Source organism: Haliotis rubra, unplaced genomic scaffold, assembly GCF_003918875.1.
Source record: "Haliotis rubra isolate DU_JTF1 unplaced genomic scaffold, ASM391887v1 Scf272, whole genome shotgun sequence".
NCBI lineage: Eukaryota > Metazoa > Mollusca > Gastropoda > Lepetellida > Haliotidae > Haliotis > Haliotis rubra.
This window is the reverse complement of record NW_025766803.1, coordinates 488,312-559,274: the sequence shown is the minus strand read 5'-3', so window position 1 is coordinate 559,274 and position 70,963 is coordinate 488,312. Positions and strand designations below refer to the sequence as shown.

Genomic DNA, 70,963 nt, shown 5'->3' with positions numbered 1-70,963 from the left:
AAGGACAACTGCCATCAATCGCAACATTCATGGCACATCTTTTTTAAATGTGATACTGCTACAAGAAAACTGCTTCTACAAATGTTGTTTACAAACATTTTGTAATATATGTATTGTTATGGTGAGAGTTTGATACATATTTTTTGTCAGTTGTAGTGTTTGCCTTCTATGGTGGACAATCAAAGAGTATCTGCTGTTTTTTGCACATATTTTGTTGATAAGGATCTATTTAGGATTGTTATTTGTTTGAGAGTTTATATCTGTGTTGAGCTGTACTTGAGGTGTTCTCCTGCTCGGAAGTATATATACATACTAGTTCCTTATCACGTTTTGAAAAAGAATGAAGTAGATTATAAGTCTATTTTGATATCGTAATAACTTTTCCATGTAAGACAAGTACAGTACTAGTAACACGGCAGTTAATATGGCCTCTCTCAGACAATTTGGGTCACTAGTGGCCTGTAGTCTACCCACTGTGCAGAGTTGTGTCCCTTAGGTGTGCCAGGAACCTGTCATCATGGGTTTTATCCCAGTTTGTCTTTGGGTGTCCCCCGATGTGATATTGCTGGTATATTGCTAAAAACAGCGTAAAACTATACTCACTCTCACTCACTCACTCACTCACTCACTCACTCACTCACTCACTCACTCACTCATTTTTCTGAATAATTTACCATTACTTTTCATGTTAGAAATACATAAGGGAGTTGACAAACCAAATAACCCTTCAATACAAGATGTTTGGCTAGGTCATGTAAGCTGCAGATTTATGTCCCTTTAGACTTGTAATAAGCCAATGCTCATGTGTTCAAGTCCCAGATTTTCTTGACCATGTTGCTTTGTTTGTCAGCCCCATACCATTTAGGTTATTTATCAGTGACCAGCATCAGCTTTCCTCCCACATACAGCTAACACATTGTGTTTGGTCGCTGTGTTGTTTAATGCTGCACTCAGCAGTATTCCACCTATATGGCAGCTGTCTGTAAATAATCGAGTCTGGACCAGACAGTCCAGTGATCAACAGCATGAGTATTGATCTACGCATTTGGGATATGATGACATGTCAACCAAGTCAGCGAGCCTATTAGTTAGTTGCCTCTTACGACAAGCATGGGTTGCTGAAGATCAATTCTAAGCCAGGGCCTCCTTTCACAAAGCACTAAGGTGATCGTAAGTCACTAAGGTAACCTTAGTGCAATGTTAAAGAATGGGAGTTAAGGCTAACCTTAGTAAAGGTTGTTTGGTGAAAGGGGCTCCAGATCTTCATGGGTCTTGACATGCTGTGAAATAACTTGAAAACTGTCCCTATTGGCGGTAAACAAACCTCTCTCAAACCAACATCTGTGCACTAACTGATTGAATTTGTCTTAATATTAACAAAATATGACTGAAACTTCTAATATTTCAGGTAAATATTTTTTCGATATGTAAATGTGTGAAATGTTTTGCAAATGGATAAAAACATGCACAATTACCAAATTTTATCATTCATGCATTGACATTCCATTTGTAATAAACACTGCGATGACATCACACTTCAAGATACAATGCAGTGACATCATAAAGAATGTTGCAGCACTGCTCTCATTCATACTGGCTGTTATCAGTGGGCTGCCTGTGGTATCTAATACACTGTTTGATACAGGGCACTAACAATGCGATTCTTAGACTGAGATTGTGTGCTTCATCCCTACATATTACCAATAGACTGACTCAATGTATGCCGTTATGTGACGTGAACACAAAATCATTATTCAAGCAGACATGCTCCACATACTGTTCAACAATCAGAACAGATCACGATTATCCTGAATACACTACAAATTCTCCCCGAGGGTTGGGTTATTGAGGCAGTTGAAACCTGTGTTGATCAAAGATGGTGCAATATGAATGTAATAATTATGTCCTTGAGACCTTATTCTGTAGAACTTTACATGTTTCATGAAAACAATTTATCTGTATTTTTATGAGATTGTTGACAGTTTGTATTAGTTTAGACAAAAGACCACAGCTGAATATTTTGTAGGTCATAGTTGTTTAATTTGTTTCCATTTTTATGAACATGTTGAAGCATATTCATATGTCATTAGACTGATTACTTTGCAATGTGTTGTATTAAATAATTATCTAAATTACTGCTATAATTCTAATTTGATGCATGGAAAACATTGATTCCAGCATTCTCATTGTTCTTTCACATTAGAACAAACTGGTTTTCACTATTGTGTTCTTTATATAACAGACTCAAGTTATATTTATACTTTATAGAGTATTAATGTCTATATGACTTTTGTTCAACATCTGGGGCGGTGGGGTAGCCTGGTGGTTAAAGCATTCGGCTTCATTCATGCAGAAGACCCGGTTCGATTCCCCACATTGGTACAATGTGTGAAGCCCATTTCTGGTGTCCCCTGCCGTGATATTTCTGGAATATTGCTAAAAGCAGCGTAAAACTAAACTCACTTACTCACTCACATTGTTCAACATGTAATTATTACTTGCCTTTGAATATGGTACATCTGTCAGCTTATGTCAAAAATATTTTCTAGTTTTGTGATTGTTGAAAACCCTAGTTGATTTTTAAGTTTGTTTTGGAAAATGAACTGTTGCGTCAAATTTATTTTTCATGATTAATGTGCCGAGTTAGGTTTTTATTGATTTATAGTTTTTATGCGGCAATAAAAGGAAATGATTTAAGGTTGATTCCATTGAAATAAAAAAATATGATATAGTATCCGAATATATATTCTCACTATATTTTACCACATGAGAAAAATGTGAAGAAGTCTGAAAATATAGGGGTTGTAATTATGTATACGTCCAAAGAAAATATAGTCAGAAATTTATACTTGTTTTTAAATTATGATCAAAGAATCGGTCTTTTAAAATTATATAAGTAATTGTTAGAAAACGTTTCTGAAGATAAAGTTGGATATGCTATCGTTTGTCGTAATGGGCACACAGTGGTTAAGACACATGGAACAACATGCAGTGTTAAAGGTATAGTGGATTTTGTTCATTCTGAATTCATCTTATTTTTAAGCCATTTACAGAAGTTAGAATCAATGTTCTTGTTCAGGCGCAAAAGAGTTGCAAGGTAATGTTCCTTTTTGATGTATTGTCAAATTGTTTTGCAATTTTAGCTGACAAGAGACATGACTTATAATGCAATACCAGCATACATGACATCAGTTGATTGTTTGGGAATGTTTTTCAACAAATTATGTTCCTGTATTACTTATGTTTCATAGTGTATCAAAAAGGGCAATGATGTATGGTGATATCAAAGATATACTTTGATAAAATAATTGAATTAGAAATGCTTTGTTTTCATTGTTACATCTTACAGCTGTTGTTCAGGATGTACAATGCAGTAAGTTTGTACAGAAGCAGGCACAGGGCATGCAGTGTTTTACCTATATGTCTCACAGTGCATGGCACAGATGGCTCCGACATTAAAGGTGCTCTAATTCTCAGTGCATCCCCTGGGCGTGTTAGAAACAGTGGTTTTCAACCCACATTGCCCCTGATTATTTTCCCAGGTTTGTCCCCAATAACCATGCTCTCAGGCCTCACAAAAGTGGTTTACACCCATTGATAGAAGTGAGCTAGCATAAATGGTACATTAACAGAAATATTTCCTAATGTGTCATCCAGCTTTTCATTTCTGAAATCATTCGACACTTGCATCAAACTTTGAACATCTGACAGCTTATATGCATGTCTAGGAAAGACTTACACAGCTTCTTCAGATACATTGGTCAGATACATCATATCCAAGTATGGTATAGAGAATATAGATAGTGGTATTGTTTTTAATCCGGCCAAACCAAAAACTCCCGACTCCCCTGAATGAAGCCAGCATGTTTATGAGTTGGAAACAGAGAAAGGAAAAAGATGCCTTAAACTTCAACAACACTGAGATACAATGTCTCCCTAAATGTCCGATAATATACTAGTAACAAAATATAAGGGAACACTTTGATTTTTGGTCATGTTGGGTTTTATTGGAACTACATTTTGACATTGTGTGGGCAAAAGTCAGTATCTGCCTCGGGCATCAATGCATGCTTGGCATCTTCAGGACAGGCTTGAGATCAGATTCCGAATTGTTTCCCTTGGAATTTGGCGCCATTCTTCTTGGAGGATTTGTCCTGTAGGTTTGTTGGTGGCTGTGGTCTGTCTCGAACCCTGCGTCCCAGTTCATCCCACAAATGTCCAATAGGTGAGAGATCTGGTGATTTTTACAGGTTAAGGGAAACTTTATCTTCTGCGGCATGAGAAAATCCAAAGCAACTCTTGCTCTGTGAGGTCCAGCATTATCGTCCTGGAACTGAAAGTTTCGACCAATCCTTCGCGAGAATGGAATCACTACTGGTCTTAAAATTTCATCCAAATAACGCTGGCCTGTCAAACACGTTATTCTAGCCCACACCATTACACTTTCACCACCGTATCTGTCATGCTCTTGAACATTGACGTCATGATAGCGCTCCCCGCGTTTTCGCCAAACCCGTTGTCGACCATCTGTGAATCTCAACAGGAACCTTGACTCGTCGGTAGACATCGTGTAACGTCAGTGCCTCATGTCACGATTACCAAACTGTCGAGACCACTGAAGTCGCAGCCTCTTGTGTTGCACAGTAAGTGGAATCCACGGAATGGGCGCCTTGACTTCAACTGGACAGACTTCAGTCTGTTTCTCACTGAACTGCAGGACATTCGTATTCCTGTTGTTCGGAATTGTCTCTGAATTTCTGATGCTGTCACGAACTGATTTCTAAGTGCAATTGTTGTAATGAACCGATCTTGTCGTACTGTTGTCTTTCGTGGCCTTCCTCTCCCAGGTCGAATTGACACGTCACCTGTCTGTCGGTATCGTTCCATTAGGCGGGAAATCACTTTTGGACTTCCCAAAATGACGTGCCATCTCCTTCTGAGATCTGCCACCATGCACCAGCTTCCTATTGCTGATTTCTTGTCAGATAGACTTTTGGAGGCATATTGATTCACTGAAGACACTATAATGTTGACAGGTTTTATATTATATATTATTTATTATAATCTATTTATATAGCGCCGAGTTCCAGCTAGGCGCACCAAGTTAATGTGACGTTCCAATCCTCACGAGGTACCCATTTACAGCTGGGTGGACTGGGACACATATTCAGAGTACTTTGTCCAAGTTTACTGCACGTTGCTGTACCCACAAGTAGGTGTTTGCACGTATTCATGTGGCCACCATCTGGTCATATACCAACGCATTCGTGGGTTCTTTTAAGTGCACAGGGTTGTGGACTGTACACTTGGGGTTGTGACAACACTGAAAGAGTCTGTACACAAAGTTGACTCCAAGGTTTTACACCTGGTCACAGGTGGGCTCGTTCCCGGCACCTCAATCTCGCTGGATCACTAGCCTGGCGCCTTAGCCAGCTCACCCACCAGGTTTTATACCGTGGTAATGCACGTGCAAATCATGCTTCAACGATAACACGATTTCCTTCATGCCTTCTTTAAGTCTGGTACGTTTTGTTCGGATTGCTTATCAGGTTCGAATCCAGCACTGTCTTAAAATGCACGACTTACTGTTAAGTTGGTCTTCTTATACCTAAGTTCCCATAAATTCTGTTTCCAGTATATTTCACATTTTAGGAACTCCGTGTTACTATAGGAACACAATGGCATCGAAGTTACCTACCAAGGCATCTCTACAGTTGCTAATAGCAACCATTGTCAGTTATTTACATATGGCCCAAATTATCTCGAAATTCCTGCTGCCATTTGGGACACAACTTGAAAATCATTGCTGATTGTATGCCACAAAACAGACTAAACGAGGATGATCCACGGTTGAGTATTGGAGTAATTTATTGTACCTTCCTTACGGAGGTGTAACGGGACGGTAAAGCATAAATTCGACATACCCGATTCTTCACTTGTACGTCTTTAGACTTAATTTCAAGGAAATGTTCATTGCTTAACGAGTCACGTTTCAATATTCTTGTTATATGATGGCGGTCTGTAAATGGTCGAGTTTGGACCAGGTAATCCAGTGACTGACACCAGGAGCATCGGTCAACATGAATTATCCCTGTGATGTGGTTTGGTTTGGTTTGGTTATTGTTTAACGTTGCACTCAGCAATATTCCAGCTATATGGCGGCGGTCTGTAAAGAATCGAGTCTGGACCAGACAATCCAGTAATCAACAGCATGAGCATGAATCTACGCAATTGGGATACGATGACATGTGTCAACAAAGTCAGCGAGCTTGACTGCCCTATCCCTTTAGTCGCCTCTTACGACAGGCATGGGTTGCTGAAGATCAATTTTAACCCAGATATTCCCGGGTCTAGCCGGATGTAAAATAGACACTGTGGCTGCGTGTAAGAGCTAGATCCATATCAATGTCAGTTTGTTACTGTACTGTCGAGACTATTGGGAATACAAGTTACTTTGTGTGAAAGGATCAATGTGTCTGTGTATCCAGTTTCAACCAATCTCATCAATATCACTGTTCTCGATTCCAGTACAGAAGGTCCTTAATGCAGAACGACCTTCATGAACTTTCTCATCATTCAAGGCACTAAGCTTTTGACAAAAATACCGATGTGAAATTTTAGAATTATGAACGATTTCGAGATTTCATGATTCGTAAACACATTCTGACTGTCTCTTTCCCGATCTGGTAAGCGACGCTCTGATTGGTCAGATGAAATATGTCCCCTGACCTATGTTTAGAAGTTGTTATAACTACGATCTTTTTCTCATGACATGACAGTTTATACATGTTTATACATTTGCTGAGCTGTGATGCTTGTAGATACCTCATCTGTAAGTGGCGGTCACCATGGAGTCTAGGGTACCGTTGTAGAAAACAACCTTAGCGCTACGCCAGTCGTAAGTCTGGTATGGGAGTTACGATCACCTTAGCGCTAAGATCGCTTTGTACAACGGCACCCTGTGTTCAGCAATCATCACACATATAGGATCAGGGATCCGATCCACGAAGCGTTCGTAGGGCTACGACATTCGTAAGCCTATGGTAAACGGTAGATTTACGATAGTTCGTACCGTTACGAATGCTTTGTGGAGGGGGACCCTGGGCCTTGTCCAAAGCCTTACCTTGATCAGCAATCATCAAACATCCTGGAGAAACATGGTGCACTCAATATTGTCTACTTATAGGAGTAAGTGATTGAGTTTAGTTTTTGAAGGTTTTATTCCAGCAATATCACGGTGGGGGACACCAGAAATAGGCTTCACACATCGTACCCATCGAACCAGGGTCTTCGGCGTGACGAACGGACGCTTTAACCACTGGGCTACCCCACCGCCCATCTACCTATAGAATCAGGGACCCGATCCACGAAGTGTTCGTAACATTACGACCTATCGTAACTCTATACTTTATCATGGACTAACGAATGGCGTAGTACTCTTCGTGGATAGAGTCCCTGACGTATACCACTGGGTTTGCTTCTCGTCGTTTCCTGTGTTCTGTGAAACAATGAATTTCTTAATTATGAAGGAGACCCAATTCCGTGTAGGTTTTACAGCTACTATTGCACATTTCTGGGGCAGCCATTGGTGGAATGATTGTAACAGTACCAGGCCCGGCGACTTGATGACCATTTCCAGTCGTTTGTAAGATAGCTGGAATATTACTTAACGAAAACGTTAATGTTTCAGAAACTGATAGTCATGGTACTTCTAAGCTATCAATGTTGAATCCTAAAGTGGTAATTTAAAATGACTAATCGCCGGTTTCCCATCTCAGAATTTCAGGAAAAACGTCTTTCAGATCATTTGATAACAATAGTTTCTTCAGGGGTAGCCTGGTGGTTAAAGTGTCCGCTCGTCATAATCAAGACCCGTGTTCGATTCCCCACATGGGTACGATGTGTGCAGCCCATTTGTGGTGTCCCCCGCCGTTATGTTGCTGGAATATTACTCAAATCGATGTAAAACCATACTCACTCGCTCATTCATTGATCTTATGTCTCGTCCAGACTGTTATACCAATTCAATTGTGATGTTAACAAAGAGTTGTGCCAGAAGCCTCTACCTGGAATAGTTTCCCATCAATATGGAATATATTGCAGGATGGATACAATCTACATCCTCAATGCCAAACAACCTGAGAAACTCTGTAACGTTTTCTTTGTTTGCAGCTTCCCACTCGAAATGACGTCCGTATCATTTGACTCCCTCAGTATCTGAAATTTTCACCATGCTCCTTTTATTTAGAACATCGAAGTATTTCATCAATCGATTCATCATTACGGGTATACGGGAAATCTATTGACTGTATTTCAAGTAATCCGGAAATATATGGTTAGAATGCATTATTTATAACGGAGGGTGGGTGTGTCTATTAAAACAGTCTATATGAACCCGATTAAAAGAAATATTGTTTCCACAGCAAGTTATTTGTCATCGATTAGACCTTTGTCTTAGGTACACATGTAGGCTGATCATGAGGCTGCCAGAAATTGTAAAACGTATTAGAAGATGGAAGATTGCCACGGCGGTATTTCCATATTTCTATCACCTCTATTGACTTGTTCTAGGACACTGGTTTTGCTGTTGTTTGTAGCTCGGTGTAAATGTGTCATTAGCAACACAGCGTGAATGTATTCATGTATAATGTAAATCCCTGAACGCAAAATGTCTCGTGGAGTTGTGAACATGATGTATGTTGTGGAATTGTTAATTTATAACGTCTGTCTTGCTGATGAGTAAACATCTTTATGTGTACACAAGTGGATAGGGAGCCTCCTTCACGAACTGCTGGGTCTGCACGAAGAAAGGGCAAGGCTATATACTCTGTGGCATGGAAGCTTAGTATACGACTGATTGGTGGGTCCACAAACAGAATGAGCTCACTGAATTGACTAGTGGGTATAGTTCTTGATAGTACTTTGAAACGTTTTGCCAAACCAGAACGAAACTGACACAATATCACACGAAGACTGGGTGATCATGAATTATGAATTTGCAAACAAGGGACTCTTCGTCTGTCCATTGTTGTCTCTTCGTTGTCTCTTCGTCTGTCCTTTGTTGTCTCTTCGTTTGTTCATTGTTCTCACTTCGTCTGTCAGTTGTCTCTCCCTCTGTCAACTGTTCTCTCTTCGTCTGTCCATTGTTATCTCTTCGTTTCAATTGTGTCTTCGTCTGTCCATTGTTCTCTCTTCGTCTGTCAATTGTCTCTTCATCTGTCCATTGTTGTACCTTCGTCTTTTCATTGTTCTCTCTTCGTCTGTCAATTGTTGTCTCTTCGTCTGTCCATTGTTCTCTCTTCGTTTGTCAATAGACAATTCCGTCCAAGCCAGCTGTCTTCCAAAGATGAACAGTTTATAGTTGTTCCACTATGGAATGCAGTTACATGACCAGTATATGCTATTACATTTTGATTGAGGAAATTGGGGTCAATTGTTGTCTCTTCGTCTGTTCATTTTTCTCTCTTCGTCTGTCAATTGTTGTACCTTAGAGAGAGAACAATGAACATACGAAGATACAACAACTGACAGACGAAGATACAACAATTGACAGACGCAGAGAGAACAATGAACAGACGAAGAGACAACAATGGACCTCAATTTCCTCAATCAAAAAATAATAAATTGGTATACGTGACACATCAAATTATGTCACATATAAGCTGGTAAATTAACTTAACCAAAACCATAAATCAGTACTACCCACCTTTAACTTGATTCTGAAGTGAAAGATTCGTCTATTCCTCCATAAATACCCATAAAAGGGAAATATTGCTGGGTCAGGCAAATATACAACTGTATCATCGCAATGATTAACCCCAAACTTTGATAAATCAAGGAAGGACTTTCTTTGAAAGCATTTCAGACAGGTTAAATAGACACAGTGTGGATTCTCTGACTTGCTTTGATTACAGTATTTTTTCTGATGTAATGCAAGTCCTCCAGTTACCCAACGTCGTCAGTTTCGGAATCAAATTATCATCAAATCACAACTATTCATTGTAGATGAGAATTGGGATGGGTATGGTAACTGGAGGGCAGCATTCGAGATCATGCTCTACTGATCATGTAAGTGGTGGGACTTTCCGTCATGTTGCAGAGAGGTAGTGCCGTCCCAGACAATACGCGTGTTACAACAGACCTTTTAAGGCAGTACACCATTGATGGACTGCTGCCGCCGCCTGTTTCGCAAGACCTCTTCCCCGCAGAACATGTCTGCAGTAAGATAGACAGACGCCTACGACAGGACTAGAACCAGCCGGTAACGGTAAAAAAGTAACGCATAGGCGTTGTCAGCAGTTCATTTCGATATACTTTGACAGCAATCGTCATTAAGACAAGTCCTATGTTTGAATCCCGTTAATCATGTCGTGGTTGTTGTGTATTGCGCGCAAACGCATCCTAAAATGTTTTTGTAAACGTTTGTCATAAAAAAATGAAAACGATATATGAAAAGTGCATGCAGAAAACGTGTTCCACGTAATGCACGCGCAATGTGTCAGACACATGAGTATAGACATCAACTATAAAAGGCCAAACCAAATTCATCATTTCATTACGAAATTTACGACGTAAACGAAGACAAAAAATGTCAAGATTGAATGCTATTGGCCGAAATATCGCGATTGGAAGCAGGGGAGTCCCTGTCTGCCGTTGCAAGACACTTCAAGGTCCAACACAGCACTATATCTTAAAAATGGCATCGATATACCCGCTTCAATTCGACCCAATACTGTCGAAGAAGTGGAAGAGGCCAAGAGTGACCACACCTACTCAGGACCGATTCATCCGGGTGTTTCACCTACGTCACCGATTTGCTACAGCAACGGACACTGCAGGACAGGTGCCTGGTCTTCGAAGAATTTCCGACCAAACCATCGGAAATCGTCTGAGAGAATGGGGAACTCGAGCATATCGACCAAAGGTTGTACCTGTCGTGACACGACTACACCGACAACGACGTGTCCAGTGGTGCAACAGGGTACAGGCAGGGAACCTGGGAACTGGCGACGCGTTTGGTTCAGCGATGAATCGCGTTTCCTCCTGCAACGACGGGATGGGAGACAACGTGTCTATCGACGTCGACACGAACATTTTGCGCCGAACTGCATTCGACAGGTGGACAGATTTGGTGGAGCTAGCGTCATTGGGTGGGGAACCATGTCCTACACGGGTAGATCAGAGCTAGTGGTGGTTCAAGACTATCTTACAGCAAATCGCTACATCGATCAAATCCTGCAACTTCATATCCTCCCACTTTTTAACTCACTCACTGATATGAAGAACAGTTCCCTTTTCAGCTAGCATACAATCTAGGCACAAAACATCCCTCTATCTCTAACATCAGTAATGACTTACAGACGAGGGAGTTGCTTTAAGACTACAGTTATCACGTGTTCCCAAATAATCGATTGAAAACAAACAAACGTATTTGGGTTACACTCATTAAACCCGTGTTAGAGGTTGAAGCCCATTGACGTGCAAAATTACTGCTAATGAAATATGGTTCAAAGGGTTCTTTTTTTCTCCTGGTGAGTTTTGACCTGTGATGAAGAACCCTTTTATGAGAAAGGACTAAAACACTTAAACCAATTTTATTATGATCTAGACTCGTGTTCTATTGGGGAGTTTTCAACTGCGAAGGACAACTGCTGATAATGAAGTTAATCAATACATTGTTTGTGCAGGTTGGGTCTTCCTGGATATTCCGAGTGGCGCTGGCAACGGGTAACTAACTATAACTGCCAGGCAAAACAAAGCATACAATTAATACATGATTTGGCAAAACTTGCGTTATCAAAACGTTACCTGGCTGTGTAGCTATCGAAATGCTTCAAACGTAAGCTAAAACTACAGTTGTGCAACCTGTATCAACTACATTCCCATCCAATCACCATATTGTGTTTGTCTTTTTTAGAGTGAGTGAGGGAGTCTAGTTTTACGCTGCACTCAGCAATATTCCAGCTATATGGCGGCGGTCTGTAAGTAATCGAGTCTGGACAGACAATCCAGTGATCAACAGCATGAGCATCGATCTGCGCAATTGGGAACCGATGACATGTGTCAACCAAGTCAGCATGCCTGACTACCCGATCCCGTTAGTCGCCTCTTACGACAAGCATGGATTACTGAAGATCAATTCTAACTCGGACCTTCACGGGTCTACAGAATAAAGAAGTTGTATATCCATGAAATTATCTTCATTCTTTTATTTTGTGTTTGGTTCATTTTTTTCTTCACTATCAAGCATAGTTGTTTTCTATCGGCAGAAAGTTTGGCCGGTGGGGTAGCTTAGTGGTTAAGCGTTCGCTACTCACGCCAAAGGCCCCGGTTCGAATCCCGATATGAGTGCAATGAATGAAGGTCATGTGTTCCCCTCGGTGATATTGCTGGCATGTTGCTAAAACAGCGAAGAACCACCCTCACTAACTCTTCCTACGAAGTTATTAAGAGGCATGGGTGTGTCGAGGCCAAACGACCTTGATCTTTCTCTTCCTGTATTGTATTGGCTGCCCCGGGATACACAATCAACATGTTGTCGTCATAAAGCATATCATTGTTAAATATTTCTTGAAGAGCAAGTATTCCCTCCTTTACCCATCTGCTCGAGTTTGAATCCAGTTTAGATCACTAGATTGTGTGGTCCAGTCTCGATTTTTTACAGACTGCCGCCATATTGTTGGAATATTCTTGGTGTGGCGTTAAAAATGCGGCAAACAAACGAATTTGTGTGATTTGGGTGAAGCTATTGGTTGTTTTGCCTATAGTTATGTATTTTCTCCAAGACAAAAGTCGAAGTCTGGTTTCTATTTCAAGCCAACTTTTCTGTGCAAATACTGGTAATGTGTCATTTTGGTTGACTGTCAGGGATGAAATCTCAAATCTTCATATCTGATCCACCAGGTTGTCTGCTGTTGTAGTCATCCCCGTGAAGCCATTCGAAATGGGAGCAACGATCTGATTGGATATTGCGTTTTGATCTCAAGGGACATAACTCTATTTAGCCGTGAGTGAGTATTGTTCTACTCCGCTTTTAACAATATTCCAGCAATATCCAGCGGGGGACCAGAAATGGGAGTCACACATTGTATCCATATGGGGAATCGAACCCATAAGGTTTGACATGGGAGAGGAAGAAACTTGGTTTTGATATAGGCTAGTGGGCACTCTTGCCCTCGAGCAATCTATCCCTCCCTGTTGAATTAAGCTTCTTCAGACATGATTTACCAGCTGCGTCAGCTGATAACATGTAAAATACCACACCGTTATGAATACTTCACGGACAGATTTGTAACGAAATGCTATTCTAAATATCATGTCAGTACCGTGTAGTATTTGTCGGTGTTGGGAACAATCACTTTTTGAAGGCTCCTTTTGCGGGTCAAATGATGATTTAATTATTCCATGGTTGGACCCTTTAAAGTCTCTTCTTTGAGTGGCATTTTAGTAGTAATATTAGGAATGAGAGTGTGAGAATTGTTTTACGCCGCTTTTTACAATATTCCAGCAATATCACCGCCGGGCACACAAGAAATGAGTTTCACTTATTGCACCCATATGGGAAGTAGAACCTGGGTCTTCAGCGTGCCGAGCGAACGCTTTAACCACTAGGCTACCCCATAGCTCCGAGTAGTTGGGAAGTACAATAATAACAATATATGGTTTTCTTTAGTGCGACGTTTATACAGGTTACTGAAGCTTTCTCATGCAGTAATGAAAGTCTCGTCTCACTGGTTTATGGTCTTAAAAATTTGAATCAGTGAATCGTAAATTCTATCTCTTTTCTCTTTTCAAGTACTGAGAAAGCACTTAAAACACGGTATGTCAATCGGCTTTTAGTTCTTACCGACCGGTTGAAAGTAGGGCTGCGCAATATAACCGGTTTACCGATATTTACCGGTTCAGACATGAAAACGATACGCATTTGGATACGCTGATCGAAAACCGGTATTTTGACCTGCATTCGGAAAACTTCGTAACACTCGGAAATCTTCGGATATTGCCTAGTTTCATTTTTGCCAAATACTATTTACAATTTTATTTTGTCATTAAAGTTTTTATTAAAGCTTAATTAAGCATAGTGATTTTGTTGTGTTCATGCTTTATAAATCAAGCATTAACTCGATTATAAGTATTTTTTTGTTTAAAAATACTTCTTGCAATATATTGCAATACATATCGCAATATATGCTTTCGCATCGCGATATATCGCAATATGAAAATTCTCTGCAATACCCACCCCTAGTTGAAAGCTAGTCTCATACTAAAAACTTAGTTGTCGATATCTAAAAACTTGCAAAACCACTTACCCATAACTTAAAACATCCAAAGGCATTTTAAAACTCACGGCTAAGGTGACCCTGTCCTTGTTGTAGAATCAAAGCCCACTTTCCCTAAGTGTTTTACTGTAAGAAATCCCCAGCCAATTATTTTCCTGCACAGCCGTTGAAGATGCCGTTAGATCTTGAACGCTCTGTATACTGTTTCGAGTCAGATGATGGATGGCTAGCTGGTGGTTGTGAGAGAGGCATTTGTTACAGGTCTCTCGAGTTAAAATATGTGTCTATGATCATGCTTGTTATGGTGAATACACAATGCCAGAAAGTGGTCAAATATAACATACATGCATGTTATATTTGGGATTACACTTTCTCAGTAAAGTACAGATTCTAGTACTTTTGATGGGTTGGCCGAACTTCTGTGCCGGCGATCAGGTGCCCCGGATGGGACTCAGCCTAACAAAAGAACTGTACTTTACTAAAAAAGTCTAATCCCAAATATACTCATTACTCAATTAAAAATACATATGTAATAATAATAATAATAATAATAATAATAATGATTGATTTATAGAGCGCCTATTTCCAAAAGATATTGCTCAATGGCGCTATAAAGAGAAAAGATGACTTAATGACTTAATGCTTCCATTCACCACATTAAAGCGTCCACAACTGGCGCTGACATGGACAAAACACGTCGGGAGTAAACCAAGGCGTAAATATGTATTATTATGCTAATATTTGTTTAGTGTCAATATCCAGCTCAGCTGCTCAAAGGCGCTTTATTTTTCCCTCCATAATTGGATGTCAATGTTAAACGACACATCGTATTATCAATCTCAACTCCCTGGGGATCATAGTTTATGTGGTGTTCCCATCCATTCCGAGGTACCCATTCTGGGTGGACTGAGACACATAGTCACAGTACTTTGTCCAAAGTCACTGCACGTTGCTGTACCCGCAACTAGGTGGTTGCACGTATTCATGTGGCCACCATCTGGTCATATACCGACGGAATTGTGGGTTCTTTTAAGTGCACAGGGTTGTGTACTGTACACTAGGGGTTGTGACAGCACTGAAAGAGTCTGCACACAAAGTTGACTCCAAGGTTTTACACCCGGTCACATGTACAGGTAGGCTCGGTCCCGGCACCTCAAGTTCGCTGTATCACTAGCTTGGCGCCTTAGACACCTCTCCCACCACGTCCCTACGTTTCCTGACAGGTCTACAGTACACTACGTATGGGCAGCAGCTGTGACATGGTCCTCAGTGTTCCATTGGGCTGCTCTAACCGTCTATGAGATTCCAGTGGTCAGACTACAGTGAAGCCCCGTTAGTCCGGACTCCGATAATCCGGATGTCTCGGGTCCCGGACGATTTTAGCTTGTTACCAATCTATGCCTATTTAATTTGCCTCGATAATCCGGAAGACATTTTGCTATGACATTAAATGCTTATTTGTTTTATCCAGATTCGTTTCGTTTTGAACTTGGTTCTTGATTCAGTAGTCCGGACGAATTTGCTGAGAAACGCAACCGTCCGGATTAACGAGGCTTCACTGTACATGACCCGTGAGTTGTTGAAAACTTGTTTAGTTAAGTTTTTGTATGGTTCTGTTTCCATAAAAAAAAATTATAACACACAATTAAACACCTCGCTGAATGCGATGTTAAACAATATTCACCCACCAGGTCATTATCGATCCGTATCGGTTCTGGTGTGTTACATACAATATCGACCTGTAATCAATTATTCCCCTGAAATGCAATGGTACTAAAATACCCGATAATGTAATTCTTGTATTGGGATTAAACACCGCTTTGGGAGAGCGCACGGTGGCTAACTGTAAGGAACTATTGCATCTCGGGATTAAATGACAAACAGAAAATGAGGTAAATATCGATGTATTTACATAGAAGTGGAATGTAATATTACAAGGCTCATAATCACAATGGCAGAGCTCCGTTCACAACAGACTAAACATCATACGCATGAATATAAACATTATCCACTATCACAGATTCTTCCATGTAAATAAAAACAAATGTCTTCAATACAAAGACCTTGGCACACTGAAGTTGCATAACAATTAACACTGCTATATTAGGTTTATGTAAAATATGCAATATTCTCATACATTTTCAAACCATCTGCAAAATCACAGGTGTTAGAACATTATAATCATAATAGCACATGGGTTATTAAGTCAGTACTGCATTTTATATGCATAAACCAGAAATAGAAAAACGGTCAATAATTTTTGTAAATCACTATAGTACATTTCTTATTGAATTAATATTTAAATGCACAAACATAACATATTTTTGTAAATTTATATTTGTTATATTTAAAGAGGCTAAAATAGACCAAACATAAGTTATCTTTAGACATTTCATTTCTAATCGTATTCAAACTGGTCCGATTTAAATAATAAGGCAGTGTTTAAACATGTTATCAATTTCGAAACGTCACTCTAACTTTTGAGGAGAATGATTCACCAAAATATATAAGAAGTCATAAAAGGCATTTAAACAATATCTTCACCAGAGTCTGGCATTATTAAAAAGATAGTGCCCTGTGTCGCCTGCCAACATATTTCAATAAGTATCAACTTCAGTTCATAGCAGTCTTTGCTTCACTATGGGTCAGCAAAAGCAGTAACATCGATACTGTATATATATATACTCAAAATATATTCATTTAAAGTTCACACAAAAATTAATGTTCTTCACAGAGAAGTTCTTCAAAAACAAATGCTCAAAAGTCTAGATAAATCCCAGCAGCCCAAGGGGAAGGATGAACAGTGGAAGGACCAGGGGCAGATAATCCTCGTACACTGGTGTGTCCTCACAGTGCTTGTTGTACACATCAAGCTGCTTCTGGCACAGAACGTGGTACGCCGCCAAGTGGGAAGCGTCCAGGTCCGAAATAGATGGGCTCTCGTCCCTTCAGCAGCAAGAGGAACGACATCTTCCTCATTAGGAGCAGCATCAATCCAACAATCCACAGAAGCAGCTGGATCATCTTCGGCAGTTTCAAAAAGGATTTTGGACGAAGCATCAAGACTATGGCTTGGAGATGTTTGAAGTTCACTAGATGCACTGTCAGGAGTCTCTGTGGCAGAGGAAGCCGTTGGTGAGTCGGCAGCAGAGATCAGTTCCAGGGATGCAGACGGCGTGTGGAAGTGGGAAGCTGTCCACGATGATGTAATTGAAGATGTGCAGAATGATATTGTACGTGCAGCTGGTGTGTAGAAGCATGGCGATTTATTTGGTGAATGGAAGGCAGTGGAGATTTCAGTTGTGTGACCAGTTGAGGTAGCATCCATACTTGGACTTCCATCTTGTGCAGGCTCTGAAGGATTAGCAGCACCATTGTTTATCAGATTTGAACTTCCATCTTGTGTAGGCTTTGAAGTCGCAGCCGAGATGAGTTTGGTCTCAGTAGAGAATACAATGCCTGTGTCCATATTCCTGGCGTCTGTGGCATGTCCGTAGGAGGATACAAAGTCATGTCTGCACAACGTGTGATTCTTGGAAATGGACACGCTGTCCTTAGTTTCAGCCCAATTTACAAAACCTAATGAAGTATCTGTCTCTTTTACACTCAGCATCATGGCTGGGTCCTTGTTATTTGATGGTGAAACTTCACCGCTCCTGGTGCTTCTCAGGTTGTCCCTGCGAGATTCAGTATCACTTGACACAGCACCATTGACTTCAGGGGAGCTTGGACTCGATGTGTCTACGTTGATAGGTGTATTAACACCTACATGTCCGGTAGATTCTTCCTCTGATTCTTCATCACTGGACTCAAGGTATCTATGTGACGGCACTGTTAGTGTTAGGGTCGGAAACAGAACCTCCTTTGTGTACTCGTCCTGCAGCCGCTGGACTACTGTGGAGAGGGTGGGGCGGTCAGCTGGATTCTCAGCCATACACATGTCAGAGACGGACAACAAGGCTGAGATGTGGGAGACTCCATGTATCTTCTTCAGGACTCGTCCTAAACTGAATACATCACATGCTGGGGTTGTCTCAGCATGGGCACACGCCTCTGGAGCTAGATGCACGCACCCCTCCATGGCCCCTTTGTAATGCACTCCTGATTTGTATGAGGCTGTTCCCATGTCACAGAACTTGACCACGGGCAGTGTTCCAGACATGTCCACTAGAATGTTGTCTGACTTGATGTCATTGATGAGAACGTCTTTCTTGTGGATCTTGTTCACTCCACTGGAAAGCTGGCACACAATATTCAGCCAGATTAATCTGGGCATGTCTGACTCGCACATGATATCATAGAGGGTTTGGCCGGAACCAACATACTCCATCACAATGCCGTAGCCGTCCTCCTCGTTCTTCAATAGCCCGTAACAGATGGGGACGCAGCCTGTGGACTCGAGGTACATGGTGATCTTTGCCTCATTAACGATGGAGTCCAGTGTTGCCTTGTCCGAAAAGGGTTCCTTAATCACCACATCCCTGCTGAGGTAAGGGGACACCGTCAGGGTAGCAGCATATACAACGCCGAAGGACCCAGATCCGATTACAATTTCCGAGAGTCCATCTTGCTCGACTTGGAAGTGGATCATGTTTGATGGAAGGGTTGGGACCATGATGTGCCAAAATTGTGAAGAGACGTGGAATGAGGGGCCACACGCCCTCTTGAAGACATACTCTGATGGAAACGGCTCATTGCTGGCTAGCTTGATCTCATCATCTTGAAGAGTGGACGGACAACTGATGGCGTGAGAAGCTTGTCCGAGAGAGTCATGTGAGGGAGATAAGATGCTCAAGCTAGGAATGTCCAGGACGTCATCATCATGGCTGAAGTCCTCGTGCAGGTAGGAATGTGGAGATTCAGACCTGAAATAGTAAGAGAACGTATCATTCTCAATTAATCACTGCCATTATATTTAAACATTATGGTAATATATAATTCATCTTTTCACTTTTTATCAACTAATCTTATGTACCTTTCATCTAAACTGTTGTCTGTGAAGTAAAGGTCTCCCGTGAAGTCGTCATCTTTGAGTGGGTTATCCTCGATCACTGTGCACTTTCCACTTCTGAAATTGAGATAGATAAAGAAGAGAATAAATTTGGGCACAATCAGTACACATTATAATATATTTACGCTGCATCAAATATTATTACACATATTTGAATTATGTCAAGTTGAATTATATCAGTGGTCAAGTTATATTTGCATAATATTTCCTACCTCATATTGTTTGGTTCTCTGTACCATAGGTCTCTCTCCACCTGGACTGGACTGAACTCTTCACTGTCTATCGAACGTCCCGTGTGGACCTGTGCAGTTCCTTCTGATGATCCACACTGATCCACGTGATGTTCCTGGTTCTGGATAGCTTGTCCAGGACTAGACAAGGAGCTCTTTATTAGGTTTGATAAGACACACAATCCACTGCTGTATCCCCCGCTTAGAAATGGTGTGCATATCAGCTGGAGCACGCTCTTCTTCATAGAGTCAGGAATATCACAGAGGGAACTGAAATGTGAGATGTCTTGGAACAACTCTTTGAAAGTAGTTTCTTCACCCTGAACATCATTCTGGAACACAGTATTCGATTGGCTTGCCTCATGTTGCGGCGTACAATCCTTGTGTATAGCTGAAGACTTCAGACTCAACTCAGGATCACTTTTGATTGGACTTAATGTTCTTTCATCTGTTCTTTGTGTTAGCTTTGAGTCCCTCCTGTGGCACTGCTGCAGTGTGGGATCTGTGAGATGACCTGTGTCCTCAGCTTGTTCAGGTTCTAGACACGTTTTGTCATAATCAGTATATGCTCCTTCTGCACCAGTTGGCTTCCTGTTGCGTGATCTATGGCCATCAGAGTGGCGTTTGTTCAGGTAACTGTGCCTTGGTTTATTCCTGGAGGCATCCGAACCTCTTGAGAATGCCTGGTCAGACTTGGACCCCAAAACAGAAGAGTTCGCAGGTTCCACATCACAGTCGCCTTCTTCTCTGGTGTAACCGTTGTTGTTTGTGTTAAGGCAAGCTGTGTAGTTTAACTGGGCTGTTTTCGTATTATTTGGAGGCTTTTCGCAAGACTTGTCTTTGTCTTCAGGCATCGAATTTGTCCCTTCGATGACAGATCCAAACTGGACTTTGTTGAATAAGCACCTCTCCTGCTGGCGTCTGCTGTAAATGTCGTCTGAAATCCTCGCTGCACCCATCTTCCTCAGTTCCTCCCAGTATAGGTCCTCCATGACCTGGATGTGCGATCGCCCTGTCTGTTGAGCTGGTGCCCTGCTGGGACTTGCCCTGAAATACTTCATGTGTTGACTTGCCAGATGCTTCAGGCTGGCCGAGACCATGTCGGGGTAGGTGTCCTCAAGCCAGTACCAGGGTGTGAGCGGACTCCGGGCCAGGCAGCTGCCAGGGGAGACAGTCTTCAGGGTCGGGATGGTGTTGAGGATACGCCGCCGGGTGTCCTTTGGAAATTAAGAATAGAATACAGGTATGTCGACTGTTGTTTGGCAATGCACTGATCTGTATGCTGGCGATGTGTTAATAATCCAGTTTGGGCTAGATGATCAAGTGATTGACATCATGAGGATCGATCCACACATTTGGGATACGACTACGTATAATGAAACACATCACAATGTCTGACCACTCGACCAGTTTAGTCGCCTCTTACAACATGCATAAGTGGTAAAAGCATGTCCTAGATTACAACCTAGAACGCCCAAAGATGTGTGAAATCGAGAGAAGTGCTCTTAACCCACAATATACATCATCACATCCCTGTGACCCAAAACAATATGCATATTTTAAATAATCAATGTGTAGATAATGTTTTTCGACCCACATATCCACGTTAAACTTTAATATTTATTTCAAACAATATGATAAATACATGAACGTCGTATTTAGCTCCTTTTAAAGTTACTGATTTTCGTACACACCAAAGCACTAAAACTCGTTAATGAACACTCACCATTTCGTCCTCTTTGAAGGTGATGTATTTGGTCGTCCGGGACGTGTACTTCAGCGGAAGTCCGTCCAGTTTGTCTCTGAGCAGGCGACATTTTTCAGCCCGACTCCACTGGGGTCGAACTGGCGGTCGTGGCTTTGAGGTATGGACTTTGGTTGGTACCGCCTGAGGATATGGTAGAAGAACGCGTGCCTTGGATGATCCACTTTCATTATTAATGATATTTCGATTTGGTCCAGTCCCCTTTCGAGTTGAGTTTAATAGATTTGTTGGCCTTGGTGGCGCTGGCTCCAGGGGTTTTGCATGTCAGGCAAGAATATCACTGCCGTGGCTTGGATCCCATCGTAAAATGCGACGAATGGGAGCCTAGTCAGATAGAGTTGGTTGGAGGGAAGGGTCGCCAGAGATTGAAGGTCATCTGGATCCAATGTGGCTAACATCGCTTGGTTGTAGGTGGTAGAGAGACTAAGCTCACGCTTGAGTAGAGCCAAGTTTAAGAGGCTTGAGAGTTGGTCGTCCAGGAAATCTTTGTAATCAAGCACGAGTGTGCGTGCCATGGACAGAAATTCGTCATCTATATTTCCGAATCCGACCAGTGGTACATGTGTTAATGGCTGATATTTCAGGCGTTGTGCACTACGTGGCATGACTGCGCTTGTCGTAGCTACGCTCACTTCGTAGAATGCGACACATGGATTTCTCTTGTTCACAATTCCTACCTTGCTTCGTGGGCTTGATGTCAGTTCATGAATCTGCTCTACAGCTCCTGGTAGAAATATCTGTGCCGTGACTCCATCGTAAAGTGCAACAAATGGTCCTTCCAGTTTCTCAAGTTCCGTCTTTTTCCGTCTGTTTTGAAAGCTATTCAGATAATCTTCATCACCAGGCAAGAATATTACTACCGTGTCTGCAATACCATCGACAAAGGGTGGTTCTTCTTTCTTGAGTCCAGTTAGACACAGTGGGCTGGAAGGAAGGGTGGCCACAGCTTTAACTTCCTCTGGAACCAATGAGGCCAACATCGCTTGGTTGTAGGAGGTAAAGAGACTCAGCTCACGCTTGAGTAGAGCTAGGTTTAGTAGGCTTGAGAGTTGGTCCTCCAGGAATTCTTTGTAATCAAGCACCAGTGTACGTGCCATGGACAGGAAGTCTTCGTTACATGTGATTTCTGGATCCTGAAAACTCTTGAATTCGACCAGTTGCACATGTCTCAATGGCTGATGCTTCAGATGCTGTCCATTGTATGGCAAGATTGCCTGTGTCGTAGCTACGCTCCCGTCGTAAAATGCGACATTGGGTCTTGAGATTTCCACCAGTTCTTCCATGTTCCAAACACAGGAAATCTCCATGTCTACAGCTCCTGGTAAGAATATTGCCGCCGTGGATGTATTACCATCGTAAAATGCGACAAAGGGACTTTCCTGAGCCTTACTCCAAGATTGGAGTGAAGGCGATGTGTTGACTTCAACAATTTCAATCTTCATCATGCGATGATGAGAGAACGTCTTATTGGCAGAAAGACCGCATCAACAATGGCGTGACGTCACAAACGTAACCAAGTGGACTTTGTCCCGTTTCAATCACGTCACACGAGATTGCATTTACTGACTTTGAAAACGTTGAACATAAATAATGAGATAATATCTACAAATACTGAAAACACGGATATATATTTTGACGAGTCTACAGAGCACACTTTACAATAATGTTGTACTTAATGTTGAGAAGTTTCTCAGAGTGAAGACTTTAATACGTCATAAAGATATGACGTCACAGAACAGTGACGCCATGATATCGGAAAGCTCACATCGCCGTAAGCTGGGCCCCGTCTCGCATATCGCAATGTACATCAACTGGTTCCCGGCTCCCTGTGCGCGCTTATACTGCGACAGGAGAGACCAAGCTTATGGTCACCAGTTTGTTAAACTGGATCAACTGTTTGATCGCGCAGCAGGATTCGCCATTTTGGTGCAGAATTAAACAGTAGCCCAGTCTGGCGGACATTTTACGTACTGAGCGTTTTTACCAGGGTCATTTAGCTACATTACCGTTCTCACTTTCAAAACCAAACACGCATTTTCAATGATTCAGTTCTTTATTTGCATAAAAGGCGTCAGGTACTTATAGTAAAGAGTTACTTAGTACCATTAACATACATTATTATAGTTCATTTCTTAAGATAAATACATAATGAATACATTGGGCTAGTTGCAATGAAGGTTCCTCCTTGCACAGCCAGATACAGTTGTTGTTTTCTATATCCCAAAGGTATGGGTTTTGTTTCTATAAGAAAGTGTGCTATGGCAGCGGGTGTGTTGTCAAAAAGGCATGACAAGGAATTATAAATAATATTTCAAGACCAATTGATATTAACTGTGTATTAATTATCTAACACTATTGCACTGACAAATATCTATCTTTAAAAGTGAATTTGTTTTGCGGTTTTTATATTTTTCATAAATTTCAAATGCCTCAGTGTATTTCCCTGTTAGATGAGTATTGTGTCTTGTCCGACTTTTGAATGAGGAAGAAACTTTTTGCACTGTTTAAATAAATATTTTTTTAAATAATAGACTAAACTAAAGACAAAACCACTGAGACGAATGTGACCGAAAGGAAATATAGGTGGAGCTCTGCGATGTTACAACATTAAAACCATTGGACATGGCAGACTCTACGGCAATGGCATAACATGCAAAGGGAAACCACTCCCATCTTGCATCTAAACTAAGATTAGCTGCCCTTGTGTTACTGGAAAGGTCACGGCCATCGCTGATCGCTTGCAGACACCTTTCGTTCTTATCCTTTCCTTGATTATCGAAAAGGTATGTTGTTTCACACTTATATCAGCATAACATCGGGTGGGAACAGTGCTTTTAGATATCGACAGGACAGTTATTATGATATATATGGTTCACTACCGTAAATAACGATGTTTCTGTCGTTAAATGTGCAGTGCATTCTCCGTGTTGATGAAGTGTGGCAAATCATATAGTTTCAACAAAATGGAAACAGGCGGTGAGTTTAACGCCATTGTGTCACAGACAACAACTATCTTATGGCGACTGCAGCTGAAGCCTAAGATCGAGGCCTACTTGCACAGAACAATGTTAGTTACAATATATATTTGGCCACAACAATCAATTTTACAATTAACATACCTGTTAGTAGATAGCATACCATTTTCTACATTCAAACTGTCGTGAGTTAGGAACGAGCCAACGCTTTAACCACTAGGCTACCCCACCGCCCCGATATTGCAGTGAGTATATATTTCTGTAATAAGACGTGTCGTAGCCTATAGATGTACCGTGAGTATCGCGAAACATTCAAACTGTGTTCAATATTCGAGGTAAAAATTCTATGAATCAAACCGAAGACATTTAAGATTATATGGTCTCTAAGCTGACATTTGTTGTGTCAACATTATCTGTAAATGTAAAAGTAAATGTTGAGAAATGCCTTGCATCGACTGATAAGTGTTTGGTCTGTAGGTAGAAAAGACCGATCTGTGTAAGTGTAGTGCAGTGTACGAAAAAGCGTATAGAAATTTAGGCTACCGGTAAATAAAAAATAACAGTTCGCCGTCAGATGGCTGGAATATGGCTGAGTGCGACCTTACACCATAATCAAACAAACAAAAGGTTACATTGAAAAAGAACCCTACTTAAAAAACGACAATCTTTTTGCAGCTCTGGGGAATTCCGGTTCGAAAATATGTCCCCTTTAAAGAAACATGGAGTCCAACTCACTCAGTCAAGTACTAGTTGTTTATGAATAGAAGATGTGTATGTAAGACCTATTTATGCATGTAAGATCTCATTATGCATGTTGTAAGGCCTGTTTATGCATGTAAGATCTGTTTATGCACGTAAAACCTGGTTATGCATGTTGTAAGACCTGTACACTCACATGCCAAAAGTTTGTCAACTTTATCAAAATGACAGCCGGTCTCCTAAGTGCTAAGTCCAATTTTACATATTAATATCTTACCTTACAGTAGTCCAATAAAGTTAATACTTAGTGATGTGACCCTTTGATATTAGAACTTGTCGACAGCGACGTGGAAGAGAAGAATAAAGCGAATGGATGTATGCAATCGGCAGTTTTTCCCAGGCAGTCGTAAGCGCTTCCTTGAGGTCATCAGTGGTCCTCACGTTTGCAATGGGTTTTTTCACAGTGTTCTTCAGGACAAGCCACACATTTTCAATTGGATTTAAATCTGGAGTTTGTGGAGGCCAGAAAAATGGGGCAATTTCATTTGTTCGCTTCCAGGCTTCTGTAGCAGCAGAGCGGTGAATTGTGGCATTGTCATCCATGAACATCCATTGTTTATTGGTGAAGTTGGTTATCACTGGCCACAAACACCTGTCAAGTACTTCAATATACTTCTGACTGTTCATGTTGCCTGCCACAAACTCTAAAACACCGGTCCCACAGTAAGTTATGTAGCCCCACATCATTAACTATACAGTGCGAGCAGGTTTGTCAGCTAAGTAACCGAGGCAGTGGCAAAGCCACCTTTCAGACTTTTTCTCCAGACTTTGATTTTTCCATCTGGCTTGATAACTATTGTCATTTCATCACTGAATATTACTTTTCGCTAGTGGTGATCAACATTCCAGTGTAATTTTTCTCTACAGTATTGGAGACGTTTTTTCCGATTTACCTCACAAATTCCTAGCTTCTTACAAACAATCCTCCGATCATAGCCCAAACGGTGTAATTCACGCTGAATGGATCTAGTTGAAGCAGGTACAGGTACTGAAGTATTATATTCACTAGTAATGTCAGACAAACTGTTATGCCTCCCTTTCTTAACAATCCTTGATAATGTTGTGTGGCCACGAATCCCAATGACTTTCGGTCTTCCGCTTCGAGCAGAGTTATTTATATTTTCCCTGTCGCGATAACGTTTCAAAAATTTACTGATTGTGCTCTTGGACAAATCCAATGTTTTACAACTTAATGTTAAGCCATCACTGTAAAACACAAGGGTTATTTCCTTTGAGTTAACTGGCAGGCTTTCGGTATCAAATATTTGGAACTCCGGCCAAAGGTGATGTTATGCTGTCTGGAAATATGGCGTTTTGTAATGCTTTGGTTGCACTTAATGATAAGTGATTGTTAAATGTACATATGATGTTTTTGAAGGATAATCTCAGTTGACTCACAGACTTTGCACGTGTTTTCCCCCACACTTTCCACACCCATACTTCAGTTTTTATGTTTGTGACATGTTCTGCACACTGATAATTTAAAACAGGTATACAGATAATACGTTTCGGTACTTTGATAGATTAAAAAGTTCACATTATATTCCAGGATATTAGGATGCCAAAATGATTAACATATTATTTAATGTATAACAAATCAGACAGCAAAAAGCAAAAAATTAAAAACGCATAAGCAACATAAATGATGTCAGGTAGTTAGCGTTCAATAATTTCAGAACCTGCTTCGTTATCTAACTTTATGAACTAATTGCAATCACTAGAGTTTTATATAATCTACCCCAGAGATGGAATCAAAATAGGTGTACAGTATATTACGTCGGGCAACTGAAATTTGAGAAAACGTCCGTATGGGACAATATCTGTATTCCGAATCAAAAAGAGGCCATCTGAAGTAGTTGTGAAACGATTCATTGATAGGAGCGGTGTTTCCATTGTCAACAATGCGATACGAATGCATCAATACAAAACACATTTAGGCAATACATCAGGATATTTATATCCCGAGGGTCCGTGATACATCGATATATCGCCACAAGAGACGATATATCCCGATACTACTTAAGTACTACTTAAAGTTGTAAGGAGTATTGAAATCCTTCTGAAATTTAAAAACAAATTGAGCCTTATAGGAATTTGTTTGTATCTGTTACATGAACAAAGGAGTTGGTGTAGAAGTGAAAGAGTGTGAACATTTTTCAAACTCTGTGAACTGTACAATACTTGTCTTCAAGTAATTGAAATATGTTTTAGTTGTTTTGCAAAAAAACACCATTTATTCACAACTATGAATGATGTCTTAGCTTTGTTAAGAAAGAGAACAAAGATAGGATACAATTTAGACAGCAGACTTAAGAGTTTTTTCAGTGATTCTGAATTCTGATATAAATTACATTGAATTGTTTGTGAAAGAATTGTAGAAACACAACTTCCCAAAGGAAACTTTAGTTTCAAATTTATTTGAGGCATGCTGAACATGTTTGACTGTACCTTCTTTAGCGTGAAATGCTGAAATTTTATTACATCAACAGCTCTTTGTGTGTGTGTGTGTGTGTGTGTGTGTGTGTGTGTGTGTGTGTGTGTGTGTGTGTGTGTGTGTGTGTGTGTGTGTGTGTGTGTGTGTGTGTGTGTGTGTGTGTGTGTGTGTGTGTGTGAATGTAACACAGGTTTTAATGAAGTAATAACTATTTTAAGTCACGATATGGCTGAAATACTGCCTATAAACTTTAACTCACTTACTCATTAAACTGGTATCAAGATATATCGTCTCCCCACTTAGGCTACGAAACACGGCTCTAATACGAAGCATGTGCATATTTACACATTTACAACAGTAATTTACATCGGGAATCATTAATACATTGTAATCATCTTTTTTGAAAGTATAGATAATGAAATTTGTGCAGCTATGATCATGAGTATGATAACTCATACAAGTGTGCACTAACATTAGGGACCTACCGGTTCATGTCTGTGTGATCACACCTGTCTGTGTTTTATTGCAATAAGCAGTCTCTCCTTGTATGTCATATATGTAGAGGGTAATGTCCGAATAACTCTCCTCCATTCCTTAAAAATAATGGAGCCGAGGCCCCGGAGGGGCCGAGGCACATTGTTTTGAAGGAATGGAGAGTTACGAGGATATTACCCACTTAAATTACATTCAAAGTATTGGGAATATTTCTGTTATCAAAGTTATATGTCAAAATGACAAAATGAAGTCTTTAATTTGAAGCTTGTACACATCGCTCCATTCCTGAAAAGTAATGGAGCGAGCAGACAATGGAATGACGTCACAAATGTAATTTAATAGACGTGTACCTAAGGTCAGTTATTTAAACTATAATGTAATTCCATTACAAACAGTACAAACGGTATTTCTTCCTTAAGTGGCATTTAGAAGCTGGTATGATGAAGTGGAACACTTTTTTTAACTACTACTGAAGTTGTCTATCCATAAAAAGTGTTCCAGTACAAACGGTATTACCTTATCAGTACCCCACCGCCGCCACCCTACCCTAGGCCTACCCCATCCCACACCCTCTCTCACACATGCACACACACAGTCCCTAATATACATATAGCTCTGGCCCATAGACCCGAAATTTGAACCTTTTAAACAGACATCATGTGTATGTCAAAAAAGGCAGGCACGTTCATAGTGGTGCTCAGTCATTGGTATCACTTCGCCATGTGTTTCTAATGATCTCCGTGCGTTATGGCGTGGTCCGACGCGCTAACGAACCCGGTGTGACAGTTACATTACAGTACCATTGAAATACGTGTTAAAGTAGTGTTAATCTTGTAACACTATATTTACCTATTACCAACCATTTATGCGTGTACTAAATATATGACAAACCTAACCCTGATCATACGAGATTTCAAAGGTATTGAAATGCATGTCCTACAATCACAGCATTTACATATGTTACACACGCTAGAAAACACATGAAAACAATGGCCAGATTTATACACCTGTGAAATACATGAAAATACAGAGTTGAGTGTTCGTTTATTTTAACACCCCTTTAAACGTGTGTAAATCTGACAGCCAGATGATACGTAGATTTCAAACGTTGTTCATATGGCCGCCGGATGAAACGTATATTTCCTAACGTTAGTAAATTTGGGTAATACAGTCATTTTGTGTGGTGATAATCGGATACAGAGGGAGGTGGGGGGTGCACACTTCATTTTCACCCGTTTTCAATGGTCATTTATTAAACTTTCAGGACAAAAGGAGAGGTGCGCACCCCTGCACCCAACCCACTCTGGATCTGCATATGTGATGAATGGACTCATTAAGTCATTACATATATATTTTTAATTGAGTAATATGTTATTGATCACTGGGTGGATATGACAGATAACAATTTTTAAAACCCACCAACATTACAAACATATTTTCTTTTCTTTTGTGGTTTTTGTCACTGTTAGGGACTGGGTAGTGATGATGACTCTCCGCCCACTGTACAACCCTAGGTACAGTGAGAGGAACAATACCTTGTTTAAATACACACCATATGGGCAGCACTTTATTTTTGTGTTTCTCATCGCCCGACCGACCCTCGCCCCCCAACTAACTAAACTAAACTAAAACGGCTTTTTTTCTATTCCAACAGCGCCTCGTCATATAAAATGTTCATCTTGTAATCAGACGCTGCCACAAGTCCAAAGAACGCGAGAAATTGTAGAGAGTATTACAAAAAATTATTAATTTTCTTTATTTGATTGTTGTTTTGTTTTGGTTTTTTGGGTTTTTTGGGGAGAGGGGGTTGGGGGGGTGTTTGCCGACCATCCGACCCATGTTCAGAATTTGGTGGCTACGTGAAACACACAGGTGACATGTTACACGGAAGTAATGCATGTTATCCAAATGTTGCAAGCATTCTTTCGTGTGATGGTGTATTGAGGATGCACTGAATCAAGGCTGTTATTTCTGTAATAACATTATTCAAGAGAAAACAAGCTGTAGAAGCATTCATTAACCGAAATATTCTTGAGGTGTCATTAGACCCGTCTACTGTTTTAATCGTGAAATATTTGTTCAGTTTAACTTGCCTACCACTACCAACTCGAGTGGGACCATACAGAATACTGTCGTACCATAGAGGCAGTAGTTCTATATAGATACTCCAGATAGAGCCCAATATGATGACGTGTAACAAGCCTCCAAGCTGAAACAGTAAATTAGCACCGAAAGTTATACGAGGAAGAATTCAGCTTGAAACTAACCAAAAAAACACGAAATGTGATCTATTTTTAAATAAACTAGGTTCATAAGTCAATACAAGTTACTGCAGTGTAAGTGCATTGAAATGGAAAAGCAATTAATTTTTTAGTGACAGTGCAATATCAATAGAGAGAGGGAGGGAGATGAAAGTTCATTCATTTAAAAGACACATTTTACCCTATTGTCCCTCGACAGATCATCTATTAATTGGCAAACTTGCTGGAGCCAAATTGAAGTTTTTTCCAAGTTCATTTTGAGCCCTTAATACCTTCCTTTCTAACAGTACAAGTCGAAATACGCCCGAACCCCGTACACACTTCTCTGTGTATTCTACATTGAAAAGATCGCCTACGTGATGTAGTGGTTAGAGCGTCCGCCCGGAGAGCGGAAGGTCGCGGGTACGATCCCCGACCGCGTCATACCAAAAGACATTAAAATATGGTACTTGTTTGTCCCTGCCTGGCGCTCGGCATTAATGGGTACATCATAGACTGGTCGGCTCGGAGTCAGTATAATGTGTCTGAGTGGGGTATTCATGCTTCACTGCGGCATGGTATCTCACTGAGCTAGCACTATAAAACCAGCTTAAGTCTGGGCTAGTACAAGCACCCGGACATACACATACACACGCATGCACGTCGTCATATGAGCGAAATATTCTCAAGTACGACGTTAAACCCAATTTCACCTCACCTCACATCCAAAATGGTATTATATTAATGAACAAGGAATTATCTTTTCTTATTTCTTTTGATGATATTTCTTTTGTTCCAAAGAACTCACTTTCACAACATCGATCAACACTATCGATTGGTAATATCGAATTTCAAACATTCAGCATTGTACAGGGGATGGTTGAGGTAAACTGTTGATTTAAGCGCTTTACTGACTCACTCACTCAACCAATCAATCTACCAATCAATTATTCAAATATAATCATTACTTCTCCATTTTCCTCATGTTCTATGCTTGTTGGGTATGTACTTACCTGACTTTCGCAGACTGTGTCTTTAACTCAATGTATCAAGCAGCAACTATTGCAGATTCAATCTGTCTTTGTAAAACTGTATAAACGCGTGTCACAAACGAACCAGGGAAACTCCTAAGCAACATAAATACTTATTGATCAAACAGAAGCTGGTCTCCCAAGACAAACCGAAACAATTACCTGTCAATGTTGGCATTGAGGCAGGGATATGACGGAGCGTTACTGGTGCTGGGGAACAAAGAGTCACTGGGACTGACCATTTAGCGTTTTGCATTTCAACGCTTAACACGCCGGTATGCAGGTATGCAGGTATGCAGGTATGTAATTCCATTTCTCTCAAGGTGTTATTCAGCCGAAGGATTGAACTACAGTATTATGTTTCACATCTTTAAAGGATGACCAGTATGATAGGAACATAAATTTCTTGATGTCTTTAAGATAAATTCATTGATGACTTGGAACAAGCTTGTAGTGCTTATGAAATGTAACAGACAAAAACAACCTGGTAAAACATATGGTTGATGAAAACAAGTGTTCCAGAATTGTTTGTGTTCGATTATGGGAAAACATGATCGATTGCTTGGTCGTTTAGTCACTGCGACCACCACTAACAGGTAGCCAAGCCAACTGTACTAAAGTACTGTCGGAAATGCTAGAAAAATGGTTTTTGACTTATATTTAAAATTCAGAGGTATTACAGTTACTTAAATAACAAATATCACTTCAAGAAACATCTACCTAATGTAGACCGAGGGAATAAATTTTGAGACATGCTCTAAAATGTGTTTTTACTGATGAAAATACCAAAAACTTAGAAAAATAAGGGGTAGTTGGACGTTATTTGAAACAAACATTAACTGCCTCTGTTACGTCATCAGCATGCACGGTATCGACAGGTGAAATTGACACCTGAGCACGCGCTCGGGCGAGGGGTCATCTCAATAGATGTTTTCTGCAAAATGTTGAATATGTATACGTATAGTATACGTATCAGTTATGTAAGGGGTCATTTGTGTATGTGTGTTTGTTTTGAAATAAACATACGAATTACTGTACATTGGAAAGAATCCTATGACTTGTGTTATCTTATCGATTGATTGTAGAAATGTGCAACGTTTTAATAAATGTTTTGCATGTCAACAGTATATTTCATTGAAAAAATATGGATGTAATTCGGTCAGTTTAATCTAGTTGTGAACATTGGCCAAAGATTTAACGAAGTCACTGGTGTAGTTTCTTTAGAATATATATATTTTTCTTCTCATAAAGTTTGTAGACCGCCCGTCTAAGCACTCCCTTGTCAAAGTTGTCAAGGATGGTTTTACGTCCCGGTTTTGCATTTGAGACGGTCCCTGTCTTGTCTGATTTGTTTACAATATTGTAAACTTGTTGGTAAGACATGCCAACAGCTCTACAAGTTCTGTAATAAACCCTTTCTAAACTAATGAAAGTTGTAACTCTGTCTTTTTTAAGCAGAAAAACCTATAAACCTTTGCAACAATCGACTGCAAATCGTTGGCCATAGTGGACGCTGTGATAAAGATGTGCATGCATGCCGGGAAACTTATTTATCAAGACTTAACATTTATATTAATATTTCTTCCATAAAGAAAACGATAATTAAGTAAACTAATACAAACATTCCACATTTATTTGTTTAGGAAAAACGTTAATCTATATTTTACACCACCTGTATTATTAGCATAAATGTAAAGACTATTTCAGATTTCTGTTGTTGAACTCAGAAAAAATCTTAAGTTGCTGTTTTGGTACCAAATTCTCTCCTGTAAACTGCCCTTTAAATGCATGGGAATGTTAAATCGATTGAAATAAAAATTAGGTAGACAATAGGCGAGTTGATATATTGACAACATAGTACATTTATCACCCTTATAAAGACATTAGGGCTAAAAAGCATTTTTCTAGCATTTCCGACAATACTTTAATGGCCCCCTGGTCCCGGGCGGTGGATTAGCCAAATGGTTAAAGCGTCCGCTCGACTCGCTACGACAGTCGTAAGTCTGTTATGCCCCCATTTCACTGGGCTACGACCTATCCCGACCAGTGCCGATTCGTCACCTACGATGTTATCGTTCTCCATCGGCCAGTTTTTGTTTATATTTTCCTTTTCTACGCAGTATCTACGGAAACCTACGTAATGGACGATGAAGTGACTGTAGATTCACGTATATATGCCGATAACACTTCGATTGAGCACCTGTTGTTGATACGATTTCACCCAGTATTGTCCGATTGGCTACGTTTAAATCACGATTCTGCGGTGATATATCTACGATTCGTTTTGGGTACGTCCGTGGTTGAGGTTGGAAAGAAGATTGCACTTTGGAAACTATGACAATCTCCTATCTGAACTCAGACTTCATTCTTAAAACTATCTGCGTATGCCTCCTGATATGTTTGATGAACTGCTTAATGCCCTGTCTCCCAGACTTAAAATAAGACACCAACTTCAGGAAAGCTCTGCACGCTGATCTAAAGTTAGTAGTTACCATAAGGCACCTAACCTCTGGAGACAAGCACCAATCCCTCTCCTAAGACTTCAGGGTGTCAAGACACACCATAGACATCTTTCTCCCAGAGGTGTGCCAAACCATCATAGACCACTACAAGGATACAGTGACTGCATGTCTTGCACTCAAGGGGATTGGAAGACCATCAGTCTGGAAGTCGAGCAGAGATGGAATCTCAATCATGCTGTTGGTGTCCTCGATAGAAAACACGCCGCGATTCGTAAGCCACCTGGTAGTGGAAGCCTCTGCCACAACTACAGGGGTTTCTTCTCCATTGTCCTGTTGGCCCTTGTAGAGGATATTTACAGATTTCTATAGGTGGACGTCGGAGGCCTGGGTCATATGTCAGGTGCACAAATCTTCAATGCCTCAGAGTTGACGGACTGTAAAGGAGATGGTAACGTGTACTTGCCCGAACCTGAACCATTGCCAAATGATGATCTGGATCTGCCTTATTTCATACTTGCAGATGATGCGTTTGCCCTTCGTCAGTATCTAATGATCAAGAAGAGGTCTGTCAGAAGCTGAACTACAGGATCTCCAGAGCATGAGAGTCGTGGAGAATGCCTTTGGTATTCTTGCAAACCGATAGCAATTTCTTCTCAGCACTTCGCAACAGGGTGGCCTTGTGGGTGATCTCGCCCTCTTCCTGTTGGCTGTTCTCTTTGTTCTTGCCATGTATTAATGTTTCCATTACAGAAGCTGAAATTGGAGTGGTGTTGAGTTCGATCGCCAAGGTGATATTGCTGGCATAGTGCTAAAAGCGGCCCAAAACCATACTCACTCGCTCATCACATGACTGAATTGTCCCTGGAAATCGTAATTCATTTTCTCACTCATTGCTGAATGTATGTGTTTTTTCATTTCTTGTTCGTCTTTCAGAACTGGAGCATCAACATGAACAACATACATCCGGCATCCTGCAGCATTGACGTTAAAGCACGCCGGGAAATACGTGAGCCTTAAAACAAAGGAGTTGGTTTTGATCATCAGAAGTCGATGAAAGGTGGCAAATGGTTATATTCCGGGAAAATGACTATTTTCACGGCTTTGAAATCTTGGATTCCACGACAAATACAGCGTAGATAGGGCGTTAAAGCACGTTATTCAGGCCCTTGGTATGTAAAATGTACATATACTTCTGAACAGTTTGAGTATTGGATGCCATTATCAGGACACGATGCCCCTAACACTATTGACCATTTAGACCCGACACACGAGTAATGGTCAATCCGAGCAGCAGACAAACCCATCTTATTAACGTATATCTATACCGCCATCTTGTTAACGCCTCCATCATGACAGCTGGATTAGCCTTCTTGTTGTGGGCGTGTTTAGTCATACCTGTGTCCGGTCAAGGCAACACGTGTACCAATTTGGACAATGTCCATCACCTGGAGAGGTCTGTCCAGGTCGCGGGATCGACCTTCTTGGTCCTACAGGCGGAGGGCATTATGACCTGCGCTGCTCACTGCTTGAACCGGAAGAGATGTAGATCCATCAACTTCAGCATCCAGTCTGGTTTGTGTCAACTGAACGAGGATGCCGCGACGAGTCAACTCGTCAACAATTCGTCCTTTGTGTTCTCAGACATCAGCAGATGGCCACAGGTGAGGTATATTTAGGTTACCTGTTATCTTAGGCGCTGCAATTAGCTATGTAGAGTTGCGTCCCTTTGGCACGCCAGAAACCCAGTTGCGATCTTGTTCTTTTTCTAAGTTTGTCAGCACCATACATTTTCGGGGTTTAAAAAAATGGTGGACGTCTTATACCGGCATCATTTTTATTTCCTCCCATGTTAAGCTGACGCACTGGGATATAACCGGAACACTGTTCTTAACGGAGTTAGGATAGGATAGAATAGGAAATTTATATAGCGCACATACCCAGACAACTAGTACATGCTCAAGGTGCTGGTATTTTTCCCCCTCGATCATTGGATGTCAATCTCAACGGCACATCATATTATCAATCTCAACTCTCTGGGGATCATAGAACTCTTGCAGCCACTAGGCGCACCGAGTTATTGTGGCTTTCTCATCCTTACAGGTACCATTCACTGCTGGGTGGACTGGGACACATAGTCACAGTACTTTGTCCAATTTTACTGCATGTTGCTGTACCCGCAACTGGGTGTTTGCACGTATTCATGTGGCCACCATCTGGTCATATACCAACGGATTCGTGGGTTCTTTTGAGTGCACAGGGTTGTGTACTGTACACTAGGGGTTGTGACAACACTGAGAGAGTCTGCACACAAAGTTGACTCCAAGGTTTTTACACCCGGTCACAGGTGGGCTCGATCCCGACACCTCATGCTCGCTGGATCACTAGCCTGGCGCCTTAGCCCAACTCCCTCACTCACATTATATCATAAAAATACTCACAGTCATATGCAGGACTGAATTTAGTAGAACGAAAATTTAGATTCGGTGACATTTTAAAGGATCGAAACCTTTGTCATTGATGATGAATCTACAATAATAGATTGTTATTACAAACTCCACCATAATTGATAAGACCGTATTCAAGTTGAGAACGGATCAGAGCTCTGTATAATTGGAAGAGGGTTTTCGAATATAATCCCTGCTTTGAGTTAAAAGAACTTGAAAAATACCAATAGCCTTCAGGCATTATTTTTTAAATATCTTTGGTCTGAAAGGTCAAATGCTGACCAAAGAATAAACCTATGAATTGAGCCACTTTTACAACTTTAATAGTGTTGTCATCTAAAATCAACTCCTTGAGAGTCTTTGTGATGTTTGTGTTTGCTGCCAAAACTGGTTTTGGTTTTGGAGACTTTAAATCCATTTTCTAAACATCATTATGAATTTTTAAACACAATTTCAACTGCCGTTCAGTAGTATGCATATTTTTACGACGACAAAACACATTTATATCATTCACAAAGCGATCGGTCAGTTGTTTTGATGAACTGTTAACCTTGATGCTAAATAATGAGACAATCTTTTAGTCCACGTAGTGTTGTTTGCTTTTTCTAGATCGAAAACGAGAAACCGAATGTGATTAATTTTTTATTCATTATTATTCCAAGTAGTAATCGATGGAACTTCTGTTTTTACCGAAAACACATTGTATATGGGATTGTTTTGGTTAGTGGTTTCCAAGTAAACACTGGTCGATTATCTGTCATGCGTTTCATGGTTTTGCAAACGCGGCATGTTAATGAATTTGAAGGATCGGTATGTCCAAGTTTAATCATGGGGACAATTATGGCATGGCCATGAAGAATGAAATTACCCCGATGCCCAAGTGTTTCGGAGTTGATATGAGTGAGTGAGTTTAGTTTTACCCCGCACTCAGCAATATTCCAGCTATACGACGGCGGTCTATAAATAATCAAGTCTGGACCAGACATCCCAGTGATCAACAGAATGAGCATCGATCTTCGCAATTGGTATACTATGATATGTGTCAACCAAGCCTGACCACCCGATCCCGTTAGTCGCCTCTTACGACAAGCATGGGATATTGAAGATCAGTTCTAACCCGGATCCTTAAGGATCAAATCTTGAAGATATTCCAGTAGTGGACCATGGGATAACGACGGAGTAATGCACAGTCTTTTTCCGTGCCTTCTTAGCTTGTTTGCAGTCATCGTTAACCCATGTCTTTCGTATGTGAGTCAATTTTAGTCCTCCTTTAAAATTCAAATCCCGGATCCAGGTCCCTGAGGTTCGATACAGGTCTGTTCCTGGTTGGTTACTTTGACTTCTATTTGTTCATTAGTGAGAAGTTAAAAAATTACGAATAATATTCAGTTATTTCCATCTGTAATGTTTTTATTTTCTTTGTTTTTGACAACGTTTTGTCGCTTTTTCAGAGACTGGTTGGAGTTTGTGCCAATCACGACTGTTCTCAGTTTGACGTTTGTAGGAGCAGAGCGAACTGGACAGCGCAAGCCCCTTGTAGTTTAGATGACAAAGGTATCTGACAAATTTGTCTGAAACGTTTTATATTGCATACCCAACAAAGTAAAATTATAATATAAGCAGAAGTTTGTGTCACAGGATGTTTTCACGAGGCTGACTTTGAGCCGTCTCCGAGTGAGTAAGTATGGTTTTACGCCGCTTTTAGCAATATGCCAGCAATATCACGGTGGGGGACACCACAAATGGGCTTCACACATTGTACCCATCTGGGGAATCGAAGCCGGGTCTTCGGCGTGACGAATCAACGCTTTAACCAATAGGCTGCCCAGACTCAATTATGATATGGCCGCCTAAATTTAGCTGCATTTACGATATTAAACAATCAACAACCAAATTTCGTGGATTTTGGTCCAAACAGATCCTAAAAGGACGTGACGTATATTCAGATCTTGAGCTTTTGTCACAAAACTGGCGTGATTGACATTGAATTACCCTCTTCCGTACCCTGTTACAAATTCATCCGTTATTTCTTTTTAGTACGTCGCCCGACGTCATGCGCAGACGTAAAACTTTGTACCGGAAGTGAAGAAGATGGCGAATACTGGATATTTCTTGAACAATTTGATGGCGCTCCAAGACGATTGTTTTGTCACGGAATGAACGAGACTACGCCCAAGACGTTCCTGACTTTGTCAACGCCGAATGTTGGCGTGGAGCCCAACATCAGGAACCACAAGTGTAAAGGAGAGTACGTTCATGGCCAACGTAAAGAAACGACGTACCGTAAAATACGACTGAACGAAACAGTAAGTGATCACACATTCAAAGTGTAATAGGCCGGAATTATAATACCAATGAAGAATATTTATAACGCGCTTTTTCAGGCTTCATATCCAGCTCAAAGCGGACAATCTGATTATTTTCACCCCTAATAACCCAAACTGCCTGTGAAGCGCGAGAAGGTTAATAGTCACTTATCCCATCGGGTACCCATTTTCTGCTGGGTGATCAGAAGCAATTTTGCAGAAACTCACTTGCCTAAGGTGAGACCACATGTGTCATATATGCTTCATTGTGGGGCAGGACAGAAGTCCTAGATACTCACAGGAGTCAAGCTGCCAAACACGGTCACCCATCCAAAAACTCTCCGCGCCCAACGTTGCTTATATTAATCTGATTTGTGACCATAGCTCTATGCACAGGACCACTCTCCACCATGCCGTTTTAAAATCCTAGCCGAGATACTAGGCATGGAAACTATAAGTACCTTATTTTTATGGTTTTGCTATGAATTGGTCGTGGATCGAACTACCTTCTGCACTCTGTGGTCTCTACCCACTATCCCAGGGTACAGATGTACGTTCCTTCAACCATGTTTTCTGAACTTCCAAAACCTAATGTATCCAGTGACTCAATGTAAAGGAACAAGGTTATTTTAAGTGAAGGTTTTTTTGTGTGCTCATAAGGCTGATTCATTGATCAAATTTTCCGGTCGTCATGGAATTCAAACTGGCCGACAGTTTCGAAATTATTGGACAAAACGGGTGTTTCCGGATTATTATTTTTATTTTTTTAATAGTTAATATTTTGAAAAGTGTTTTTATAGTGATATATTTTCTTTTGTACGACATTCCCAGATCAGTTTCAGCGTGTTCAATGTTTGGACAGACTATTGATAATCTAACGTATCTCCAGATAATTCTTAACGCTCAAGCGGCACCTAGCAGTTTTCTAAGATTGAAGGTTCCCTTGTGTTTATGGTCCTTCTTAAGTCGGATGGTCGGCCTCAGTGTCAGTGACTGTCATCGTTCCTTACATTAACCATTGTTAAAATTCATTCAACTTAGTTAAATGACGTCATGCAGCTGGAACATGGGCTGCAAAACAAGTGGCCTTCAAAATAAGTAGCCGGTGAGAAAATTGTTCAACCGGCGACGATTCGCCTACACTCCTCCATTAGTCATTGTTTGCCTGCTCCGGGCCGAGCTACTGGCCACAAGGGCGTCATCTGTGAGGATCCGGGTTAGCATTGGTCTTCATCAACCCATGTTTGTCGTAAGAAGCGACTAACGGGATCGGGTGGTCAGAAGTAAATATTTCTAACCAATTATTCTCGTTTCGATTAACATTTCAGACTTTGGCCGTTGACATAGAGGACGCAACTTTTGCCGAAGTTGTCGGCCAACCTCTCCGCTACGGACAGGCACAAGATTGTTACTCTGAGCATGACAATGGCGTCCTGAGCGCGTGCGGCCTCAAGGGTTACTTCTTCATTGACCTCAGTCACACTGGTTTTGTCGTCAGTGAAAAGGTGAACGGCTTTGAATTACAACGTATATATATCCACTGGTCGTCTTATTACCGTATTTCTTCCATTAAGCACCCGTATGGAGATTAAAAGCGAGGTAGTTCCACGGTGTGTTTTTTACCGAGGACTTTTTTTTTTTACCGAGGACAAAATTCGCCCAAAATATTATCTTTGCGTCTGATAAAATATCCATCCAAGTGTTTTATCGTTAAAATACGATATTCGGATCTTGTCGAATGTTACCTTGGAAATACCTTTAGCACCAATGGAGTAGCAGCGTTATATGGTTACACTCTAAGTTGCATCTGGACGGCAAATTTTGACTGATTTGTTTATATCAACCATTAACTGACTGACTGACTGAGTTTAGTTTTACGCCGCTTTTAGCAATATTCCAGCAATATCACGGGGGTGGGGTGCACCAGAAATGGGCTTAACACATTGTGCCCATGTGGGGAATCGAACCCGGGTCTTCGGCGTGACGAGCCAACGCTTTAACCACTATGCTACCCCACCGCCCCAACAACCATTAACAGAAATGACATTCATAATTGCATACCGAAAGTCCTAGCGGTAGATAGTAAGGCTCTGGATTGTGTGTTTGGGTATAGTCATGGGGACTAATAAAACTAATCAATCCGGTACCAGTGTGTTTACAATCTCGCGAGATGCAAGTTAAATACAGACCCAAATGGAACTTCCAGCTGAAAATAGACATTTCTATATTTTATATGTATGTATGATCATTCATTCGAAAAGATATTGTGCATTTTTTTATTACCTTGGTTTCATTTTCCCCATTTCTCCTCAAACTGACCCGTGAAGATCCGGGTTAGAATTGGTCTTCAGCAACCTATGCTTGTCATAAGAGGCGACTAACGGGATCGGGTGGTCAGGGTCGCTGGCTTGGTTGACACGTGTCATCGTATCCCAGTTGCGTAGATTGATGCTCATGCCGTTAATCACTGGATTGTCAGGTCCAGACTCGATTATTTACAAAACGGCACCATATAGCTGGAATATTGCTGAGTGCGGCGTTAACAGCCAACCAACCAACTAAACTCCAGCTCAGTGCAGTTCAAGGTGGCGTTACACTCAACTGACTCAGTTCTTTTATCAACTGACTGCATTTTTATTAAATCCGTCCATTACATGTTCCTGACGTCTAAGATGCTGCGGCTCCAGTTGCGTCCCTTGGTTGTGTCAGGATCGTTGACAGTTATCTGTTATTTCCTTACCAGCAAAAATGGAAAACATATGGTTGGCTCCCATTGGCGCTAGTGAATAGGACAGAAGGAGGCGCCGTGGTGAATGTCCAGTGTGGAGGGTTCTGCGGGGGGTGCACTCCCGATGGGAATCAGCTACTCCTTGATCTGAACAGGTCGGAAGGTAAGACTCAGGGCAATAATATACATGCAAAAATATATCGACAGAATAACCACTTTGTTCGTCCATTCTATTATTTATGGATCACGTAACTACTGATCAAAAATCAAAGTATCAACAGCCAATTTGGCTGAGCGTAGTATTTTATTTATGTGTTAAAGTATCTACAAACAGGCATTTTGTCCGAAGGACCTAGACAAGGAATATTTTGGTCCCTTCCGTATTTCCCTTTTTTTATAGACTTTGAAGACATCCTTTGATTTTGTGTTGGGAACTAGTGTCACTGGTATCTCAAAAAGTCTACACATACTTAATGAAGCAATGGTGTCAGATCACTATGGTCATTATCCAAGGGCGATAGACAATGAGTATTTTGGCACCTTCCCTATTTCCTTCTTTCTATAGGCTTTGAAAAAAGCCTTTGATTTTGTCTTGGTATGTCGAGTCACTGGTATATCTCACAATGTACACACACGCTTCATCCAACATTGGTGACAACTGAATATGTTAATTGTCCGGACGGAGTCAGACAAGGAGGATGTGGCACCTCTCCCATTGTAGCATGCACAGTAATATGCGACCCATGTGCATTCCAGTATGCTAGGGTCTGATACCGTTTGGGCTTAATTTTTAAGTTGCTCTTGGATTCAGGTGGTGCTTGAATAATGGTCATTTAATTATACTAAGGTAAACAAATAAGGGAACACCACTTCATCGCAGTTTTCTTTTTATTCGTTCTCAAATTTTCAGCCACAGTGCAATGCAAAGAAACCTTAAAAAGAACAAAGGAACAGCTGGACTTCCATATGTTCCCTTATTTGTTTTGATCAGTATATTTTAAGCTTACAACGGTCATATTAACTTCTTTGAGTACTTAGAAAGGTTAACGAAATGAAATGATTGGTGCTTCAAACATGAAATAATACTAGAATTACATTTATATTTCTCCACTTATGAGGATATGTCAGATATATATCTATATATACACTTGACAAATTCTAATATATTGTGATTGAAACAATATTTGAATAATACTATTATGAAACTTTTATCTTTTCAGACACTCTCATCAAGAAAACTTACAATGCAAACATTCGTTTTGTCTTCTGTTTTATTATTTATAAAAAAAATTATCATTGTTTTCCAGATCTTCCTCAATTGAATGCCACGCTGGTGAGATGTCTCTGAAGGATATCTGAAAGAGAAATATATATTGTTATTGATTTTGGGAATTCTTACAAACCGTTGATTGTTGATGTCACCAAAGCACTTATAAATGTAAACTGAACTTTTTAGTTAAGCATTTTATTGATCCTATGTCACACTAACGTCACATTTCTATGAAGGAAGAAAAACATTTTTAATTGATAGACAACTTTTAAATAGATGCGCTTGATAACGGTATCAGCATCAGCATCAACGTCAAATCTATTGCAAGTTGTCTGTCCATGCAACTGTTTCTCCACATCCTGCAAGCTTCTAAATGCGACTTAAAGAAGGTACCTGAGAAGGTTTTAGATCCTCTCAATAACCTATGTAACACTGTTGGCGAGGATGGGCGGTGGGGTAGCCTAATGGTTAAAGCGTTGGCTCGTCACGCCGAAGACCCGGGTTCGAATCCCCACATGGGTACAATGTGTGAAGCCCATTTCTGGTGTCCCCCGCCGTGATGTTGCTGGAATATTGCTAAAAGCGGCTTAAAACCAAACTCAGTCAGTCAGTTGGCGAGGACACTTGGTGGACATATGTCAAGCTCGTCAAAATATGTCCAGCTGAGCAGAATATGTCCATAAGAACTATAGACCTAAGCAGATTGTTAGTCGTTCATCTGCCTTTTTAAAAAGCGGGCAGGACAAGCAAACGCGAGAAGTGCCGACAGACAGCGGGAAGACCGCTGATAGACCAGAAGAAAAGCAAGCCAGGGAATTGAAGGAACGAACTGACCAATCAGTCCAGACCATCTACTGCAGAAGTGTCGCAGCCTTCCCCTGGTAGCTTCTGTCGGACTCTACAAGCTGTTCGCCCTGCCCGACAAGTTGTACCATGAGAAATAAAAAACATTCTTTTTGTACATCACTTGTCCTGGAGTTGTTTCAAGAGTTCCGTGTGTGTGACACCGGGTGTTGTATCAAGAGTTCCGGGTGTGTGACACCGGGTGTTGATTCAAGAGCTCCTGGGATTGTGAACCTGGTGTTGTTAGAGGGGAGGGGAGGGGACACCTACAAGTTCGGGGACTGTTCTGAAATAGTGTTCTGATGCTTACGTGCAAAACAACGGAGTTTGTCGATCATAGTAAAAAAAATCATTGTGTACATTCTCCCACTGTATTGCTTAGTTAATTCACATCGTGACATTAAGCTCACAAAAAGAACATGAATACAAGCATAGGGTAGTTATAGAATGTACATGTAAACCAACTATATGTACATATATACCGACAATAGTATAGTTCTGGCTTCATTGGGTTAACTTCTGGAATACATGCCACTTTTTATGGATAAGAACTTCTTATTCTTTACACAGTTTCACAGCTAATTCTTGCGCTTTCATCCACCTGATGTCACCTTCTGTTGTTGTTTAACGTGTCATGTTCGACCAACTTCTAAATGACCTTCAAGAACACTGCTGAAATCCACATGTTGTCACGATGTCCCCGGTATATAGCCATTTCGTAAAAAAACCGTGTAGGTCCGGGTTAGATTTCATCTTCAGTGACATGCTTATCGTAAGAGGCGACTAACGGGATCGGGTGGTCCATTATTCAGACTCCATTATTTAATCGAATTTGTTCGAGCCTGGACCGGACAATCCAGTGATTGACATGATGAGCATTGGTCTACGTAATTGGGATACGATGACATGCACAACAGTATTCAAACATCATTGACTGCACAGAGGTAACTACTTATTTAAATATGAAGCCTTTGCCTGCTTGTTTCTGTTTGTTTGGGTTTTGGTGGGCGTTTAACGACGCTTTTAGCAAAAAATATTCCAGATTATAAACAATCAAGTCTGCACCAGAACAACTGATGATTGATGAGTAACGATTCCGGGTTCAATTCCCCGCATGGGTCAAATGTGTGGAGTCCCCACTGTGATAGTGCTGGAATATTGCTAAAAGCGGCGTAAAACCTCACTCACTCACTCACTCACCCACCCACTCACTCACTGACTCACTCTCCCATCCACCTACTCACTCACTCACTCACTTACTCACTCGAGCCTTCATTCAGCAGTCCGGGACAGAGTGCCCCTCGCCCAGTGAGTCTCGACTGTTCCTGTCGTCCTTGAATACAAGTATATAATTTATGCATGATTGTAATTTACATTAACAGAAGTAGGACAAAGATGGTTGACGTCAGGATGGGCAATGTTGCATCCTACTCCAATGAATATTCTACAGTTTCATTTGGACATAACAGACTGATTGTAACTTGATGGGCATGTATCGTTAACTTATCCATAATGCAACTAGGAGTCGCTCGGGGCTCCAGTCAGCAATCCGTGATGACGTATGGCGAACCGGACAGAAAGAACGGACTGGTTATCTGTGACCCTTATTTCTAGTGGTTAGAGCCGGTTCGATCCCCGACCGCGTCATACCAAAAGACGTTAAAATATGGTACTTGTTGGTCCCTGCATGGCGCTCGGCATTAATGGGTACAACAAGGACATAATGTGTCTGAGTGGGGTATCCATGCTTCACTGCGGCATGGTGGGCTAGCACTATAAAACCAGCTTCAGTCTGGGCTAGTACAAGCAGCCGCACATACACACACACACGCATGCACGTCGTCATAGGAGCGAAATATTCTCAATCCAAATTTTCACCTCACCTCATCTTAATTCTCGAAACCTACATTGATCTTGACACAGGGGCGGTGGAGCAGCCAAGCGGTTAAAGCGTCCGCTCGTCACGACGAAGACCCAAGTTCGATTCCCCACATGGGTATAATGTGTGAAGCCCATTTCTGGTGTCCTCCGCCGTGATGATGCTGGAATAATGCTAAATGCTACGTCAGTGTGCCAACTGTATCTGAAGATAAGGTTTCAATTTAATAAATAATTTCATAAACTTTGAACTTTATATGTATATATGTTTATAGGCTTTGTAAATCTGTATTCCACGTCCTATAAATGTAAACGAGAAACTGTAAGCTGTATTGATCAGATATTCGTATTACAGTGATTGGGTGAGTTTAGTTTTATGTCGCTTTTAGCAATATTCCAGCAACATCACGGCGGGGGACACCAGAAATGGGCTTCACACAGTGTATCCATGTGGGGAATTGAGGGGGGCTTCGGCGTGACTAGCGGACGCTTTAACCACTAGGCTACCCCACCGACCCTATTCGTATTACGATGCCTCACCTCTGAAAACATGTTTGAACCTAAGAACCTATGTTGCTCACGTTTTGTAATATCCAGGGTGTTGTTGAAGACACTACATTGCATAATGTTGAGCATGGCTTCTGCGTTATGCATGAAATCCTGTACCGTGACATATTGGCTTTGTTCAAGTCGCTACGTCCAGAGATATGGTTGAGCGCGATAGGACTCGCACGGAAAGACATTTTTCACAGTATATCAAATAATTGTTTCCACAGTTGCAGCCTGGCCTATTTAACAGTAGGGGCTGCGGGGTAGCCTAATGGTTAAAGCGTCCACTCGTCATGCTGAGGATCCGGGTTCGATTCCCCACATGGGTAGAATGTGCTGAGACTATTTCTGGTGTCCCCAGCCGTGGTATTGCTGGAATATTGCTAAAAGCATACCCACTCTCACTTCAAAGTCACTTCAAAGTCATCCAACCCATCCAAGCCAACTCACCAGCTTTGAACAGTACAGTAAGTCTATGTTAAAGTATAGGAGGTACGACAGTCGTAGCGCTACGATAGCTTTGTGAACGGGGCCTGACCAATAGTTTCGTTTCCGTGCTCACAGCTCAATATACCTGTTTCAGGTGTCAGGTAAGCAGAAAGTGATGCCTCCGTTTACTGTTTGACTAAAGTGGTGAAACCACAAACGATTCAGGTGCTGACAAACTTGAAAGAAACCTCCCACCTCACGTCAAAGGTAAACAGAAGAGTCAAACAGTCAATTTAATTCCACCACCCACTCAAACTAGTAGCATCAATAATGCATAGAGACATGGCACAAAGCAGCCCACAGCAATAGTTCCGCATACAAATGAGAATCTGAGATTGCGAAGTTCTGTTGCATTACATTTCCTTTGATATAGTAATGCCCCGAGAGGTTTAAATCAGTGAGCATTGTATGTAACATGCTGGGTCTTTAAGTTCAATTTCGATCCGGGTGAACTGTGTTTCAGGTGCGAGTCCGATGTGACCCGGATGATGAGTGAGTATTGTTTTACGCCGTTCTGAGCAATATCCCAGCAATATCTCGGCGAGGAACACAACACCCTGGCTTCACACATTGTACCAGACCCGTGAAGATCCGGGTTAGAATTGATCTTCAGTAACCCATGCTTGTCGTACAAGGCGACTAACGGGATCGGGACACATATCATCGTATCCTAATTACGTAGATCGATGCTCATGAAGTCAATCACTGATTCGTCTGGTCCAGGTGCCAAGAATTACAGACTGCCGTTATACATCTGGAAAATTCCTGAGTGCGGCGTTAAACAAGAAAGAAGGAAAAGGCAAACTTATCAAAACAAAATACGAACAAGAATTATTTAAATACTCAAATACAGATACAGGGCAATATTAAAAAAATATACCAAAGGACTTAAACCTGCTATAACACAATATTCAACATTTGTTTACTAACCAATGTATTTTTCAATATTCCTTTTCATGATTCATTACCCAAAGGAAAGGACTCGATTATTTACAGACCGCCGTCATAATATCTGGAGCATTGCTGAGTTCGGCGTTAAACAACGAAACAAACTTTGTACCAATGTCAGGATTTGAACCCGTGTCTTCGTCGTGACGAGGGAACGCTTTAACCACTAGGCCACCCACAGGCTATCGATACATAGGATATGCCCCTATACTACTATAGGAACAAGTAACGAGTTACAGAAATGGGATATCGGCCAATAAGCGGTCAAAATGGCCAAATATGGCCAAATGAAGGTGAGACATAGTTGAACAGCAAAAAGAAATACTTACGTCGCGGAATATAGCTTTGTTTATCCATGTCATGCGAGAATTTAGCGTGAATCGAGGTTTATCGAGGCATCCAATATTGGGGGGTGGGGTGGGGGGTGAATTACCTTGATACGGGCATATCCTATGTATCGATAGTCTGTGAGGCCACCCACCCACCACCCAGTCACCTGCTGAAAGTATTTTATTCTTTCGCATAGGTACTAATAGTCAGGGGTGGTGGCCCGAAGACCCGGGTTCGATTCCCCACATGGGTACAATGTGAGAAGCCGATTTCTGGTGTCCCCCGCCGGGATATTGCTGGAATATTGTTAAAAGCGGCGTAATACCATACTCACTCACTCACTCACTCACTAATGGTAATGAATTCTCTATTATATTACATCACTGATCAAAGACCTATTTGCATTAGCTGAAGTTACTCTCAAAAACCACAAAACAATTCAATGGCTGAGTGAACCTCTGTTTTTATGATTTGAAAAAGGATTCGAGTGATCGCTCATACATCCGAAAACCTCTTTGAACATCCTGTTGAAACCTTATTGACCGCCGTGATGTTGCTGGAATATTGCTAAAAGCGGCGTAAAACCAAACTCAGTCAGTCAGTCAGTGAAACCTTATTGAAACAGTGTTATCATACAAGTAGGTATTACTTCGATGTAGAAGCCAGAAAGATATTCCTACTAAACGAACTCAATTGTATATGTATCCGGACAAGAATCATACAACTCACTATTTTAGTTACTTTGTCAGGAGATCCGCACTCTATTGTTAAGTGTTTCTCATCTCCAACTTCAACATGAAAGACAAAACCGGTACAAAAAATGCATAAAAAATACTCCATGCTGTTAATTTCATTATTTTAAAATGTTGATCACCAGCACTAGTCTATAAATTACGTTACAATTGCAAACACAGAGGGGCGGTTGGGTAGCCTAGTGATCAAAGCGTTCGCTCATCATGCCGAAGACCCTGGTTCGATTCCCCAAATGGGTACAATGTGAGAAGCCCATTTCTGGAGTCCCTCCGCCGTGATATTGCTGTAATATTCCTAGAAGCTCACTCACTCACTCACTCACTCACTCACTCATCCATTTAAATCTCCAAAACATTGATTCTGTGCAAAAGTAAACATTCTGGGCCATTGTTCGCCTCATGGGCGTAGTAGTTTAAATTTTAAGTTTTCGAAAGAAAAAAGTTCATTTTTTCATCCTTGGCATATCTCTTTGATAACTGCATGTTGAAGTTTGTCAAATCCTTTGTCAGAAAGTGACCACAGTGCAGATAGTTTCTGGGTTTCTTGGGTTTCCAGAATTAAATTGTGACGTGTTAAACATATTTTTACCAAATAAAGTTCCTGTCCATCACAGCACGAGGGCTCCCGTTCTGGAGTGATCGTGGCTAACACTGAACTTCAACCGTCGCAGTGTAATTATCTTTAGCTCTGACACTACCGGAATACCGCTATTTTGCGTCTTTCCGTCTGCCGCTGTGTTCATGGCTTTTGACCACTAGTTAGGATGTTTAACATCACGTGCCGATCATTTGCTAGCGAGGTGGACCGGTCAAATACAGTTCCGGCCAACAATAACTACGAGTCACTTCAAAGGTTTCTTTGACCGGAAATGTTCGATCGTTTTGAGAGTGAGTGAAACCGTACGGAGAAGTTTGGTGTTGACAAACTGCGGAACATTATTATAGAGAATTTAATATTCGACCATACGAGCAATGTATCTTGGCAAGCCTTAATGACTAAGCTCTTCGCTGAGTAGGCAATCAATTTAACACATGTATTTTTCATATTGTCTTTTACGCAGAGCGGAAATCGTCCGGATATTGGAGTCCTGTTAGGAAAAATATTTATTTTAATTTGGATTTTTGTAACTCCTAAAGCAAACAACATTTCCTTTTGAAAATCATTAATTCCAACAACTTATACAAAACAGTTTACATGGCCTTGACTTCGAATGTCCTCGGAAATAACCGTTATTACTGCCTATCACTTGTTGGGTTGGCCCTGATTGGTCAATCTGAACTCGCATATCGATCTGGTACTGAGGGCGAAGACCACTGATAGAGTTGATCCAACTCGTCGGACAAAGGCTGTATTGAAGCCCATGAGGATTGAAAGACGACAATGGATAAACAGTCAGGATTTCTGTAAGGTACGTTTTTCAACCGTAATCATCATCATCAGCAGCAGCAGCAGTGTCGCCAACATCATTATCAATTTTCTTTGTTTGTTTGTTCGGTATGGTTGTTGTTTTGTATGGTTATTGCACTGGTGGTGGTAGTAGTAGTAGTAGTAGTAACAGTAGAAGTAGTAGTAGCAGTGGTAGTGGTGGTAGTGGTAGTGGTAGTAGTAGCAGTGAGTGAGTTGGTTGAGTTTTACGCCGCACTCAGCAATGGTAGTAGTAGCAATAGTAGTAGTAGTAATAGTAGTAGTAGTAGTAGTAGTAGTAGTAGTAGCGGAGGTAGTAGTAGTTTCGAGTAAGTGAGTGAAAAGTGATTTTAGTTTTACGCCGCTTTTGGCAACACTACAAAATGGTCTTCACACATTGTACCTATGTGGAGAATCAAGCCCGGGTCTTCGGTATGACATGCGAACGCTTTAACCACTAGGCTACCCCAACGCACCAGAGTAGTAGTAGTAGTGGTGGTGGGGGTGGGGTGGGGGTGGGGGTGGTGGTTGTGGTAATAGTATTTAATTCAAATTTAATGAATTATTCTAAACTTAAATACTATAGTACACATATCAATCCATCCATTTATTCGGTAATTTCCGTTCTTTCACATGGACATTCGTTTGATCTACATGTTTGATCAATCTGCTATTTATAAATTTCGAACGAAATTATTCGTGTCACTTCAATCTTTTCATCGGAATAAGTAAATCAAGAATCGGAACTAACCAAACTGGAAAATCTTGCAATCGTTTTTTTCAATTCGTTCTAAAGCGTTTAAATAATGCCTTTCTATGTAAAATCCAGACAAGTGAGAGATTGGTTTTGGTAAGCCATACTCAATCTGGTTATTTTTTAAAGGATTTCATTAAATGAAAGTAAATATGACGTCATTACTAATTGTGACGTCTTAGCTATCGTCTATTGTGACGTCATGACACGTATGACGTCATGAGAAACCATATCTCTTGTCTTCACAAGCACGCCGGTCTACCCTCGCCGAGGAAGTCGCTGAGTTCTTTGCGCATCTTCACCAAACTATAGCTAAGCTTGTGAGAAAGTGAGAGAGTTTTACGCCGTTTTTAACAATATTCTAGCATATGGGGAATCGCAACCGGGCCTTCGACGTGATGAGCGAACGCTGTAACCACTGGACTTCCCCACCTATAGTTTAAAATGGCAGTGAATTTTAATTCAGTTTAAGAATTAACATATGTTAAAACTGTTTTCCTTAACAACTTTCATCCGACCACAAACAATGCGTTTATTTTGTCTTATCTTTTTTTCTTTACGGGTGAGAAGCAAAACCTGTGTTTTATTGAGTGACGGAGTAAACGATATCAAGCCTGGTTAACGTGTTTAATGTCTGTTTCTCGCCATTAATTTGCCCGATCTATTCTATTCTAGATTTCATGATTGCTTGTTAACCCGCAACCTGTGCACCGCAGTTGCTAGGCCACGCATCCTATTGTTTCTGCTGGAGATTGTCAAACATGTCTGCACATCTGTAACATTCCTTGCAGCAATTAAAGGTAGTCAGCAAGCGTTGATTCCATGTGCCGCTTAAACCCAGAACGAGGCTTACAGAATAGCGTTTCTCAGTACATAGCATGTTATTCCACACCACTTACGTCACAGATCCCAACCCGTGAAGATCCAGGTTATATATTGGTCTTCAGCAACCCATGCTTGTCGCAAGAGGCGACTAACGGGATCGGGTGGTCAGACTCACTGAATTGGTTAACACATGTCATCGTTTTCCAGTTGCGTAGATCGATGCTCATGATGTTGATCACTGGATTGTCTGGTCCAGACTCGATTATTTACAAACTGTCGCCATATAGCTGGAATATTGCTGAGTGCGGCGTTAAACAACAAACCAACTATCAACAGCAATCACAGATCCCGTATGCATGATGTCGTCATCTTTTAACGTTCACGTTTCCAAAGTTACTTTATAACAAACACGCCGAAATGGAAATATATCTCCTTCACTCAAAGCCTTCTGGTTTGTTGCGCTAATGTCAGTTTTCCGCTACAACCCATCTGATCCAGGCACCCTAATGTGGCCATTAGCACAGTACTATCGAGTCTCTGGTAGTTTACATAGATGTGCAAAGGTTTTGACGCCACGGAAGTCCATTATCACACGCCTCCAGGGAACGGGACATTTGGTCTGTAAACATGAGACTAAACTATAACCAAGGTTGCTGCGGTCGTATTTCGTCGCCAACCATTACGGGAGTCAAGGTTGTTTGAGGTGTCCTCATTGGGGACTAGAGACACTGAGCGTCGGGGCTTTACTGAAGAAGGTTTAACTTACATAAACTAGACGTCATATTAGGCTGAGAGAATGCGTTACAAAAACTACACGTCATATTAGGCTGCAGACTCAAGACGCCATATATTGCGAGGGGGTGCGGAAACTAGACATCAGACTAGACTAGACTTACATCTGGTCTCTTAAATGAACCTATTTTACAGAAAAAAACGGTTTATAAAGAATAATCATAAAATATAATGAAAAGGACACCTGAAACTGCGGAAATCTTGACTTGCCACACATACTAGACTTGCATGGACTTCCTTGGATATATGTGTTTCAGGGTCTGTATGACAGACTAAGACTAGACCTACACTAGACATGCACTAGATGCCGTATTATGAAGAGTATGCACAGAAAAAGACCTGGTATAAAGAGCACTGACACAGAAACTAGACGTTAGATTATGACAAGGCTTCTAAAAGAAACAAGACGTTGAATTATTACGAGGAATGTCTTAGAAACTAGACGTCACAGTATAACGATTATCACAGAAACTAAACGTTGGATTACAGTGAGAACTGTCTTAAGAAACTAGAGGTCAAATAATCATGAGGATTGACACTAGACCTCATATTGTAATGAGGATTGCCACAGACACTAGACCTCATATTGTAATGAGGGTTGTCACAGACACTAGGCCTCATATTGTAATGAGGATTGTCACAGACACTAGACGTCATATTGTAATGAGGATTGCCACAGACACTACACGTCATATTGTAATGAGGGTTGCCACAGACACTAGACGTCATATTGTAATGAGGGTTGCCACAGACACTAGACGTCATATTGTAATGAGGATTGTCACAGACACTAGACGTCATATTGTAATGAGGATTGTCACAGACACTAGACGTCATATTGTAATGAGGGTTGTCACAGACACTAGACGTCATATTGTAATGAGGGTTGTCACAGACACTAGACGTCATATTGTAATGAGGATTGTCACAGACACTAGACGTCATATTGTTATGAGGGTTGTCACAGACACTAGACGTCATATTGTAATGAGGATTGCCACAGACACTACACGTCATATTGTAATGAGGGTTGTCACAGACACTAGACGTCATATTGTAATGAGGATTGCCACAGACACTACACATCATATTGTAATGAGGCCATTGCCACTAGACGTCATATTGTAATGAGGGTTGTCTAGACGTCATATATTGTAATGAGGGTTGTCACAGACACTAGACGTCATATTGTAATGAGGATTGCCACAGACACTAGACGTCATATTGTAATGAGGGTTGCCACAGACACTAGACGTCATATTGTAATGAGGATTGCCACAGACACTACACGTCATATTGTAATGAGGATTGCCACAGACACTACACGTCATATTGTAATGAGGATTGCCACAGACACTAGACGTCATATTGTAATGAGGATTGCCACAGACACTACACATCATATTGTAATGATGGGGATTGTCACAGACACTAGACGTCATATTGTAATGAGGATTGCCACAGACACTACACATCATATTGTAATGAGGATTGCCACAGGCTACCTCACCACCCCTTAATAAAAGAGAAAATAAGAACATTATTTCTGAGCTGTAAAAGTAGATTCTTGCAACAAATGTTATAATTGGGATTACACTTTCTTAGTAAAGTACAGATTCTATTACTTTTGTTGGGTTGAGTCCCATCCGAGATTCGAACCCACATCCTCAGAGACAGGCACCCAATTGCCAGCACACAAACTGTCACAAAGTCAGCTGCCTAACCCGCTCAGCCACCACGACTTACACTAAATGGAAGTCGGACAACTGGTAGTCTAGACCACTTTCTAAATGGCATTGTGCAATCATAGATTCTTGCAGTTGCTATTTTATAGTGGTGCACTGCACCCCTCGCAACCCTTCTATCTCTTCGGGGCGGTGGGGTAGCCTAGTGGTTACAGCGTTCGCCAAAGAACCAGGTTCGATTCCCCACATGGGTACAATGTATGATGCCAATTTCTGGTGTCCCCCCGCCGTGATATTGCTGGAATATTACTAAATGCGACGTAAAACCATATTCACTCACTCAATTCCATCTCTTACCCCCTCCCCTCCTCCACTCCTACCCCCAACCCCGTCCCCTTGTGCAGAACTCCAATGAACACATAGATCTCACAGTACGATGCCCCAACCTGCCCCTATCTTGTCTCAACCTCACGCAGTAGAACAGCCAAGGCAATGTGCTCGCTCCTAATTTGTTTACATCAATCAGACGGAATCTTATCGCTGGTAATTTGGGAAACCAATTTCCTCGCGTGAGTGTTATGTAACCTCTGGTTGGGCTGTATTGCTTGGGAATTACTGCGCTGTCAAATTCGTTTATGCTTCCAGGCCATTTTCGTGTCGTAAATGAAGATTTCGGTGAGTTAGATTCTTTTTTGTAACAATTCTTTTTCTCAAATGTCAATTCCCATGTGGCTGAAGAATGATGCATATTATAAGAGTTGTTTTGCCAACAACTTCTATTTAGTATATATTTTATCAGATTTGATCATCTAGATTTGAAATAGACCGTTTTCGTTCCATCACATCGTGTTTAGGGCTTACAGCATGTAATAGGTGGGGCTTTGTGTCCAAAAACGTTGATTAACGAAGAACTCGAAAAGTGTTACTCTTCATCCAAAATGTTCCGCGTTTTATATTTATTTACTTTTTAATTCGGGTTGTTGTTCTTTTGCTGTTGTTTATTGTTTGTTTGGGGTTTCTTTGTTGTTGGTATTTATTTTTTTACTTTTTTTTATTTTTATTCATTTATGGGGGGGAGTTGTTTGTTGATTTTTTTTGGGAGGAGGAGGGGTGTTTTGTTAATTTGTTTTATATTGTTGATCTTTTTAAAAGTACAATTGAGGTCAGGTGTGTAATAAATTAGTCATGTATTTCATCCTTTTCCTGATATATTGGCTACAGGCACTTTAAATGCGCCATTTCTCCATTTTAAGAGGTATGGGAACTTGTAGAATTCATAAGCGCCCTTATGTCATAGTGATCTATTGAAGTGATTTGGTTGCCCAAAGATCGATATTTCTTAAGCACTAAATCCACTAATAGTCTAAAATCATGCATGCCTCATAGGATTTCCATATAGCGTTGACCTTTGAGGTGAGTTCTACCAATCAGGATTTACGTTCGTCCGGGTATTGTGTTAAAAACTTCAACGACAAGGGAACTGCTTCAGACATAAGGTATAACTATGAGCGAGCGTATTGACATTTCTAAGTGAGTTTACGAGCGAATGAGATTTTAGTAGCTGTAATATTGCTCCCACGGCGACCATAGTCTCAGGAAAGCATGACACTCAGTATAAATAATCGTTCCATGTAATCAAAAACATCGCCATCTATGTCGGTTTTAGGAGTGTTTCAGAGCCGGAAACTATAATCTGATATATTGTGAACGAGTATATGGGTTTTGACAGAAGGTGAGAAAAGTAAACTGACATGCGAAAGAAAGTACACATTTGGTGCTGTGTGATTATGTTCGTGACGTAAACGTAAATAAATTGAAAAGTATTTGGATTGTGACTTACAAGTAACAAACACTATTTGTGTCTTGCCCAACACCTCAGATAATCTTAACAGTGTTGCTGGATATCAGGAAAATCATGATCATAATTTGGTTCACAATTCTATGTTCTCAGGGGTACTGTGGGTCCACAGGCCCATGGAACAAAACAATATAAGGAAGCGGTTTAACGTAAGTAGCTGACTGTCTAGTCAAATGTCAAATGTGCAACGTGAACGTGCCGTTGGCATGTTGCAAGCGGGAAGATCAGTTATTGACGTCGCAAGAGCAATGGGATGCAGCCGTCGTACTGTGTATGACTTGCGAGGTCGTCTACAACAAACTGGCACCACTTCTGATCGCCCAAGGTCGGGTCGTCCACGTGTGACGTCACGAGCAGACGACCGTCAAATCGTCCTACGTCACCTACGTGACAGATTTCTGCCGGCTACACGAACCAGGGCTGGGGTGTTTAGAGGTCGACTGTCCTCACAGACCATTCGAAATCGGTTGCGGGCTGCCAATCTCCATTCTCGACGTCCATATCGTGGGCCAATATTGACGCCGTTTCAACAACGTCAACGTCTGCTGTGGGCCCAACGTCACCTCTGATGGACCCAGAGAGACTGGAATCGAGTCATCTTTAGCGATGAATCCAGGTTTACCCTCAGATTCGCGGAAACGACGTCATGAACGGTATGCCCAATGTTGTGTACAGGAAGTCGACAGATTCGGGGGCGGAAGTTGCATGGTGTGGGGTGCTTTCTGTTGGAACAACCGTTCCCGACTTCTGGTCATCCGTGGAAACCTCACAGCTGCTGCTTACCGCGACCAGGTGCTCACCCCTGAGCTCGTTCCTTTCATGGCAGCTCATGGCCCAGGTCTACAGTTCCAGCATGATAATGCTCGGCCGCATACCGCGATGTTGACATGAAATTTCCTTCAAAACGCTGGAATCAACGTCATGGACTGGCCATCGAGGTCCGCTGACTTTAATCCAATAGAGCACGCTTGGGATGCACTTGGGAGAAGGCTTCGTGGTCTCAGGAACCAACCTCAGAATTTGCAGGAACTTGGCGCTGCCTTGCAAGAGCAATGGCGGAGAATCCCGAACCACGTGTTCACAAGCATCAGGCAGTCGATGAGGAGACGGCGTTTGGCAGTGGTGAATGCGCGGGGCGGCCATACACGATATTGAACTGAGAAATGTCGCATTTTTATTCTTGTGACTTGACATTCTGTATACCCATGTTTTGGAACGGCGGTGTAGCCTAATGGAACTGACTATAGCACTGTCAGTGTATCGAGTACATCACACAGATCTCAGCAATGGAATAATAACAATTTAACCATCGTACCATCTCTTGTTCTTTTATAGTGCACTGAAGAAAGAATGTGAAGTTTCTTTTTTGACTCAGTATAGTTGACTGTACAGTAAGTCCTGACATATCTGACTTTACACCATATCCTAACACGGTTGACTGTGAACTTTATCCTGACATAGCTGACTGTACACTACACACCTGTTCAAGTAACTTAGGTTCGGTATTATTCGTTACACTGCTATACTGTGTAGCAGTGTAACGAATAATACTGAGCCTGAGTTTACTTAGACTGATAGATGACCGTGAGTTAAATCGCACGCGCATGCGCCAAAAGTGAAAAACACAGTCGACCGACACTGTTGATGGTGTGGTATACTTTCATTTGTACGTGAGTTTATATTTGAGTGGAAACTCTTTCCAAAGCGCAGGTTCTGAGAAGTGATCACATACCAAAATATAAGAATTATCCTCTGTTTCTGGAGTCTGGGGATGGTGGTGGGGTAGCCTTGTGGTTAAAGCGTTTTGGGGGGTTATTTTGGTTTGGTTTTTTTATGTTGTGAGACGTTTTAGTGGCTTTTTAGTGTGTTTGGGTTTTTTAGGGTTTTTTTTGTTAAATGTTTCTGTTCAGGTCGCCTCGCGGTTAAACCCTACTTTGTTGCAACGTGTCAATGTGACGTTTGTCATCTGTAACGTTTGTTTAGAAGATGACCTTAAACTTGTGGTCGACGCCTATGAAACTTGCCGTTAAATTAATAGTCCAAGAGCCCGCGGGTGATTTTTGTACCGAGAGAAGCCAAATGGTTTGAACATGTATTCTGATGTAAAATTGCCTCGTGAATCCACACCTTTCAGCCTTACAAATCAAAGCTGTGGCTCTAGCCCACTAGGGGGCGTTGAAGCGGGTAAACTGCATTATCCTTTCAAATGTCATTTCCCAGCTACAAGTACTCAGTATTGGACCCATAGTGGTTACAATGTGCGAAGAAAGTGTAATTTCACAAAAGACAATGTAGTATGTAAAGTAATTACATATTGTTTTTCTTCTTAAACTTATGAACTTATGTCATTCTACAACCTGAAGTTCATTGTAATGAAAGAGCAAGTTTGGTGCAAGTCGTAATTAAATAATCTTTTGAGGTTAAAAGAAAAACAAAACTGATGTTCAGCATTTGCAGGTCAAGTGCTGCAAACACGTTCATCCTTTGACCTCCAAATGGGGGCGTGTTTTACGCAAATATCGCTCATGTATGGCCACTTCAGACACTATTATGGAACACACGAACAAGTCTCCAGCTACTTATCGGTCTCCAAATGATAGCTCTCGCAAATGTGTTTGCAACTTGAGATGTGACATTGTTTTTATTCAATGAAACAAGAGTAATCGATGCCTCCACAGCCTTCATTACAAAATGACAGCCTCATTACAGACCAATTTAGGCCCCGCGGAGAATTATTATTACCTTCGTTCTCCACCAATCGTGACGCGATAATGCGGATACCTTATCAGCAGTGTCACGTGTTCTCAACATGGACGTCATTAAAGAAACCAAAGTTCGACAAAAGTGCACCGAGGGATCAAAAATCAATTCATGATTAGCATCCTAAGGAAATTTCATTTTCATAATGGAAACTGCAATGTTTGGGGATGGGGTTAGGGGATAAAAATTATGAACGTGTTTATCATTTGGAGATCTTCATCTTATAGATTTGTTCTTTAATGCGTGTATTTCTGTAAAAACAAACAACACAAATCGTCCATGAAAGCAGGGCATATAGTATGACCAGAAGTTATTGAGAATTTTAGGAACATGTTTAATTGGATTTCTAGTATAAACAACCTTGACCAGCTATTAAGTGCTTGGTTTCATTCAAGAGAGACAACTCCGTTAATCCTTTTCCATTAGTTTGTGAAGAGTTATCCCCTTTGTGTACTTACTAGCAGACGACATTTTCAGTGATCCTCAGTATGGATGATTTAGAGAAGGGGAAGTTGATTTTAGAGTGTTATAACAAGGACATCAGATCAGCTAAAGTGATTTCAAGTAGAACAGGCATCCCTTTGTCCACTGTTTATCGCGTTTTGAAACATATTGCAAATGGATATGGCATTGAGCACCAGGGAGGCGCAGGTAGGCCCAGAAAATTGACTGTCGGTGACAGGAGGCGGCTTGGTATTCTTGTTTCTAAAAACAAACGAAGGAGTTTAGAAAACTTAATTACAATCTTAAATTCTCAATAATTTCTGGTTGTACTGTATATTCAAATGTGCTACTTTTAACCAGATGCATTCGCTAAGACTCCCACTCGTGAAGATCCGGGTTAAAATTGCTCTTCAGTAACCCGTGCTTGTCGTATCAGGAGACTAACGAGTGGTCAGGCTCGCTATTCCAGCTATATGGCGGCAGTCTGTAAATAATCGACTCTGGACCATACAATCCAGTCATCAACAGCATGAGCATCGATCTGCGCAATTGGGAACCATGTGTCAACCATGCCAGCGAGCCTGACCACCCGATCCCGTTAGTCGCCTCTTACGACAAGTATGGGTTACTGAAGACTCATTCTAACCCGGATCTTCACTGGTAGATACTTAAAGTACAACTAACAGAAAAATGTATGGTAGTACAGATAAATCATAAGCAATTATGTAAACAAAACTAAAAAGGCTCTTATTGCACGTGCAGGCAAATTATGAAGAACCATTAATCACTCCACATACAATTTCAAAACCAACAGAAAATATAAAACAAATTAAATTACAAAATAAAAGTCATCATGGACAGTACAGACAAATTAAAAGCTATTAATGAATGTTGAGTGACATTTAAAACAAATAATGAGTAGAATCAAATTAACGAACCACCAATGAAAGTACAGAAAAAACATATACCATTAGTGCAGTATAATTTAAGAATTGAAATTACACTAAAAAATATTTATTATGCAACTTACATAAATCTGAAAAATTGTGGTTACATTAGTGTTTTATTTGGATTAGAAAGAACTGAACTGAAAGAAAAGATTTATAATTTTGTCTTTGTACGTGTGTGTGTGTGAGGAACGCCTTCTCACAATATAATTAGGAAGGTAACTATAGAGCTAAAACTACCACTTTGCTCGCGTTCCCAATTATTCGACCGTACCCTGTCGATATACATTGCTATAACCCGAGGCACAAACATGACAACTGTTCTTGTATTGTTTTACATTATATTGTTATATAATGTTTATGTACTTTTTGGTTCTTGTACCCGTGAAGTTCCGGGTGAGAATGAACCTTCAGTAACCCATGCTTGTCGTAAGAGGCGCGGTTGACACATGTCATCGGTTCCCAGTTGCGCAAGTCGATGTTCATGCTGTTGATCACTGGATTGTCTGGTCCAGACTCGATTATTAACATACCGCCTCCATATAGCGGGAATATCGCTGAGTGCGGTGTAAAACTAAACTCACTCACTCACTTTGGTTCTTGTAATTTTATATATCATATTGTTATATAATGTTTATATTCTTCTCTCATACGTGCTATTGTAAATAATCTTTTTGGTGTATAGTCTTCAGGCTGACAATATTTTATATAATTAGGCTGTTATCGGAAGTACCCAGATGAATCCCTTAGCATGGACAATTGTACTGTTTCTTGTATGCAGTTCCAGAGGTCAAATGCTAAGGATCTAAAAAAATGTGTTTGGACCTTGGGGAAATAGTTCTGCTTACTAACATATACTACTGGGATAAAGTAACTGTGTATTATTCGATGTTATGCTATTTTTAATGCAAAAAGATAACATGATTTGTGGTGTTTTCCTTAATCACTGTTTAACTGTTGACACGATAATATCGATCTGTATGGTTTGACACAAGGTATCGTGACACGCCCTTGAGGAGATGTTTCAAAATTCAGTATCGTGTGTGTCCACCATTGGCGTTGATGCAGGCTTGACAACGATGACGTATAGACGGCACTAAGGGATTGAAAAAGGCTTGGGGAATGTTGTTCCATGCCTGAACCAACGCTTGTCCCAATCCAGCTGACGTCAATCTGATTCTGGGCTTGACGTTAACGTCGCTCCATTTCATCCCAAGCGTTAGGAGGGCAGGTCCAGAGAAACAGCTGGCCAGGGGAGTACTGGAATGTTCTGCTGTGTTTCAGGAAATCTGTCACAACACGAGCGACATGTGGACGGGCATTATCTTGCTGAAGCGTGAAGTAACGTCTGTCCTTTAATGAACGTCTGCACATGAGGCCCAATGATTTCATGCCTGCATCGCAGACCTGGCAGACCGCCATTGACAATGACAAGTTGTGTCCGACCATGAGATGTGATGTGTCCCCATACCATAACGCTTTCGCCACCAAACTTTCGACGTTGAACAACGCACGCGTTAGCATACCGTTCACCTCACCGTCTGTACACACTTGCCCTGTCATCTGACCTGTCCAGATGAAATCTCGATAAGTGAACTTAACACCATCCCAATCTTGTCTCCTGTACCAAAGATGCTGTCTGCACCAGGCAAGACGTGCCTGTCGGCGAAATTGCACACTGGGAATGCAGACTTATCCGTCTTTGGCACCAACTCGAGGAAAGTCAGTTTGAGTGTCACGTGGAGACGTGTGGTGGCGCTGAAGTCAATACCTCGTGTGACCACCGTGGGCATCCAGAACTGCACGGCATCGCCTCGGCATCGAACGAATAAGTCTCAGAATCTCGTGTTGCCCAATAGCAGCCCACTCTGCCTGTAGTGCCTGTGCGAGTTGCTGAAGTGTCTGGGGCTGAGGGTTACGGCGTCGCACCCGTCTGTCCAGGGCATCCCACAGATGTTCGATCGGGTTTAAGTCCGGTGATCTTGAGGGCCAGGGGAGCACATTGATGTTGTGGTTCTGGAGGAAGTCTCTAGTGTGACGTGCTGTGTGGGGTCTGGCATTGTCCTGTTGAAACAACTCCCTCTGGCGATCAATGATTGGAAGGAGGTGTGGGCGTAGGATTTCGTCACAGTACCGTTGAGCTGTCAGGTTGCCCTGGATCATCACCAAATCACTTCTCCTACGGCAGGTGATCGTTCCCTACATCATAACACTTCCCCGGCCGAATCTGTCCACCTGGGGAACGCAAGCGTCGGCGAAACGTTCACGTCGATGTCTGTACACCCGCATTCTTCCATCGCGTCGTTCCAATAGAAATCACTGAACCAGATTCTACGCCAATTCGGTAGGTTCCAGGCCTGAACGTTGGTGCACCATTGAACTCGATGTCGACGATGTTGTTGTCGAAGCACAGGGCCAAAATCAGGTCTTCTGGCACGTAAACGAGCCTCTCTCAACCCGTTCCTGACGGTCTGTGCAGAAAGCCTCCTCAATCCGGGTATTTGTCGAGCGGTACTGGTCGCCGTAGCTGTTCGATGACGCAGGTGAAGTACCCGGATGTAGCGATCCTGCGCCGCAGTGGTCGCTCGAGGTCGCCCACTACGAGGGGCATCTGCTACCGCATTCTGCCGGCGATATCTCTCCCAGAGCCGTGAAATGGTGCTTTGGTGAACATTCATGCGTCGGGCAACTGCACGTTGAGACTGGCCAGCTTCAAGCAAACCAATGGCGATATGACGGTTGGCTTCACTCAGACGTGGCATTTTGCGTTCGTCAACAATATTCCAAATACAGTGAATAATCGACAGACAGCGATCAACCTTTTATACCCATCATTGGGACTATCTGATCCCCAACTTTCACGTGCATTGCATGTGAATTGTGTATTCTGTGACACTACACGCCGAAATTGAAAATCATGCTGTTAAATACGGGTATTTTACGGATGGTGCTGTTTGTTGTGATGTTTCAAAACATAAACACCATAGGACTCATAAACAGAGCAAACCCTTTTGTAAAATGAATCACGTTTTAATTCACTGCTACATGAAATTGCTATTTTCATTATGCGTTTCTTTTTTGGGAGAGTATATATTAGAAACTTTAAACCAAAAAGTGAGTTTTCGGGTAAATTCAAATACACCATGACAGTGGGGAAACGCTAAGACAAATATCTAGTTTCTGAAGAGTTCATATTTTATAAGAAAATAACAGCTGTTGAACTGTCTTAATAATACCGTATTTCCTCCATTAAGCGACGGGGTAAAGCAGCAGTTTAAGAAATAGGCACCAGGCCTCAAATAAGCGCTGGGTACGTTTTTTATAAACATATTCTCCCTTGATACTCAAAATAGATTTATTAAGGAATGGTCCCTAACTTTGACGCAACGCTCACTAACAATGATTTATTGCAGTAAACCCAGTAAGGGCGATAAGTTCGGGCCTCCAATAAGCGCCGGGCCGTTAATAAGCGCCTGGTCTGGAAGTCCGTTGATAAAATAAGCGCCCGGGCGCTTATCAGAGGAAATACGGTATATAATAAAATGAAACTTTCTTCTGAAACCGCAATAATGTAGACTTGCCAAATATTATTGGTTTGCTGGGTTGCACTTCTATTCGTTCAGGGAGGGCCTGCGTAGCAAGAAAAGTGTATATCTGCAATTTCATACATTTTGCTTAAAAGCACTATCTTCTGAATGGCCACTGTTAAAAACATTAAAAATGTAAAGGAGACATTATGTAAACACATTTTGACATAAACACGTGTGCCTACATTCCACGCACGTGCCTGTACGCTACACGCGATTGAGTATACGTTATCATATCACCTTGACCAAATTTGGGAGGGGAATTCAAACAATCGTGTTTCTTGTTGCTCAGACCGAACGGAAATCAATATTTATGTTATGTAGTCCATATCTTGAATCAGTGTGCATTCACAACATCTTAACAGTTACGTCCTTACTAGAGACTGACGTGCTATTAATCTTTGTAAAATACATCAGACAGTCAGATCTTGTTACGTATCCCGGCGGTTTCAATACAGTTTCAAACACAGAGGGGCGGTGGGGTAGCCTAGGGGTTAAAGCGTTCGCTCGTCATGCCGAAGACCCGGGTTCGATTCCCCTATGGGTACAATGTGTGAAGCCCATTTCTGGTGTTCCCCGCCGTGATATTTTCTGGAATATTGCTAAAAGCGGCGTAAAACCATACTCACTCACTCATTGCTAAGTGTCCAAGAGTGGAACCTGCGTGTTCGTGTAAGTGAATGTTGTTGTTCCTGGTCTGTACGTTATCACATCTGTGTTGGGAAAACCAGGGGTTGATAGCATGAGCAAGCTCTAGAATTTTTAACTTCAATCTATTCCTATGGATGTCAAAAGGCATTTGGGTCTAATTGTGAAGGAATTATGTGATTCGTACACTATGTACACCATGATTCGTACTGTTTTACAATGTTTCTGATTTGCATCACTTCGGGTATTCTTCCCACATTAAGCAGACAGACCGAGATTAACTGGTAAACTGTTCAAAGAGGCGTTAGGGGCGGTGGGGTAGCCTAGTGGTTAAAGCGTTGTCTCGTCACGCTGCAGACCCGGGTTCGATTCCCCACATGGGTGCAATGTGTGAAGCCCATTTCTGGTGTTCCCCGCCGTGATATTGCTGGAATATTGCTAAAAGCGGCGTAAAACCATACTCACTCACTCACTCAAACCGTCGTTAAGCCTATTCAATTCAGTTACTTACAAACCCGTGAAGATCACGGTTAGAGCTGGTCATCATCAAGCCATGCTTGTCATAAGAGGCGACTAACGGGATCGGGTGGTCAGACTCGCTGACTTGGTTGGCACATGTCATCGTATCCCAGTTGCGTAGATCGATGCTCACGATGTTGATCACTGAATTGATTCCAGACCCACTCACTCACCGCAGAAAAGGAAGGCTAGAAACGAGACAGAGACGTTTTTAGACGAATTATTAATATTTATTTTTTCATGGCAACGGGAAAAATTACTTTCAACAAAAGACTTCTTCGAGAACACTGCAACCGTACCACGTCGTTGTCACGTGTCCTTCAAGGTCATATGTGATTGGTTCACGGGCGAAAACCTGAAGCCATACCGCAGACTAAAAGACCAGAAGGAAGGACTTCTAAATAGATTTGACAGGAACAGAAATACACCTCGTAATTTTCTAATATACCACATGACAATTCCATCAAATTTGTCTCGTTGGTAAAAATGGTCGATACTTCCAGAGAGCAGGGACAGTGCCTTGGCGAGGTCTGTTTCGGCAGACACTTGAGACTAATTATTCTCTGACGTTTCATATATAATGGTCAGTAAGAGAACAGGGGCGCTGGGGTAGCCAAGTAAGTAAAGCGTTCGCTCGTCACGCCGAAGACCCGGGTTCGCTTCCCAATGTGGGTACAATGTGTGAAGCCCATTTCTGGTGTTCCCCGCCGTGATGATGCTATAATTCCGGTAGTTGTGAACAAGATAGGCGTAGTGATAAGATACGGTCTAGAGACGGTTACGGTAATTGGAATACTTTGTTTTTTTGTGTTTTGTAATTACCATTTAACTTTTTGCCTTTGTCCATCTTGTAACTTTTGTTTCTATGATTCAATATTATAGCTCATGTGCAACCGTTGGTGGTGTTTTTGAGTTAAATAAAGAACATCAGCTGTGTTAGGTTACCTGCTCTCGTGTCCCCTAAATCCCATCATCTTACTAGTGGGGCGGTAGGGTAGCCTAGTGGTTAAAGCATCCGCTCGTCACGCCGAAGGCCCGGATTCGATTCCCCACATGGGTACAATTTGTGAAGCCCATTTCTGGTGTCCCCCGCTGTGATATTGCTGGAATATTGCTAAAAACGGCGTAAAACCATACTCAGACAGTCAGTCAGTCATCTTACTAGTTTTACTATTTCACGTGGCTAGCACTTAACCCAACACAAACTGGCGACAGCTGTGACACTGACATGGTGTTGATGTCAAATTACATACATTATTGCATCTTTATATTAATTTTCTGAGCTAGTGCTAAAGGGTCGCATAATATTTGAAGAAAAAAGTGTTTCCTACTAGTATTTTAATCCCGTAAGAGAAGCTTAAATCGCAGAGGTCACTTTTTACTTCAACCCTATGGCATAATGTATTAGTGGACCCGTTTTACAATGCGAAAAGATGTGTTAAAGTTTTCGTGAAATTCGAACCAATTTGAAAATCATAATCTCATTAAAGCAAGAAAAAACCAACAAAGTTTTAATCGCAAATGTCGAATTTTTCTTCAATACCGTGGTATGAAGAACTTGTTTACAATACGAGAGGAGTGTCTCAAAATGTTTTAAAATGTTCGTAAAATTCGAATTACAATCTGATTTGTGTTCTAAAATCCACAAAGCCTTAATCGCATAGGTCGCATTTTGCTTCAACCCCTTTATATAAAGAACTTGTTTTACAATATGAGAATCTGTACTTTACTGAGAAAGTGTAATCCAATGTGTTACATTTGACCACTTTCTCAATGACACAGTGTATTCAATACGAGAGGTAGGTGTCAAGATGTTATAAAATCTTCGTGAAATTCGAACCGAATTTTTTAAAAAAAACAATCTCATTTACTTATTGAAATCCACAAAGTGAAAAAGTCCTTTGAGGCGCCTTGATGGCGTCTTATTGTAGGTTTGCGTCCTAAATAAGTGATCACAGGACGCCAGTGATTGTGTCTAAGGACGATGCCAGCTTTTAAGGGATATTATCAGAGGCCGTGTCGCCTTATCGTCTTCATGTGAGAATAGCCTCCCTCTGAACCATGAGGTATTTCTGTTAAATACATTGATTTTTGGTACGATGGAAATGTAAAGACTGCTGTAGACACTTTTGTTGTAATATTTTGAGTATGTTTTGGTCAGTAAATGGTCGAGTTTGGACCAGGTAATCTAGTGACTGACACCAGGATGCATCGGTCAACATGAATTATCCCTGTGATGTGGTTTGGTTTGGTTGTTGTTTAACGCTGCACTCAGCAATATTCCAGCTATATGGCGGCGGTCTGTAAATAATCGAGTCTGAACCAGATAATCCAGTGTTCAACACCATGAGCATAGATCGACGCAATTAGGATACGATGACATGTGTCAACCAAGTCAGCGAGCCTGACCACCCGATCCCGTTAGTCGCCTCTTACGACAAGCATGGGTTACTGAAGATCAATTCTGACCCGGATCTTCACGGGTTCATATATGTGTTCATATTATTGCATTGCTTGTAGACAAGTTTAATGCCATAGTAAAGCATATAAGAAATATCCCTCATGCTCTTTAATGAATATCGATTTATATATTTACAAGTCAATATCGGCGTTTTAGCAAGATGGAGGATACGACGGGATTTTTAGGAAGGTGTATTTGTGTAAGAAACAAATGAGCCTGGGTCCCGATACACAAAATGTTCGTAAGCCTATAAACTTTAGAGTTACGACAAGCCGTAACGTTACGAACTCTTTATGGAGCGAGACCCTTGTCCAGTTCTAACACATTCTCCACGTGTTAGCAATATGGAGGATATGAAACGATTTTAGAAAGACGTATTTAGACAAGAAACATATGAGTCTAGTCCGGTTCTGGGCCTAGATATTCGGAGCTCTCTTAACACTAAGATAGTCGTAAGTCTATGTTAATGGATGGCACTTACGACTATCTTAGCGCTAAGAGAGCTTCGAAATCTAGGCCCAGAACCGGAGCGCTACGACATTCGTAAACCTAAGATAAACTTGAGAGTTACAACAGGTCGTAAGTTCGTAACGTTACGATCGCTTTGTGGATCTGGTACACCCACGTTAGTGCAGTGTAAGTGATCTCACTTCTTTACTATACGATGGAGCCATCCACCTCGTAGCATCGTATAGGAAGTGACATCATTAATCCTAATACTCCCGTCGCAAACCGTCAGTATCCTTCCCAGAATATTTATTGCTCATGGATTTATTTTCATTGAACGTCTTTTTCACGTCAAGTGCTTCTCGCCGGCTCAATAAGAGGCTACACTGGCGGACAGTTCCTGGGGATTTAACACAGTAGAATGGACGTGTCATAATCGAAGATACTTTGCTTATCGAACGGCGAAAGACTGAAGACAATTAACGTGTTAATACAGTGAAGATTCGTAAAATCGAACACCATTAACTTGATGTGTCGTTTAAGATGATGTTGCCGGTCAATTTCTAATTCTAATTATAATTCTGTTTTCTGTTATGATGTGTGTGTGTGTGTGTGTGTGTGTGCGTGCGTGCGTGCGTGCGTGCGTGCGTGCGTGCGTGTGTGTGTTCTTTCTATTATTTTGCTATATTTGTATTTTATCAGGTACGAGCATGTTCTTTCCAAGATTCCAAAGAGTGGCAAAAGTAATGTAAATTTAGGTTATAACATTCAAAGCTTTAGTAACGTTTTCATAATGTTTTATCAGTAGACATGTGGAGGACGTTTTGTGGCAACAGTAACTAAAATCATATCCTTTCTGACATGTGGTCTCGGGTTTGTTTAGATGAACACACTTGCATGTTGTCTGGCGACTGATCTGGCGCTCATTTTTTCGTGACCATTTCGTAATGATTATTTGAATAAAAAATGTGACATCTGTTGTTTCAGTTGACGGGACGAGCACACGTCCAAAATAGCCAGTCAAGCTGGGCATAATGGCCACTCAACAACATACGACTGGCCCGGACGCTGACGTGAGGGACAACGTAAACACAACCGGACATGACGTCATGAACATCTCTGACGTCATATACACTCCGGAGTACATACTTTTCTTCATCGCAATCGGCGTGCTGTCTGTGGTTGGAATAGCCGGAAATATTCCCGTGCTCATTGTGTATTTCCGCCGGAAAGATAAAAAAACCTCAAATACTTTCATAAAAATTCTGTCGGTGATAGACTTATTAGTGTGTGTCTTCATAATGCCATATACTCTGGTTTATGAACTTCATGTGGTCTATTCAGATGTTTTCTGCAGATTATTCGAATTTATGAGACACTTTGCCATCATATCATCGAATGTAACATTGGTTGCCATAGCAGCGGAAAGATATTTTGCAGTTTGTCATTTCGCAAAACGGTTCACTGTTAAGCAAGTGAATTGTGGAATGGTAGTTGTCGTGACAATAAGTGGTATCCTAGCAACACCTGCAGTCCTGATCTTTACCCTTGTAACAGTCGATGACATCAGAGATATTGAGTGCCAATTTCCACATCCCGGAAATGCGACCCACTTCTGCCACTTTACGACAACAGTTACCGGCCCCCTCGTTGCGTATCTTTACCAGGGCCTCCTTATGCTGTCATTCTGCATCTCTCTCATACTCATTGTCATTTTCTACGCCTTAATTTATTCCAGGCTGTGGAACAGAACAAAGTTGAGAACAGAACAGAATCCCCAAATTGCGACAATCGAAAATGAGAACAAAAGTGACACTTCCGGGCCCAAAATCACATTAAGTTCACGCCTTGCTGACAATGGTTCGAACGTTGTTAAAGGAGAACGTTCGGAAGTTTCAAAACAACAAGAGACGCAGCTTGACAAAAATTGCAAATCTGCCAACGGAAGTACCTTTGGGACTACAGTGAGACATAAAAGGATTTGGCTTCATTATCGAACCGCGAAAATGTTGTTTTTGTGTACTGTGATATACCTGGTTACCTGGATGCCATTTTGGTTTGACATATTTGGCGTCACGCAGTTTCTTCTTCTAAGATATATGTTTTTCCTCGGCAACGCCACAAACCCCCTCGTTTACGGCATCGTTAATTCGCACGTGAGGCATTCATTCCTGAGACTCCTTCACGAGTGTAAACCAAGTGTTAGTTTTGTGTTTAAGGTAGACCTGCAGAAACCATCTGTTTCCACAAACAATGAACGCTCAATCGATTAAAAGCACTTTACGTGTTTACAAAGTGTTAATTTGTTTGTATGGAATGTGTTTGTATAATTTGTGAAACGTGGAATCAGCCCTCTTTGTAATGATTTTCAATTTCCTGGGATTGTAGTATTCTCATTATTTCTTTGCGTTTTTACGTCGGGTTATGATTTTAGATTCAGAAAAACAACACTTTTAGCAGCCTACACACTCTGGAATTAAAACTGTTGATTAATGAGTGGGTGAAAAATTACCACTTTCATGAACGGGATGTATGGCGACACACTTTGAGGACGGATATTTTGTGTGTGTGTGTGTGTGTGTGTGTGTGTGTGTGTGTGTGTGTGTGTGTGTGTGTGCGTGCGTGCGTGCGTGCGTGTGTGCGTGTGTGTGCGTGTGTGCGTGTTATTGAGGCGCAGCTATCTCTTCCGCAAATGTACATGCATTGTCAATTTCTCAAAGCCTCTTTCTTTTTTCTCTGTTGGTTTAAAGAAGTTTTTTGTTTTCACCGCTATTTTACCTTTTACGCCTTAAAGAAACTGTTTCACCTTATTACCGACTTATTTTCTGATGTTGAAATTTCATGTTGTATTCACGACTTTACGTAATAAAATATGCAGAACATTTCTTTAAGAAGACTTGGTTTTCAGCATCTACATCAGACATTTCGCTACAGTAAAGAGAGGGCTGCACTTAATTTGTAGCCCGGTGCTTGATCTGAAAATATACTTTGTTGTGCATGTACTTCAGATACTTACCCGTGAAGATCCGGGATAAACAGTTGATCTTCAGTAACCCATGCTTATCGAAAGAGGCGACTAACGGGATCGGGTGGTCAGGCTCGCTGACTTTGTTGATACATGTCATCGGTTCCCCCAAACAACTATCATAATTTGGTTTAGTACTTTTAGTTTAAAAACAAAACCATTATGGAAATTATCGTTTACTTTAAACAGGATATATGCGCTTTTGGAAAACATGCATTTGGTTTTCCTCAAAAAGGTTACCACCTTTTCAAAAGTGAAAATTAGAAATGACTGTTATATGGTCACATGATTGTCATTTTTGACAAGTGAAATCTAGGTTTAATAGTCTTGTATAAGCACACTAGGAATTGTTATTTTGCTTTAAAAATCAGTGCCATCATATCTTTAACAATATATCCTTTAATTGTTAATACAAATCATTATGATATATCTAAACCAGTTACCAATTGAACCTTCTCTAAATATTGTTTGGTCTACCCAAGAATAAAAAGTAAGTATATATACACACACACACACTTTTTATTCTCGGTATATATAAATATATATATATATGTATGTATGAATGTATGTGTGTATATGTGTGTGTGT

At 41.2% G+C, this 70,963-nt stretch overlaps 3 protein-coding genes across 3 annotated transcripts; 2 read left to right on the top strand and 1 right to left on the bottom strand.

Moving 5' to 3' along the window:
* Positions 1-17,022: 17,022 nt before the first annotated feature.
* Positions 17,023-18,870, bottom strand: LOC124280712. Its single transcript, XM_046716696.1, has one exon. The coding sequence runs from the start codon at positions 18,868-18,870 to the stop codon at positions 17,023-17,025; it is 1,848 nt and encodes a 615-aa protein (XP_046572652.1).
* A 12,335-nt stretch (positions 18,871-31,205) lies between these two features.
* On the top strand, positions 31,206-42,607 carry LOC124280707 (A disintegrin and metalloproteinase with thrombospondin motifs 9-like). Its single transcript, XM_046716691.1, has 7 exons — positions 31,206-31,502; positions 34,615-35,342; positions 37,577-37,679; positions 38,163-38,431; positions 39,760-39,936; positions 41,175-41,322; positions 42,467-42,607. The coding sequence occupies exons 2-7, from the start codon at positions 34,956-34,958 to the stop codon at positions 42,505-42,507; spliced, it is 1,125 nt and encodes a 374-aa protein (XP_046572647.1). The 5' UTR covers positions 31,206-31,502; positions 34,615-34,955; the 3' UTR covers positions 42,508-42,607.
* Positions 42,608-49,553: 6,946 nt separating this feature from the next.
* LOC124280706 (cholecystokinin receptor type A-like) lies at positions 49,554-69,640 on the top strand. The gene is made up of 2 exons (XM_046716690.1): positions 49,554-49,627; positions 68,338-69,640. Exon 2 carries the CDS (start codon positions 68,385-68,387, stop codon positions 69,621-69,623), a length of 1,239 nt encoding a protein of 412 aa, XP_046572646.1. The 5' UTR covers positions 49,554-49,627; positions 68,338-68,384; the 3' UTR covers positions 69,624-69,640.
* The last annotated feature ends 1,323 nt before the right edge of the window (positions 69,641-70,963 follow it).

Bases quoted from the DNA above. Each gene is read 5' to 3' on its own strand.
- LOC124280712 (XM_046716696.1), bottom strand. From the start codon at position 18,870: ATGATCCACTTCCAAGTCGAGCAAGATGGACTCTCGGAAATTGTAATC.
- LOC124280706 (XM_046716690.1), top strand. From the start codon at position 68,385: ATGGCCACTCAACAACATACGACTGGCCCGGACGCTGACGTGAGGGAC.
- LOC124280707 (XM_046716691.1), top strand. From the start codon at position 34,956: ATGGTCAATCCGAGCAGCAGACAAACCCATCTTATTAACGTATATCTA. The intron at 35,343-37,576 runs GTGAGGTATATT...TCGCTTTTTCAG, and splicing joins ACATCAGCAGATGGCCACAG to AGACTGGTTGGAGTTTGTGC. The intron at 38,432-39,759 runs GTAAGTGATCAC...TTAACATTTCAG, and splicing joins AAATACGACTGAACGAAACA to ACTTTGGCCGTTGACATAGA.